Source organism: Mytilus galloprovincialis, chromosome 8, assembly GCF_965363235.1.
Source record: "Mytilus galloprovincialis chromosome 8, xbMytGall1.hap1.1, whole genome shotgun sequence".
Lineage (NCBI taxonomy): Eukaryota > Metazoa > Mollusca > Bivalvia > Mytilida > Mytilidae > Mytilus > Mytilus galloprovincialis.
This window is the reverse complement of record NC_134845.1, coordinates 71760862-71820263: the sequence shown is the minus strand read 5'-3', so window position 1 is coordinate 71820263 and position 59402 is coordinate 71760862. Positions and strand designations below refer to the sequence as shown.

General features: G+C 32.8%; 3 protein-coding genes across 9 annotated transcripts in view; all 3 read right to left on the bottom strand.

The window, feature by feature from the left end:
• The window catches only part of LOC143043508 (uncharacterized), a 4209-nt gene extending 2763 nt beyond the window's left edge, over positions 1–1446 (bottom strand). The window contains exons 1-3 of the mRNA XM_076215792.1: positions 1206–1446; positions 714–858; positions 72–280 (exon numbers count right to left, since the gene is read on the bottom strand). Coding sequence (XP_076071907.1) covers positions 72–280; positions 714–858; positions 1206–1250 — 399 coding nt within the window. The 5' untranslated portion in view covers positions 1251–1446. The remainder of the gene's footprint in view (positions 1–71; positions 281–713; positions 859–1205) is intronic.
• The window catches only part of LOC143042512 (uncharacterized), a 20589-nt gene extending 11985 nt beyond the window's left edge, over positions 1–8604 (bottom strand). The window contains exons 1-2 of the mRNA XM_076214860.1: positions 8520–8604; positions 7721–7881 (exon numbers count right to left, since the gene is read on the bottom strand). The gene's annotated coding sequence lies outside the window, so the exon portion shown is untranslated. The remainder of the gene's footprint in view (positions 1–7720; positions 7882–8519) is intronic.
• A 10993-nt stretch (positions 8605–19597) lies between these two features.
• LOC143042510 (CREB-binding protein-like) lies at positions 19598–59198 on the bottom strand. 7 transcript variants are annotated; one of them, XM_076214853.1, is made up of 28 exons: positions 58678–59198; positions 54940–55613; positions 54375–54524; positions 53276–53555; positions 50528–50665; positions 50147–50374; positions 48754–48946; positions 47475–47610; positions 46481–46589; positions 45647–45744; positions 44129–44227; positions 42846–42998; positions 42074–42421; positions 41220–41433; positions 40772–40890; positions 40260–40430; positions 36428–36585; positions 33175–33285; positions 32311–32367; positions 31267–31344; positions 30500–30567; positions 29442–29604; positions 28231–28377; positions 27388–27667; positions 25347–25556; positions 23662–23817; positions 22835–23116; positions 19598–21998 (listed from the first exon to the last, which is right to left on the bottom strand). In XM_076214853.1, exons 1-28 carry the CDS (start codon positions 58766–58768, stop codon positions 20286–20288), a joined length of 6624 nt encoding a protein of 2207 aa, XP_076070968.1. In that variant the 5' UTR covers positions 58769–59198; the 3' UTR covers positions 19598–20285. The 7 variants fall into 7 exon arrangements, with proteins under 7 accessions (XP_076070968.1, XP_076070967.1, XP_076070972.1 ...); XM_076214852.1 differs by having other exon boundaries at positions 58675–59192; XM_076214857.1 differs by having other exon boundaries at positions 33175–33255; positions 58675–59192.
• Between the last annotated feature and the right edge of the window lie 204 nt (positions 59199–59402).

Below are 59402 nucleotides of genomic sequence, written 5' to 3'. Positions count from 1 at the left end.
CACCAAAACATTTTGTATACTATTAAGTCAAAATTGTGAAATTGTTTTAAGAAAACTTTGAAAGTACTTACAAATTCAGGAATTTTCATGATCGGATATTTTTCTACAATGCTTTGCATATTTCCATCTTCAACAGTCTGGATGAACTTTCTTCTTTGTTGGAAAGTAGACCGTTGAAGTTTAAGGATTAATGCCTTGTTTTGTTCATGTCTGGGTTTTGTCAGCTCCTCTGCCATTATCTTGATCGCTTCTGTTTCTGTTTCAGTTGATGTACAGTGTTCTAAAAATAATTATAAGAATAGCTGATTATCATAATAAAATTAAAATTCTGGCTCAATATTTCAAGATGACTAAACTACACATTTAATTTATAAAACATAATGTAAACATGTTATCTATAAACAAGCAATGTGTTACATATTTGTTTTTCCTTCATTTTTTTACATAAATAAGGCCATTAGTTTTCTCGTTGGAATTGTTTTACATTGTCTTATCAGGGCCTTTTACAGCTGACTATGCGGTATGGGCTTTGCTCATTGTTGAACACCGTACATATTACATATTACATATTAGGTTCCCCTATCAAAACAAGACTAATGAATACTTAGTCACCCAATGGATTTTTTTTTGCATGTTTTACTTTAAAGTATGTGCTAAGACACAATATTCAAGTGTTAACAAAGGTACCACAAAAACTATCTTGACTGCCGTACCTGTGGAATCTGATTCCAAATCATATCGCCTCGGACCTTTCTTTTTAGTAGGTGGACCATCATCAGAATGCACACGTTTACTTTTTTTATTCCATTTCCATCTAATGTTACGGACTTTTTGTGAAAGTCTTGCTGTAAAATGTGCCTAAAAGACAAAGCAAATAAATGAAATTTTATAAATTACCATACAGGAGTTGACTCCGGGTCCCCAAAATTAACAATTACTTGGTACATGTACATGTAACACAAAAAAATCATAATTTTAAAAGGCATGTAACGCAAAAAATCATAATTTTAAAATGCATGTATCTAAACATACAGTTGCTTTTAAAAAAAATATTTTCCTACCAACCCACACCTGGCTTGGCTGGATCGGGATTGGGGAAACAAACAATATATCAATTTAGGCCTTCAAAACTTTAATTTATTCTAATCAAATAGAACATTAATTTATTTATGTTATTTTGCAAACGCATATTACAATTGCCTTACCCATGGTTGATCTCCAGCAGAAAACTCAATGCATGGGTACTTCATATACAAGGCCCGGCCAAGTTGTCCATAGACGTCTCTGGTGTTGAATATAATATTTGTCTTGGACAGAATGTGGTAAGCAGTTTCTTCAATAAACTTGTTCCAATCATTTAGTATGTCACCACTATCAAGTAAGAACTGTATTGCTGTGGAGTACTGAGGAATGAACTGTTCAATGTCTATAGCCCCTTTATTTAGGAGTATTGGACTTTGTGTGACTGTCTGCTGATGGCTCTGTAAAAGAAATAGATCATACATATAATTAACATTGCATGCACATGTAACTTTATTACTGTTAAACAGTTGGAAGTATATATGTATTAGTGTTTTAAATTTTTGCTCTTCAATATTAATGCTTTTTATAAATGTAAGGTTTTTTTTTCTAATCTATAGAGTTTTTTTGTGTACTGTTCAAGATTGAAATGTCTGCATGATTATTAAAAATCTTAATATACAATGTACATGTATAAACTTCTATCTTATCTTCTGTGTTGAAAAAATATATGCATGCATATGTAGCCTATTTATCTTTGACCGGTATATTTTCTGGATTTCAAATAAACATAGACATGTTTTAAACATACATAGTATGATCAATAAGAATTACAATTGGCGCATAAATCTCACCTTATCGGGAGTCTTTTGTACAATTACTGTTTCTTCTGAATCAATGTCCATAGGCATACTGGTGCATTGTGTATGAACAACTGGGGTTACTGGTCTGGATGTAGCTGGAGATGTTGAATCTGTGTTGCATTCTATCAATAAACTTTGGTTTTTGTTTAAGGATTTTTGAATATGGAGAGCCTTGAGTCTATCGACAAGGTCTGTCAATCTTCTCATGGGTCCTATTTTGCCTAGTGGCAGCATTTGTTGAATGTCAGTGTCATTTAAATTTCTGAGGGCAATACCATCAATTTCATTTTCTACAATTGCAAGATATCACAAATAAATACAGATGTAAGAGTTTGGCTCACTGTGTTAAAATATCAAGCACTCCAACAAAAATCTACATTATAAAGCATCACATGCAATTTACTCTTGTAGTAGTGCACAATTTGTGGCCATTTGTAAGTTAGGTCAGTTAAACAGATTGTTCGTTCAATGTTAGATTTCATGCATTCAAAGGCATTAATGTGTTCATTAAAACCTGTTATTTCAAGATGCAAAACTTCTACAAACTTCAAATGTTCAATCAAATAAATGCTCTTGATCATTCCAAATGTAGGTTCTTCAGCATTGTTATCTATAACAATGACATTGTTTATGCTGTATGAAATCCCATGAATTGAGACATTTCCAGTTCTCATGACTTCATGTGGAATAACGATGCCAGTTGATTCAATTGTTCGTTTTACACCTTCACTAATTTGTTCTTGTAAAACTGTGATGCCCTGCTTTACTGAGTCACCTTCATACAAGTATACTTCAGACTTTTCTCCATTCCCTGAAAGCTGCTGCAAACACATCCATCTTTGATGGAAAAATGCTGTAGATTTTTCAATAGCTCTAAAATTTTTCCATTTCCTACTCTTAAACAAATTGTGTTTTGCCTCGAAACGAACACACCAGTGATTTCTTCCTGGTCCAAATTTCTTAATTTGATCAGGGAAATGGGTCATAAAGTGTAACTTTGGCGTGAAATCTACATCTGGATAAAGTTCCTTAAAATTCAAGTTGTGTTCATAAATTAGCTGTGTCAATGAATTAACGGTATCATCTGATGCTATTGGAGATATCACTAACACTGTAATCTGAATCAAGCGTAGAAAATTGTTCCAATGTTGGTCTTCATCTGGAATTTTGTCACCAATCATAAATGGCAAGAGGACCATTAGATTTTTTACCTCAATGGCTGTCATAGGCAGAACATTTTTTCGATCCAATGATTTTTTTTCAATTTGTTGAGGTTTATCATTTAACTCTGAAGCACTATAATTGAAATTTTGAATTGAACAATTCAATTCCTTCAAGGAAATATATTTCTTTTTATAAATCATTTCAGAGAGCATAAGCTGGAGCTCCATTTTGACAATACCTTCCAATAAAATATGCATGGGATCATGCAATATAGCTTGAGTCACATCAAATTCTGGAATTTGTAGTAAACAACTCCGATATGTGACACCGTACTTCCTAGACCAATATCTTCTTCGACATTTGTTAAACTCATCTAAATGATCACAACGATCATTGTGTTCTTGTAAATTACGCAAAGGAAATTGTTTTCCGTGCAGACTTTCCCCAAGTTGGTTGTGGTCTATTTCACAGGTTCTACAAGGCTTTTCTGCAAAACCAACACCTTCTTTAAAGCCACCCAAATACTGTGCTGCTGGAGTATCCCCTAATACACAATACAAGGTGCCAAACAGTTTTCTTAACTCACTTCCAACAAGAATGTCACAACCTGTATACAATTTTTTCATACCATCAACAAAGTCTGATAATATTACATTAGATCCAAATTTCTTGATATAAGAAGTTTTTGCAACCCCTATCAATTGCACGGTTTGTACCTTGAATCGGAATTCTGGTGAGATGTTAAGCAGAGACCAATAAAAAATAGAGAGTTTGTGCTTCTTACGATGTGCACCAATAGGATTGGCAATTTCAAAGTCGTCATAGTATAATGCAAACAATAATGCATCAGGATGATTTTGATAAAACGCTTTACTCATGTATCGACCATCATAAAAGTCAGTCATTTTATTTGTCACTCTTACATCTTCTTGCAAACATTCTTGAACTTCCTTCATTGACAGTAGTTGTTCCAGTTGTTTTTTAAACGGTATCAGATAACCTAAAGCGTCTCTTTCTATAAATTGGTAACGTCCGCAATGCTTAATTTGTTTTTTGACGAGACCTAATTTAACAGGGACTGGTTCAATATAGCCAAAATTTTCTCGAATGAATTTTTCTTGTAAATATTCACTCTCTAATCCATTAAAAGAGTCTTCTTGAAAGATTTCATCAATATTGATAGAATTAACAACATCTTCTGGTAATGATAGTCTAATTCTATTTTTTACAATATCTAGTCTATCAGCAAAAAGACTTTTTGTTGATAATACAATATTACTGACTGCAGATTGACTAAGATGGTAATCCGCTCTTAATCTGAGAATATAGTGTGCATCAATAACTTTTGTATTTGTGTCATTCACATCTATGTCCATATCATTGTCTTCATGCATATTTATGTCATGTCCATTATCGCCTTGTTCAGCACCAGCATCACACATAGGTCTATTGTCATCTGGGTGCCTCCTTTTACAATGCATTTGAAATGCATTGTATGTCTTAAAAGTTGTTCCACATCCAACAGATGAACAGTGTACTTTAAAGTTTGAGTCATTTCGATGTCTTTTCAGTAAATGTGTTATCAAATCATATTGTTGGTGACAGAAAAAAGGGCACATGCTACACTGATGCATTCTTAAAATCTTGGTGTATTGTTAAAATATCTAAATGGCATGCAATCCTGCAAAAAAAAAAAATGTGTTAACTTTTAACATTTGAAACAAAAATCTGCATGCATTTTATATTCTATACTTATTACTGTAAACCAGCTAGTTCAATTTGATGAGTATGATTAAGTTTAACCCAATTACAAAAATTTTACGAGATAGAAAAAAATCATGTTATGTCAGTCTGCATGGTCTGAATGTCTTTCCTTTTAATTATTTCATCTAAAAAGTTATAATAAAATTTTTAAATAAATTGCACTGATGTGTACGTAGAAAAAATATGCCTGGCATACCAAATTATAAGCCTGGTTTATGAACATGTGACATTTTTTGTATATTTGTTGAGTTGCTACATGTACACGTTTACAGTCATGTTAAATTGCATTTATAAAAAGAAAACGTACATTAGTTCAAACAACAGTGAAAAATCAATAAAACCATGCAAGATCAAAGAAAAATCATTAACACCTGTAAGGATTAGTAATTGTTAGTTTTATTTCTACATGTATTTTGCATAAAAAATTCAGAAGCATATTCAGACAGGGTGCACAAAATCCACGTCCTTTCTGTCTGATTCTCATAAGCACCTGTTAATGAAGGCTTTATGTTGAATAAGTTTTAAATCATGCTCAGTGTACTCATCAAAAGCTTCAAAATATTTCTTCCATTTTTTTTTATTTGAAATCTTCATTGTTTTTTACTCCTAAAGCAGTACTAATATTTTACTTACACCAACACATAATAATAATACCAAATTCTTTGTAAATAGTTAATATGTTATGTACAGTAGTTGTCGTTTGTTTATGTAATTTATATGTGTTTCTCGTTTCTCATTTTTTACATAAATAATTAGACTGTTTGGTTTCCCGTCAAAATGTTTTCACACTAGTAATTTTGGGGCCCTTTTAAGGCTTTTTATAGAGCTCTTGTTGTTCGGTGTGAGCCAAGGCTGCATGTTAAAGGCTGTACATTGACCTATAATGAGTTACTATTATAAATTGTTATTTGGATGGAGAGTTGTCTCATTGGCACTCATACCACATCTTCCTATATATCTATTATAAAATACCATTTTAGTATCAATAATCTTTAATGCATTAATAATTAATCATTTGTCAGGTCACAAGATATTTCGCAGTTGAATAAAAAAAACAGGGTGTGAAAGGACCTGGGATGCAATCTTGTAGTGTGTGAATGTATATTGCGAGCAAACTGACCTGAAATAAGGTGTACCTCCCCCTTTTTTCACTTAAAAGAACAAATGAAGGGCTACTCCAAACATTTTAAAGGGACCCAATCCCAGGATTTACCAAATCGACATTTAAATGTGTACATTTAAGCTAGATAAGTAGACCTTTACAGTTTATTTTTTGTTTCATTGAAGATGATGCCATGAAACTATCCGACTATTATAGTTACCTTCCACTGCTGTTATTATAGCCCAGCTAAATTTTGCTTCTTTCAAAATTTCAATGAGATTTTGTGTATCTGTTGTATCATCAATCGATAAGCATGCTTGGTCGACAGGGTCCATTGTTAAGTTTGTCTCTGTATGTCTCATTCGTCTTTCGCGCTCGGATGGATGGCGTCTATAGGTATCAAATTACCACGGAAGATAACTCTGTGTGTTAACTAATATCGGGACGCAGTCGGACAGTCCAACGACTCCGGAAGAAAATATTCACCTGTATCTTGCCTCTATATTACTTAAAATACTACACAAAAACGCCCTTCATATGTAAGATAAAATTAAAATAAATTGTGCTACAGCAACGCAAATAGGGGGAGGCTGATACATCGATAAACACCAAACAAAGTACTGATTTTTACTAAACTAAAATTAAATACTTAACGTGGAATATTTGCACCATAGTTTTTATATCATTTCAATCGAAATTATGTCACAGAATGGACAGAATTTAAAGGAATTCGACATCAACCAAAAAAACCAACTGGAACGGTAAAAAGTGTTTAGATGTTTAGGAAAGTGTTTCATAAGTGTTTAGATGTAATTTGGTGTTTAGCTTTCTTAACGTTATCAAGGATTTTTAATGTGAAACACGTTTAAATTCTAAACGTGTTTAGGTTGAAAAGTGTTTAGATACATATCTGTTTAGATTCTAAACGCTTTCCTAAACATGTTTAGACCTAAACGTGTTTTAAAAGCGTTTTAAATCTAAACGCTGTTTTTACAGTGTATATAGTACTAATATTATTTTTTTTAATATATTATGTACACTTTAGCCGCTCCATTAAACGGTAAAATTGTCCCTAAAATCCACATGAAACTGAAATGTTACGTATAACTTTTTGTGTAGTTGAACGAGTAACATTTAATTCTTTGAATTTTAGAATATGAGATTAAAATTTTACCTTTCATTAATACATAATAAAAGTAGCTTTTAAAAGTATTCATATTTTAACGTGCAAATAAAGTAGGTAGATTTTAAAGCCTTCGCTACACGTATAAAAGTCAACCTTCTTAAAAGATTACATACAAAATTTCAAATGAAATCAATTTTTAATTTACATAAATCCTTCTAAAACATTCTAAATGAAATAAATAACCTTAGATGTGATAACAAGTAATCGATGTTAACTTTATATTAAATATAACACCTTTACCATGTTTACAAAAAGCTCATGCAGACTCGTCTTCCTACATACAGTGTATACAAAATTTATCCAACAAACTAAATGAAGTGAAAAGATGGCATATAATTGTACGTTACCAGTAAACACATGTGTGCATGCAACTAATTTCACAGGTGTTTAATAGGTTCGCCTACCTAACATGAAGGTATTCTATTTTATGTCTCAGTATAAAACTTAAATAACGAGTATATAAAATAGAAGACTTTTTTGTCCACGGTTTGTTAACTCATTTACTATGCGTGTTTTAAAACGAACGTACGGTTTTGTAATTACGTACACTATACGTGTAGCTGAAAACTTCTCTTTTTCTGTAAAATATAACAATGAAAAATAAACCAACCACTTACTTACCCTCTTCAATTATTAATCCAGCGTCTCACGTTTTTCTTTTGCTGGTTGTTGTGGTTGCCAGTGGTAGAGCGCCCTCGTGTGTCACAGTGAACAGTAACTAAGCCGTCACTCGCATTTATTCCCAATATCGATGTAGTGGTATATCTTTTATTTACAATCCACTCAAAAGGAAAAAATGCTCCACAAATATAATATGAAAAACAATCTTATTACAAATTTACTAGGTCTATTTACAATTATTCCACCCTTTTCACAAAAAAGATCCGGTATGGAGTTTAATATCCATTCACAAGATTTACTTATATCAATAAAATTAGAGAACGTAGATCATGTCTACCAAACAAGTTTAAATAAATCAATTTTGTTTGTATTGTCTGAAAAGTATACCCATACAACAAACATGTTTGCAAGGTTAAAAATAAATGGAAATTTCTGTTATAAATTGATGTCGAATAATTTTTTATTGTGAAGGTTGATTTAAGTAATTTAAGCTTTATGTTGTAGGTTTAAATTTTCTCTTTACCAGGTAACTATCGAGCTGTTGTAATACTAATATCAAATCTATGAATGGTATATTGACTGCAGATTCCAACTTTATTAAACTACAATTTAACAGAAGCTATAGGGACTCCTGTCAAAATTTTAGCATTATTATCGCGCTTTCGATTGAATCTAACAATGAGGAATCCACGAACAACTTTGAAACATAAACATATCATGTAAGGATATACATAAAAAATGCAGTATCAATATGTAATCATGGTCACAAATGGATAAGTATGTTTAGAAAAATTCGTACCTTTCTACCTCTCGCTTGACGGTCAAAAAGCGAGACATACTGATAGGTATGCTGTCAGTTCCGGCGTCGGCGTCAACAATGTCTTAGTTTGTATATTAGGTCTTGTTCATGGTAAACCACTAGTGGTAGGTCAAAGATATTTGGTATGCAGTTGTATAAGCATTTGCATATGTCATTTCCATGGAGATTATTTGACCCCGCCTCCTCAGTCACGGTTTATTGACTTTGAAATTTTTGCTTAGTTTTCATGTAATTGTTTGTGATTAGGTAAATGTTATGGGGAACCACTAGTAGTAAGGTATTTATAATTTGTATGCAGTTGCATAAGCATTGGCATATCTCATTTCCTTGGAGATTATTTCATCCCCCCCCCCTCAGTCATGGTCTATTGACTTTGAAACTTTTACTTAGTTTTCATGTATTAGTTTGTTATTAGGTCGAATTATGGGGAATCACTAGTGGTAGGTCAAGGATATTTGGTATACAGTTGTATTAGCATTGGCACATCTCATTTCTGTTTTTGCTTAAAACTTTTTGCTTAATTTACATTTATGAGTTTGTGTTTAGTTTGTTTAAAGGGAACAACTTATGATAAGTCAATGGTATTTAGTATGCAGTTGTATCAGCATTGGCACATCTCATTTCCATGGAGATTTTTTAGCCATGTGCCTTCAGTCATGGTTCATTGACTTTGAATATTTTCAAAACTTACATGTTAAATTGTTGCTATTTTAATTTCAACATTTGCATTATCAAAATTACATAAAAGCGAGACATATCTCTGTCAGTTTATTAAATAAATAACTATGTGACAAATATAACGAAACACACAATATTGTAAATGTAAGAAAATGTCAACTTTGTAATTAGACTTAAAGTCGATGGGTTTCCGAACACTTCGACATTAGGCTGAATACAAAAATACTGTTTTCTGACATTGACATTATTGCATCTCATTAAATATCCATTAAATTGATACCACAAAAACACAATTTTACAGGGGCACTGTATCTATATAGATAAAAAATAAAATATGATTTGTTTTTGGTTCAATCATAATGAAAGTGAAATAGTGAAATAAATTTTCGCTTTTAGCAGCCAGTTTGGTATTAAGCAAATTAACCTCGCTAATAAACTGATCTCCTGCAAGTGAATAATTCGGCCTAGTATTCATGTGAAATTCAATTGAACCTCTAACTGGAGATGAGTGACGCATGAACAAGGCGTGTTCAGCTTGTAAAAGGAAAATAATGTCAACACTCAAAGTGAAACAAGGGTAAACCAATTGGTTGACCGATGCGATTTACAAAAACGATTTCTTATACAGGTAAAAACGATTATTAACATATTGTTTAACCTATAAATTACAAATCAAACATGCAGATCTAGAAAAGTCCAATTGCACGAGTTCGCTACCTATTTATGTCTATGTTTATATCGGGTTATATGACCATCGGAAGTCTTTGGAAATGCCACCTCGATGGTTAATTAGGTTTCGTCTTAAATTCACACGAAATGCCGATACATAATTTCGAGTTTATACTTCGTACATTTATATAATAATGTTGTGTTTAACATTGACTATGCGAAAATAGGAGCCAGGGTGAGAGACAATAGTGCACGACCCGACGGGGAGTGCAACATTGTCTCTCACCCTGGCTACTATTTTCCATAGGCAATGTTAAACACAACATTAATATCATTATATTATGACTGTTTGCTATTTCAAATAGGTCTAATTGTGTGATTTCAAAGAGTTGATTTTATCTACTTGACTGTTAGAAAGAGTTACAAATAAATAGATTCAAAAGTGTGTGTTTTGAGGTGAAATGATTGATTTTAACTCTTTCTGAATATAAAACATTATTGACTAGTTAAACAAGAAGAGTTCTGCTTAACATGGTGCTAGAGGTTGTGTTGAACTTGCTATGATGTACCTATAGTTTTCTCATTGTTGAAGGCATACACTCATGGTGACTTCAAGATGAAGAAGTATCAAAAAGGCATCGTGTCATAACTGTGATTGCTCGGTATTGTTTTTGATTTTGTCTAAATAAGGTTTACTCCATACCCCTTTCATTTCATTCTCATTAACATTTTCCATAGTTCTAAATAACAGTGATGTGGTCATAACTGTTTATCTGTAATAAATGACTTCAAAAGTTTTCAAACAATTTTGGCTTCAACGGTAGTAAACAAAGAACAAAAACTTTCTAACAGAAACTACAGCATTTTAAAGTCTCTTAAAATGTCAGCAAAATTTAAATAATATTTTTCCCCTTATTGTTCAATTGTAATAGTTAATTTATTGTCAGGCTAATAAATCCAACACACTTGTCTGTCAAAACAACCAAGCTCCGCCTTTGCACGTGCAATTGAAAATGATTGACCTGAAATTCAAATCAATAAAATTGAGAATGGAAATGGGGAATGTGTCAAAGCGACAACAACCCGACCATAGATCAGACAACAGCCGAAGGCCACCAATGGGTTTTCAATGTATGCTCAATGTAGTCTGCTACAACAGCAAGGCATACTATTTTCGCATAGTGTAGTTAACGCTATATATTTCTTTTAAAAACTATGCAAAAATAGAGCAATTGTACTAAAGAAGGACATTATTTCAGGAAGTATATTGATTAATGTTTATTTTAGACTTTATTATTTGGATTTTCGTTTTAATATATGATAAGTCGATAATGAGAATTTGAGTCAATTTGGTGAACATGAAATAGACAGCTATGTGAAAGTAATGTCATTATGACATTTTAAAAAATTGATAGCAGTTTCTTATTACTGGAAAAGAAGAAAGCACTCCATCTTTTAAATGTTCAAAACTCGTATAATCTTGATAAATACATAAAGATCTAAACACGCACATTGAAGTTATAATCACTGTGTTCAAGCAATGATCACGAGGATGTTTATAATCTCGGGTGAAACATAATCTCTACTGGACCCATAACTTATATAACTTAGCATGGATGTCCTTTCATCAAGGTTATTAAAAATATGTTCGTGCATGACAATAAAAAAAAAATACAATATATGTATCGTTATAATTTACCAAATGAATTAAAAAAAAATATACTAGCGATATGTTTTCCTGTAAACTTGGTTTTTGATTTTGTGTGCTTGGCAACGTCAAACTCTAATATCGTAAACGGTATAATATGTTTTTGTCGATCGTAATAATACTTACAAGACGCAATTATAAAAGAGAAAGAAAATCTTTGTCATACATTTTTAAAGATCTAAAATATAGGAGTTAATTTATAATATGGTTCTGTTGTCATCTTCTATACCTCGGTATTTGCGTTTGGTGTACTTTAGCTAGAATTCAATATATGCACGGAAAGTTTAACACAAGCATTCCTAGTCTTGATTGCAATTAATGAAATATTACAAATACAACACGGACTATAAAAAACAAACGTATAGTTCATCTTGTGCATGTCAAGTTATATGACATTTTTCTTTTCTTTCAGATGAATATATGTACACAACACTTTTAGAAAGTTAGTAAGCTTGGTATAATAAACACTTAATGATTGTGTTTTTTCAGTATAATAAAACACCTAATGACTGGGCGTGCGGGTAATAGCAAGTTTGTTGTCCCTTCGCATACCAACTATTGCCCTTGGCTTCGCCTCGAGCAATAGTTGGTATTTCAGGGACAGCAAACTTGCCATTACCCTCACACCCAGTCAATAGGTGTATTATATTTTTATGTTCATTATATCACAAATATGTGTATAATTGATGACAATACATTATTTGTTTAACTTTTTTTTAACAGCAAATATGTGTTAATAAATGAAAAGTAATCGCCTTGGTACACGTATATGTTGCTAACTGAACAAGAGACTGACAAAAGCCTGAGTCGCTCACCTGGTATAACATGTGCCATTTTGATATTATTTCTTTTGTTTTATAACCAAGTTATGTTTTCTTATTCATAGATCTGATTTTTTTTTTTGTAGGACTTGTACTGATGATCATTTCTACTATTTACAGTTTATTCATTTGAAAAAAATAAAATGTCATTTAACTAGTGTGATAATTTGGCCATGTAGAATTTCTCTTTCAGATCTTATTTTGTTCTGTTTTAGGGGGGAAAAAAGAGTCAACTACTCTTAATAAATTGCTTCGCAGCGCGCAGCTGGATACTACCGCAGAGGTACAACCCTAAACAGTTGGGGCAAAAATGGACTCAATATTCGTGATTGATACAGGTCTGAATTTGGATTGTGATTAAATACACATAATAGGTTTCTGACACAGAATAACTATAGTCAAATAACTTCGAATTGGTTATTCAATTTTTTGCTTTATTGCAATACACTATGCTGTTGCGAATTGATCCCAACAAAAATATACCCGCCTTGGTTTTTTTTAAAAACTTTTGTGCAATACACTATGCTGTTAAACCAAAAAAATAAAAAAAAATAAAGAAATTTTCTTTTTAATTTCTGAAATCTGTAATGAGAAAAAATTGTCCCCCATAATTTCTTTTTCATCCCCCCCCCCCCCCCCCCCCCCATTTTCCAAAAAAACATCAATTCTTTCCCTCAAGTTATGGTCATTATCTCAATTCAAATTTCCAATGGAGTTTGCAACCATAATTACCCATTTAAATACATCATAAAAGTCTTAAAATAGAAAATGACATACATAATTATGACTAAAATTAATATTCCTTAATCAGTATGTTAAAAATAGTAACTTCTAAATTGAAAGCTAATCACCTCAAGACAATATGCATTGTATATAAGTTTCATAACAATTGGTTGAGGCAAAATAAAGTTAGAGAACGGAAACGAAATTCAGCAACTTTTATGCTTATAAAGGGGCATAAAATAAGAACGGCAAAATTGACGCCACCCAATTTCGAGCCTGTTCTGTATTATATGGTAATAAGCATTGCGGATAAGTTTCATAACGGTCGGTTGAATGAGGTTAAGTAAAGTTAGAGAATGGAAATGAAAAATTTAGCACCTTTTATGTTTATAAAGGGGCATAACTCAAGAACGACGGTAAAAGTGACGCAACCCAATTTCGAACTTTTTTTGTACTATGTGGTAATACGCATGCATTGTGTATAAGTTTCATAACATTTGGTTGATGCAAACTAACGTTAGAGAAGGGAAACAAACTTTGAGACGTACGGACAGACTGACAAGGGTAAAACTTAATGCCACCTCCGCCACGAAGGGGGCATAAAAAAAGGGTAAAAAAGGATGAACTTCTTTCAAGTGCAAAACTCTATAAGAAGTCACTTGACGATTTGAACAAGTTGACTGATTTGTAGATCTTATTTTGCCTTACCATCTTTGCTATTCACATTTTCTCTCTATTATACTTCCTGTAAAAAAAAATTAAAAAATCAATCGGCCAAGGGCAAAACCCCTTAAAGGGTCAATTGATGCTTTGTTAATTTGACTTGTATGTAGATTTTGCTGAACATTTTTACTGTTGTAAGATTCTCTCCCATATAACTATAGAGATAACCAAAAAAAATATTACAGTAAAACTAAGTTTAACCAAATTTGATATATGGGTCATTATAAAAAAAAGTGCAAATTTCGACGAGGTAATATTTTGAAAAATGATGTCATTGTTTAAAACTTTTAAATGTGTACCGCTATTCTATAGTATGGTAGCAACGATATTCAGAAATATGCAATGGGAAAAATGAAGAGTTTTTTCAATTTTAACAATTTTAGGTCATCCTTTGAAAGAATCGTGTCAATGGCGTTACTAATTTAAAGCATACATTTAGGTACTAAATATTATTGTTTAACATCAAACAACTGTTCCAATTTGTTGTTTAGGTTTAAATTACGACTTATTGACATTATTCATATAGCTGTGCATTCTATTTCAACATAAATTTCAGAATACATTGTCGTAAAAAAGTTGGCTGTCCTTATTATGGCCGTTGTAAATACTAAATACACTTAAACTGAGTATATGTGAATTGTATAAGATTAAATGATTATAATATACCTAATCCTCCGTACACGACCTAAAAACACACTTTCATTTATGAATAAAGATAAAAAAAAATGTCGCATTTTTATATAGTAACACCACTGTCCCTTCAGTAACTCCAATGACACAAAAGTATCACCAATGACATTACATTTCAAATTTTACCTTTATCAAGTACTAAACACAAAGCCAAGATCACCGAGCAAAAGAAAAAGATGAAAAAATAATTCTTAGGCTAAAAAATCTCAAATTATATAACATAACATCCATTACTAAAAATGTCAATAGTGTTACTAAATAGTGTCATTGGTGTTACCAGCATACATCAGTTTGTGAAAACTGTGTATATGTAATACATGATATTGTTAAAACATTGTTAAATAAGTATTGTTTTTCATAAATAATATGATGTTTAGCTTGTTAAACATGAAAGAAACACAAAACAATGCTGGATATATTCAGGTGTTACTAAACTGGTCAATGGTGTTATTTTATCAAAATGGTCTCGCCATTGACAGTAACACCAATGATTGAAGGTGTATTTTAAGATTAGTTACGAAATAAGTGCTCCATTCCCCTATTCTATATGTTTTTACTGGTGCATGTTTCTATAATCGATGTTTCATTATTCAAAGTTAAGGAAATGTTTCCAAAAAATGATTTTTATAAAGGGTACACCATGGACACTATTTCCAATTACGATATAACCTTTACTTACTTTTACGATTTTTTCACTAAATCTTTAACATAATTGTTTGTTTTCTTTTGCATAACATGCTTACAGGTAACATTGCTAAGGGAGAAACTGTTGTAAATGCCCAAATTTTGCGAAAGATAACTCTTATCCTACTAATTTGTCCTTTGGTAACACCATTGACTTAAAAAATGTTACATTTCCTTTTGGTGAAATTTTTTATTATAAAACCAATATACACCTCCCAAAATCATTAAAAAATGTTTGTATGTATCAAAATTCAATAAAAAGTGATAAATCATAATAACAAATGATATGAATAATAGTCCTATTTCAAGTCTGAAAGGATTTATAGTAAAAAAATAAGTTAATTCTGGCTATCTTCCAGGGTTTAAGAAATTTTTATACCATTTCATACTGTAAACAGTATATTGTGTATCACCACACATTCATATCTAACATATGCAAGTGTTATTTTGATATATTTTCATGTCTGTGACTTAAAAAGACCCAATAACATAGTTTTGCATGTTTTTTTATAATGACCCATATAGGTGCATCATTGGCTTTGGGTTGTCATTTACCTAAACTTGGTAACAGTAAAACTTAGATTAACCAAACGTGGTATACAGGTGCATCATTGACTTAGGTTGTCATTTACCCAAATCGGATAACTCTGACCTTACAGTAAAACTTAGATTAACCAAACGTGGTATACAGGTGCATCATTGGCTTAGGTTGTCATTTACCCAAATCAGATAACTCTGACCTTACAGTTATACTTAGGTTGTCATTTACCAAAATCGGACAACTCTGACCTTACAGTTATACTTAGGTTGTCATTTACCAAAATCGGACAACTCTGACCTTACAGTTATACTTAGGTTGTCATTTACCAAAATCGGACAACTCTGACCTTAGTTATACTTAGGTTGTCATTTACCAAAATCGGACAACTCTGACCTTACAGTAAAACTTCAGTTAACCTAACTTGGTATACAGGTGCATCATTGGCTTAGGTTGTCATTTACCAAAATCGGATAACTCTGACCTTACAGTTATACTTAGGTTGTCATTTACCAAAATCGGATAACTCTGACCGTGACCCAACAGTAAAACTTAAGTTAACCCAACGTGGTATACAGGTGCATCATTGGCTTCGGTTGTCATTTACCAAAATCGGATAACTCTGACCGTGACCCAACAGTAAAACTTAGATTAACCAACGTGGTATACAGGTGCATCATTTACCAAAATCGGATAACTCTGACCTTACAGTTATACTTAGGTTGTCATTTACCAAAATCGGACAACTCTGACCGTGACCCAACAGTAAAACTTAAGTTAACCCAACGTGGTATACAGGTGCATCATTGGCTTCGGTTGTCATTTACCAAAATCGGATAACTCTGACCGTGACCCAACAGTAAAACTTAGATTAACCAACGTGGTATACAGGTGCATCATTTACCAAAATCGGATAACTCTGACCGTGACCCAACAGTAAAACTTAAGTTAACCCAACGTGGTATACAGGTGCATCATTGGCTTCGGTTGTCATTTACCAAAATCGGATAACTCTGACCGTGACCCAACAGTAAAACTTAGATTAACCAACGTGGTATACAGGTGCATCATTTACCAAAATCGGATAACTCTGACCTTACAGTTATACTTAGGTTGTCATTTACCAAAATCGGACAACTCTGACCGTGACCCAACAGTAAAACTTAAGTTAACCCAACGTGGTATACAGGTGCATCATTGGCTTCGGTTGTCATTTACCAAAATCGGATAACTCTGACCGTGACCCAACAGTAAAACTTAGATTAACCAACGTGGTATACAGGTGCATCATTTACCAAAATCGGATAACTCTGACCTTACAGTTATACTTAGGTTGTCATTTACCAAAATCGGACAACTCTGACCTTACAGTAAAACTTAAGTTAACCCAACGTGGTATACAGGTGCATCATTGGCTTCGGTTGTCATTTACCAAAATCGGATAACTCTGACCGTGACCCAACAGTAAAACTTAGATTAACCAACGTGGTATACAGGTGCATCATTTACCAAAATCGGATAACTCTGACCTTACAGTTATACTTAGGTTGTCATTTACCAAAATCGGACAACTCTGACCTTACAGTAAAACTTAAGTTAACCCAACGTGGTATACATGTGCATCATTGGCTTCGGTTGTCATTTACCAAAATCGGATAACTCTGACCGTGACCCAACAGTAAAACTTAGATCAACCAACGTGGTATACAGGTGCATCATTTACCAAAATCGGATAACTCTGACCTTACAGTTATACTTAGGTTGTCATTTACCAAAATCGGACAACTCTGACCTTACAGTAAAACTTAAGTTAACCCAACGTGGTATACAGGTGCATCATTGGCTTCGGTTGTCATTTACCAAAATCGGATAACTCTGACCGTGACCCAACAGTAAAACTTAGATTAACCAACGTGGTATACAGGTGCATCATTTACCAAAATCGGATAACTCTGACCTTACAGTTATACTTGGGTTGTCATTTACCAAAATCGGACAACTCTGACCTTACAGTAAAACTTCAGTTAACCTAACTTGGTATACAGGTGCATCATTGGCTTCGGTTGTCATTTACCAAAATCGGATAACTCTGACCGTGACCCAACAGTAAAACTTAGATTAACCAACGTGCAATACAGAGGCAATGATTATATAAAGTGAATAGCTGGAAATCTCTAAAACATATTGCTTTAATACTTAATTTCACAGAAGAAACTAAAATGCATTTACAGGTGGTGGGGATTTACTCATGCAATGCAGACAGCTCTGATTTGTTCTGTAGCTTCCCTGCAGGGAATACAATCCTAGTAGCAATCACGAGCCCAAGAATATCAAATCAAATGGTAGGCTTAATGCTCCATTCCTCACCTGAATCTATGTGCATCTTCAACAATTGACTCCTTCCAAAATTATAGACTGAATTAAAATTCAAATCTAAATCAAATCTCTACTTTGTTGATCCCTTATTTGGTTTCATTTACTTCAATTTTTCTACTGTAAATTCAGAAATTGTTTTTTTTAATTGTGAATAATGCAATGTTCAGGGAAAGTATTGTAGTAAGAATTCGCATTATGAAATCAAACACATGTTAGTATGCAGCTTTTTCTCATTATCACAATAATTGTTCATATTTTGATCTGCCATGTTGAAATAGCAGTAATAAATTTATGTAGAAATCTTATTCAAGGGAAACAACTAGAAGTAGACTGAAAATTTTGGCTTTGTTGACCTATAAGAAGATCTCAGCCTGGTGATTATTTTCTCTTCATCTATTAAAGTTATGAAATCAATATAATACAAACTAGAGGCCCTAAAGAGTGTGGGTCACCTAGGTCCATGGTCGACAATTTTTACAATGGACAATAATATTGTAGACTAGAATAGAATTCATAACAAAAATCTGTCCTGTTGATCTTGTATTCCTGATCATTTTTTTCTGTTTAGTTTATCTTTTAACCTTTTGCTCAAAACACAAAAAATAAGATAAACAAAATTTAAAGGCAATCACTCGTACTTGTAAAAATTGTCTTGCAAGACATTTTTGCTATCAAAGTGTCATCTATCTATAGTTTTCAAGATTATAGGCAAAAAAGGGAAAAGCAACATTATTCATACCCTTTCCTCCATAATGACACCTTCTGACGCCACCCTTTTACTCCATAATGACGCCTTTCAACGCCTGTGTAGTGCGCCTCAGTTGAAATGTATTACCTAGGATAAAACTTCATCAGACTTAAAAAAAAAAATGTATCTAATATAAAAAGGATATTCATGAGAACATCTGACTGGAATTTCATTGATGAAAAAAAAAATTTCGCAATGCATTAATACTTTAAACCTGATGATTATTTTTCATTGAACAAATCCTATGCGAATCAAGTATGTAAAAAATAAAATTCCATGGAGGAAAGGGTTAAAGGGAATAACTCATCTAAGAAATAGTTTAACAGTTTTGATGTAAATGAACAAAATGAAGATCTCAATCATTCTGAACATTTCAGCCCCTGTTAGATTTTCTCTGTCAATGGTATTTTTTTAAGATAATAGACCAAAACTGCATTTTACCACTATGTTCTGTTTTTAGCCATGTTGGCAATGTTGGTCATCAGACTCTACATTTGAACTAGATACAGAAATGATGCTTGTGGCCAAGTTATATCAAATTATGACCTGGTAGTTTCAGAGAAATAGATTTTTATCAAAGTTAACTTACAACGGATGTCATGTGTGTGGGCCAGATAATCTAAAAATGACAGAAGAGCAAATTGTCTCCATTACAATGTGTAGCATGATTCACCACAAATAATAAAACAACACTATTAATCAATTTTATGACTGTATTTATACACAATTTTGTGTTCTCCAGCACAGCACTGAAAGCTTTCCCAGTGAACATCTCATTTTGATGATGACAAAAATACAAAAAATGTACAAACTTCAATCTACTCTTAAAATTATCAACAATGAAAATGTATACACTGTCTGACTGTGGATAATTATTTACAAACAACTTCCTCTTTGTGGAGAGAAATTTATATAAATTTAATTTCCTTTTTACAACTGTACATTTTTGATGCAATGAACTGAATGCATGATCTGATGAATTAATGACTTGGTCTTAAAATTAAAAAAAAGAACCTAAAAAAAAAGTGACAAACAAATCTCTTACCCCTTACATCTAATGGCGTAAAAATTTATTCTATTTTAATGTTTGCCAGCTGGAGTGCTGCATTTAAAGTCACCACACATATACACATACCAAATTAACAACTTGCATACAACACTACACTTTCAGTCAATTCATGCACACATATAACATTTGAATACTTATAAAATTAAATATATTAAAACATTCAAATATTTTAACACCATGTTATTTTCTTGTTTGTTAACAAACGAATATATTCATAAATCTCTGAATTGAAAACAAATGTTTTCTTGATAAATAATAATTTTTGCATCCTGACATGTTGCCAATGTATAAAATAATGAACTAATTTGACATCTAATGCTACAATGTATCAACAAATCGAGTCAACTGGTCTTGTGGGGTCAAAGGTTGCACTTCATTGTCATTGGGTAGCAAGAGACCAGGGTCTGGCCCTTGGCCTTGCAAAGATCCTAATAATAAATTAGGATCAGAATGTAATTGATTTGGATCTGTACCCATCATATTTGGATGTGATTGACTGACATGTGGTGACATTTGAGGTTGGCGAGGTGATGGGTTAAGTTGCTGCCGAGATAATTGGTTAGGTTGTGGTGATCGCACAGTCTGTGGTAATGAATTAGGTGATCGCACTGATTGCATGAAGTTGGGTGATGCCACATTTTGTTGAGATGAAAGCTGAGGATTATTTCCTCCAGCCATATGTTGTCTTAATTGATGCTGTTGCATCATTTGTGCATTCTGCATTTGCGGTTGAAATTGTTGAATGTTGCTATCTGTATATTGAGGATTGTAAGGCATTCTAGGTCGTTGCTGTTGAAACTGTTGTTGTTGCTGAAATTGTTGATTCATTGGCATACCCGGATGCTGTTGATTTTGTTGTTGTTGTTGTTGCATTCTTAATCTCTGTTGTTGAAGTTGCCACAGCTGCTGCTGTTGTTGTTGTTGTTGCTGCTGCTGCTGTGACTGTGCTATATTGTTTGGATTTGACTGGTTCATATTGTGTTGACCAGGTTGACCTTGTTGCTGCTGAGTTCTCTGTTTGATAAAAGCTGCCATAAGATGGGGGTTTGACTTAAGAATTTGTAACACTTGTTGCTGCTGCTGCGGCGAGTTGGGTGATTTTAAAGTTCTTAATAATTGTTCTAAAGCATGCTGCTGCGGTCTTTGAGGACCAGCATTTGGCATTCCTGGTCGTACTCCAGCAACCGGTTGCTGTGTTTGTTGCTGCATTTGTATTCCAGAATTCATAGGATTTGGCTGCATTGGCGGTCTCATTTGTGGTGGATTCATGGGATTTTGAGGCATTGTTTGGTAGGTTGAATTTGGTGGCCAGACCACTTTAGAGTTATTCATTGCAGTGTTCACTGGTACTTTTTGAGCTGGTGCTTGCACTTGTGGTGGGGGCATGGTAGCCACACTTGCTGCACCAGACTGAAGACTAGCTTGACGAGAAGCCTCCTCTTGAGCAGCCATTGCAGCTTGTAAAGCAGCTGCTGGAGGTCCAGTCACAGGTTTACCAGAATTGAAATTTGATGAAACTGGTTGTTGTTGGATTCCTGTTGCGGCAGGAGATTGTTGTGTTGTGTTTTGAGCACTAGGTGTAATAGTCCGTTGCATTGAGGCCATTCGCCTCCGCAACATTTGCGCTTGTTGAAGTCTATGCTGTAACTGTTGCTGCCTTAACTTATGTTTAATCTGTAAACAGAATGGCACTTGACACTTATTTTCTGTGCAATGTTTTGCATGATACAGACACAATGCTATAAGTTGTTTGCAAATTGGACAAACTCCGTTAGCCTTTTTTCTACAACACTTTGTATGAGATACAACACGTTTCATCTTCTGACAACTTGGGAGTCTGCAATTTGCATCCCTGCACTGACATGCATGCACTAATGATTGAATACAACGTTGAATAGATTGACGGCGAGATTGTTGAGGATCATCCTGTTTATCATTGGGGGATGAACCGTCATCAAGATCCAAACCAAGTTTGTCCATTTTATGACAATGTCCTTCTTTTTCATAACAAACACAACACAGATCAAAATCCTGTAAAAATACAAAAAATATTTAGTTGAAGCAAAAGATACCTTGACTACAGTCAGATATTCCAAATTATATACTGTGGATTCATTTCTAATCTTAATATACCAATTTTTGTAGTCTTCATGGGTGTCAGCAAACCATGAATTTAAGAATTCAACGCAGAACGAACTCAAGAGAAGTGTATTTTTGAGGTGGATGTTTGTTTCTGATTTTGTTGCGCAATTCTAGTATAGTGTTAATCTTGACACAATATAAAACTTGTTTTTGAAATAAAATAGGAAAGTACTTTGATTAAATAAACAATAAAATCTTCAGAATATCAGCTATAATTTTTTTTTTTTTTTTTTAAATGTTTATAAATTTAACCTAGAATGACAGAGCCATAATTTTGACAAGTCTTTTGTAGACTTGATCCTTTTACCTTTCATCATTTTTTCATTTATTGCCATGGTTTTATTAGTCTTTTTTTCATTATCTTGTTTTTGATTGTCCCTTTGGTATCTTCCACTTTTTGTTTAGCTTGTGTGACAAGTTTAAATATTTTCACTTCATATCACAAAAGTTTTTAATAGTTTTACTGAAAATTTGGCACCTTGTAGATACAAAACAACTGGTTCTTAATTACAATACAGGTTATTACTTCTCAGATAGTATTTAAAAATATTTCATAGTTGCTTCAAAATACCAACAACTTTAATGATTCTTTTAGTGCTCATTAACATTGTCATTAAATGTAAATTACCAGGGATCATTGAAATAATAGAACAAAAAATTCATGTAAAATCATTAGTTTAGATGAAAAAAAAACACAGACACCAAATTAAAGTCACATTACTTACTTCACAAACAGTACAATGCCATCTAGTTTCCACATGTGCTTTACAAGTATTACACGTGTAAACAAAATTGTCTTTTCCTTGATTATGAAGCTCATACAATAAAGCCATTGTTGAATATTTTGCACGACGTAAAGATGAAAATTCCTGATGTTTGTCTCTTGCCATTGTGAGAAATGCATCTCTTCCATCCATTAAATCACAAGAAATATAAGGATCTGGATCATGAATATGAGGAAGTGTTGAAGCTACCTGTTGACTGTGTAAACGAATCACAAAGAATACCTGTCAATAGAGCAAATCATCCATTTAACATATTCAACATATATCAAATAGTAAACATCTTTTATTCTGTTAAAAAAACACTGTACATTATAAATGTATATATGTTACGTGAATGATAATTTAATGCTTATGATATCTTACAATGATAGAAAACATTGAGGATTCTTTTAGAAACTATACAACACCGATGTTAATTACAAGACAATATTTTTATATTGTGAAATAGCAACCACGGAAAAAAAAATCTTACAAAAGAAAGAATTTTGTTGTTTTTATTTGTTTTCATCTATAAAATAGTATAAATAGCGTTTTTAAGGTGAAGAATGTTCTAATCCTATCATCCAATGTATGACAATATGTCTTCTAACCACCTGAACTTTCCTAAAATAAACTAATTCTAAACACTCAGAACGTTTCCATTTGTTTTATTTCTTTACATTGACATGATACCTTTTTCCTGATAGGTCTATAAATCCCATGGTTACACTATATAGTGCAGTGTAACCATGGGAATTACAGACTTAAAGTTACAAGTTATTTCCTACCTCTTTGTGTTTTTCCATAGTACTGAATATTTTTTGTGTGAGATCATTTCCACCATGAGGCATATTGGTCTTTTTGGTATTTTTCCGCTGATTGTTTTTATTTTTGCTTTGCTTTTGTTTTCTACCACCCTTTCCTTTCTTCTTTCCAGCACCATTCTACGAAAATAAATATGTAAATAAATAAATATAACTGCAATAATAATGTAGTCTACAGATACCTAGATTCATAGCAAAACATCAACTACTGTGTCTGTACACAAATCCATCCTCTTAAATGACCAAGCTACTGCTCACTGATGATACCCCCGCCGCAAGTGGATAATATTAATAGTGTAAAAATATGCAAGTGTTCGGTAAACAGGAAGTTGTCGAGTGATGAATCTGAAAACGCATCACACGGTATAGCTGACTTATAAAAATCCTGAAACCAAATTTCAGAAATCCTTGTATTGTAGTTCCTGAGAAAAATGTGACGAAAATTTTTAACTTGGTTATCATGTGTAAAATCATACAAGTGTTCGGTAAACAGGAAGTAGTCGAGTGATGAATCTGAAAACGCATCACACGGTATAGCTGACTTATATAAATCCTGAAACCAAATTTCAGAAATCCTTGTATTGTAGTTCCTGAGAAAAATGTGACGAAAATTTTCAACTTGGCTATCTATCATGTGTAAAATCATACAAGTGTTCGGTAAACAGGAAGTTGTCGAGTGATGAATCTGAAAACGCATCACACGGTATAGCTGACTTGTATAAATCCTGAAACCAAATTTCAGAAATCCTTGTATTGTAGTTCCTGAGAAAAATGTGACGAAAATTTTCAACTTGGCTATCATGTGTAAAATCAGACAAGTGTTCGGTAAACAGGAAGTTGTCAAGTGATGAATCTGAAAACGCATCACACGGTGTGGCTGACATATATAAATGTTGATACCAAATTACAGAAAGGGTGGATGTGTAGTTCCTGAGAAAAATGTGACGAAAGTTTCATGGGACGGACTGACTGACTGACGGACGGACTGACAGACAGAGGTAAAACAGTATACCCCCCCTTTTTTAAAGCGGGGGTATAATTAACCTAATGACGTTGTTTATTTCATCCAATATACAAAACTTGTAAGTTTGAACATAAGCTAAATCTGCATTGCCTCGTCAGTATCACTCAAATCTAATGAAACAAGGTAAGACAAATTTTAAATACAAACAAGAAGTCATTCTAGCATTTTCATCTAAATACATGTATATTGCATACTTATGCATACACGTTCATAAATTTCGATTTCATCAGCATCCTCAATGCGTACAACTGTATAAAACCTGTTTTTGACAATTTAAGGATGGCAAATTATTTGCTAATACATATATTCGACAGAAGTGTTATTCTGTTGCAACGAAGGATCATCTAAATTTCTTTCATACAAATGAATTCTGATACTAGAATATCAATCCCTTGGGAAACTGTATTTTATATAGATAGATTTGATGGAATTCAATTTGATTGTGTTAACTAAACATAAACTCACAGAAACACTAGTTTGAGAAGGCTTTATTTCATTAACTATTTATTGAGGAAAAAAAACTTTTACAACAAGAGGTTACACTTAAAAGATACTAACAAAAGACTGACAGACATACAGAGAAGCAAAGAATAAATAAGGAATATCTATGTCTAGTAACACTTACAGGATTGTCAGCTTCTCCTTCAACAACCTCCTCAACACTTGCTTGTTCTGCTGCTGCAGCTTCAGCTTCTTCACGTTTCTTCTTTTCTTCCTCTTCCTGGTCCAATTCTTTGATGCTTTCTTCTAAAACATTGGGCCAGAAATCTCCCTCAAAATATGGTATTTGTGTGGCACATTTTATATTGTTTTCGATTGCATCTTTTAAAATATCCTGAAATTAAATGTAAAATATGTAATATGTACAACTAATAAAATGTTCCAATAAGCACAAAGGTATCAAGCAATTGAAAAATAGATGTGTCCCTCCTCTATGAAATTTGTAAAGTAAAATGCAAATGTTGAAATTAAGAATACTTAACACATAAAGTATGCAAAACATTCCTGTCAATGTATCATGACTGAAAGTCTAGTGACCAATAATCCTCATGAAAATGTGATACGGCAGGGCGTATACACCTCTTTACCAAATATCATTGACTTACCATGGATAGGTCCCCTTAAACTGACCTTATCACAAACTTTGTCATTGTTCATACCCAAACACAAAAAAAACCCTTTATGGTGACTTGAGTAACACCAGTATCACTCAGATTACAATTCTACCTTGACAGGTAAGTTTGTATTTAGCCTATAAAATACTTATTTAGACTTGAGAATTGAAAAGTCAGTTTATCCCATTCATACAATAGAAGTTGATAAATTTGGCTTCATGTCATTTAGGGACGACATCAAAAGATCGATGTAGGATAAAAAACTTAAATCAAATAGTTTTGGGGTTGGGGGGTTGAGGGGTTAAAATTCTGCAAGTTTTGTATATCCAAAATCAATTTTTACATATATCCCAATTGGTAAATCAATTTTTCCCAAATTAAGTTAAGAGGGGGGTGGGGGGTCAGTGGAAAAACTATGTGAATTAAGTTTTTTATCCTACATTGAACTTTTGATGTCGTCCCTTACCTTGTCCAAAATTTAGGTCATTTATTGTTATTGTGATATTGTTAAAGTACAAAAGAACCCTATATTCTGACCAATACTTAAAACTTTGTGCATCTTGATTTAATTGTTAAAAATCTGTTAATTTTGAATTTTTAGGGTTATTTTCAGCCTTTTAACAGCACTGATAACAAGCATTGCATGGTGATACATAGTCCCCTACTGGTTAAACACTCATTGTATTGCATTGGAATAAATATAACTTGTCATGGTGTTCACTATATATATAATGAAAACTGATATATACGTGAATTTTGTAAGTCCAACTCTGCACAAAATCATCAGACTGGAATAAAATTCAAAATTCGATCATACCAATTTTCAAATTAATATCTTCATGCATGATGAAAAAAAGTCCGGAAAACTGATTATTTTATTGAATTTTTGAAGTCAAAGGATCATAATTCTGCACTTAATCATCAGACTGGAACAAAATTCAAACTTGATCTTTTACTTGTCATGATAAAACAACAAACCAAATATCAAATTAATATCTTCAATATTAATATCAAGAATGAAGAAAAAAAGGGTGGAAAACAGATTTGTCGACTGACAGATGGACAGACGGACAGAGTGCAAACCTAAAGTACCCGACTTTTTTAAGTAAACAATATTTTATTATGAATAATACAAGTATATTTTATAAACACAATCACAATTAGGATTCAGAAACAAGGAACAACCTTGTCGGTAGGAGAATAAAAAGATGGTGATTTTTTCTTTTCTGTACACATAAACTAAACATTCTAAAAGAGGATTTGACTTTCATTGTTGAATGTTATAGGTCCCCTAATGAGAAACTATCCATCTAGTATTAAAAACCATAATTTTTTAAAGCACATTTTATGCTTGAAATTGCACATATTCATAAAAAATACAGCAAATTTTCCAAACAAGGAATAGCCCTTAATGGATCTCTGTATACAAAGCCTGTAGAAAATGTGTAAATCAATTAACAATTTAATTCATGGATCACCTGTGCCAAAGAAAACTATGAAAATTGGTATCTAACAAATAATAATAAATCAACAGTGTTCAAAAATACAAACCTTATAATCAATCACACATCTTTCAATAATAGCTTTATCTAACATCTTTTTATACCATTCTTGTAGACGTTTGGGTTTTGGAATTTTTTGTTCTGGTGGATGACAATGAAATATGTAATCATCTCCTTCACTTGGTGGACAAGCCCAAATATGTGCCCATGTGAATCCCATTTGTTTGGCATATTCTAAATAACCAATAAGGATTTCATGATAAACTGCTGTCCTGAGTTGTCTTGGTTGGAAAAAATGTACACTGTCTAAATATGATATGTAACATCTCCTACAAGAATAAAAAGTCTTTAGTAAATAATGCACAACATATGTAACATCTCCTACAAGAATGAAAGGCTTTAGTAAATAATGCACAACACCTATGCAACGACTTAAAAGTACATTAATATATACAACCGTGAACATGGTGAAATGACATTCTATGTAAAGTGCAACCTGAATATATTAAATGTAATGTGATCTATTGATCTGGATTAAACCAGGAGTTGAGATTGCAATTTTCCAGTGGTAGCTTATCCAATATTCTTGGTGGCCTGGTGTAGTGTTATAAGATATTTCTCAAATGGGCCAAAGATTGGCAGTTAAAATTTCATGGGCTGGGTTTAGTACAAATGTATATATCTGAAAGCAGTCCTTAAAACAGCATATCACCAATAACTTGTCGAATCAATTTTCTTTTACACCATTGAAGGGCTGTCTTAAAATTTGCAAAGCTTGATGCAAAGAATGGATCAGAGTCTCAAACAGGTAGGCTGAGCAGATATTTTCTTAAGCTATGGCAATTTCATATGCCATGCCTACATGTCCTTTGATCAACAGGGAAGTACTAACCTATTATTTGGTGCATAACAATTGGAATCATACTCCTGAACATGCATTCCAAAAAAACAGACATCAACACCATCTATTTCCTCAAAGGCAAACATTGCTTTTGCTCTGTATGGAAAATCTGGTACCATCTCACCATTATCAACAAATCTACAAAAGAACAAAGATAAAAACAATCAATTGTCAAACAAAAGAAAAGATAATGGCTCATACTTACGTTACTTTTTAGATATTATATTAACTGTTTTTCAATTATTTTTAATAACCTGTCTAATTGCTGTTAAAGGAAGTTTGCTGCTCAGTTTCAAAATAAATAACTTTTCAAAAAACTAGTATATATTGATAGGGTATTAATTGAGGAATAAAAATTGGCCCAAAAATATAGGGGTCAATGTGCTTGTTTTAGAAATATTAGCCATTTGAATTTTGGCGGGAAAATGTTCTCTCTTGATTTTTCATAGCTTTATCATTGACAAGTTCTCAAAAACTATCAAAAAATAAATAAGATTTTATGACTTTTACAAATGGCTTATAATTATACATGTAAAAGATTTATAAAAAGAAAAATGGGGGTCCATGGGCAAAATGTTTTAAGGCATTCAAATCGATAAAACAAGAGGATTTCGAAAATCTGACAAAAAATCCAAAAAATGACAAGCAAACATCCTTAAATCATTTTCCAAGTGCTCAAACCCTTCACTACACAGCCAATTTCTTGTTTAAGATAAACAAAGCTTAATTTGTCAATAATTATGTTCATCACTAAAAGATACTGGGACCCTGAATCAATCAATTGACAAAAACATACAACATTAAAATCCAAAGCAAGAATGGCAGCCATCTTTCATACACTAAGTTAGTGAAAATTCCAAGATATAGAAACATTGCAAGGTAATGACATATTTTTTGTTTTGTTATATAGTTTTGAGGTGAAAGAAGTCAGTTATTTTAAATTTTAATCCTTATGCCTCTGGTAGTACATGTTAATTAGTTGAAGGTAAAGGATTACAAGAAGTTTGATATTCTAATTACCAATAACAGCGTTTAATCAGCAATAGCCTGGCATATTTATGACATGTGTACAGAAAATTCATGTTGTGTCCTTTTTTTTTTAATTGTATAGTTTATTTTAGCACTTTCAATGAAGGCAAAAAATCCACCAAAATAACCCTATTTACAGTAATAGAAATAGAGATGATAATGAGTATATTTACCTTGCTTTCATCCCAGGTTTAACCTCCACAACTTTGTCTGTACAAGATATAACTTTGATAAAAACTTCTCCAGCACCTGCATCCTTTTTCCGTAAAAAATTATTCACTCTATTTTCTAAGTATGTTCCTAATTTTGTAGGTAGTAGTCCTGACATATGTATATCTGCAAAAGCAAAGCAATACAAAACAAAATGAATTTAAACATCTCAGTAATATTTCTGTATCAGCCAATATGAAAATTTCTTGTGAAGAGTTGGCATCAAATCATAAATACACTGAACACTAATCCATAGAGTTATGAAATATGTTGAGGGCTGTTCCATTAAAATATACCTGGTACCCAGGGAAGGCACTTTGAAAACAGAATGAACACCCATAGAATCGATTTAGAGTCCTGCATAATTTTTAACCGGTTCACATCCACCCATAGTGGCAAATTTAAGTTGTCTTCCCTGGGTCCCATGTATTTTTTATGGAACAGCCCCTGATAATTAAATTTATTTTTCAATGGCTTTTAATAATTGCCCAATCATAGCCTAACAACATCAAAAATGATACCAATATACGACCAAAAAATTTTCAATTTTTGCGGTCGTATAATAAAAGAGAAACTAGAGAAATTTGTTGGAATTATTTTTCACCAGAGCGGCATAATATAGGACATCAGCAACACACAAAGTCAACATGTCAAACATGTCTACTGTTTATGAATGTTAACAGTCACTAGGTCACTGTTTAACTTTATATTTTACTCTAGAGATGTTGATGTAATGCCCCTACGCTATGTATGGGCATAAAAAAAGTGGAAAACTGATTTCTTGTATAAATTTTCAAAGTCCAAGAACTATAACTCTGCACTAAATCATCAGACAGGAACAAAATTCGAACTTGATCTGTAATGTGTGATGATAAAGCTAAATACCAAATATCAAATCGATATCTTAGGGAAAAAAAAGTGTGGAAAAATGATTTGTGGGACTGACAGATGGATAGGACAGACAAGCTATAATCACATTGGACTTTGTAGAAGACTTAAAAGAAGTAAAAATGTTACTTACTTCTGGCAGTATACCGGTTTTCTTTTCTTTTTGATCCTCTGGCTTTATAACAATTATCACAGGTAAATCTGCAAAATACAAGACATTTCCTATATTTACAAAGTATTTTTGGCATATTAAAACAGTTACATCTGAATTACAGTTGTTCCCTAACTGAATAAAAGATAAGTTAGAACAAGAGGAATAAAATGTTCTGCAGATTGCTGATACAGATCTGAATTAGGATTGTGATTAAATTTTTGACACAGCAGAATTTCTTAAATTGCATGAATGCGGTTTAAGAACTTTTCAATTGGACATTTACTTAATATCCATATACATGGTTAGATTCAGTTTATTAAAGAACCCCAAGAATTCAAAACTAAACCCCCATTGAAATTGGTCAAAAAAGCAATCTATACAAAGTATAAGAAAAGTACTGTTCTTGGATCCTTATAACTAAGCATTGTGGGTCATACCCCCAAATATCAATCCCAACCTTCCTTTTTAGGTACTATTTCATAGAGATCCTTACACTTATACTCAAATTATCATCTGGAAACTTAATGTCTTCCAGGGGCTGGTTGCTCTGGCACCAAAAAGTTGGACCAAACATACAGCCAAGATATGTTTATACTCTTGCATTTGCAATATTAAGTCAATAATATGAAGAAAGGTTATGTCATAATATTTATGCTTCAATCATTAATTTGTGTTTAGTCAGTAAGTGACTTCTTGTTACTTTCATTCTACAGTCTATCAAACAACATAATGAAGCAATATCGTACCCATTAGGCCATATCTGTTCAAAATGAAGCACACAAATTTGATGCAGCTTTCTTCCACATTCTTCACACTCAACAAATCTGTAATAACAAAGAAAATAATAATGAAACACAGCTGTATTATATTTCTTTCATGTACACTAGTTAACTATAAATTAACTTTCCTACAAATGTTTGAAACAAAATTGAATTCTAGCTGCTCTAACTTCTGAAATACATATCTTCTGTAAATTCAGAAATAATTGCTTGCATTTATTATTGTGAATTTTGAAGAATGGACTAAAATGTGAGATTAATTATTGCAATTTCAAAAATCTGCATGCATCTATGTTGATCAGGTAAAGGGGTGAGGTTTTATATTTGCATTTAGGCTTACTCCATTAAAATGGATATGGGAGGGTAGGAAGGGACTTCCAAAATATTAAGTTATAAAGGGACATAACTGAAGAACAGTAAAAGTGACACTACCAAAACTTGAACTTGATCTTAGTTTTTTGGTTATAATTATTATGTTAAAGTTTCATATCATTTAGTTCAGGCAAACCTAAGATAATGGAAACAAGTACATGGATGCTTCATCCACACCATCATTTTCTATGTTCAGTGGACCGTGAAAATGGTATAAGATCTCTAATTTGTCATTTTAATTAGAAAGATCATATCATGGGGAACGTGTTTACTAAGTTTCAAGTTGATTGGACTTCAACTTCATCAAAAACTACCTCAAACAAAAACTTTAACCTGAAGCGGGACAAAGAGACGAATGAACGAATAAACAGACAGACGCACAGACCAGAAAACATAATGCCCATAAATAGGGCATCACAAAAAATTCAGCAATTTTTCTATATGTAAAGAAGAATAACTCTAGAACATTTAAAAATTTAAACATGATCTGTTTTTAATGGTAATAATCATTGTGTATATGTTTCATAATATTTGGTTGAGTTAAGCTAAAGTTTGAGAACAGAAACAAAAAACAGGGATTTTTTTCCATTTCTAAAGAGGCATAAAGCAATGGTATTAAAAAATAGTTCTGAGACTTACGGTTCATAGTCCAACTGGTCATTTTTCATTCTGTCAAACTGATTTTTCTTAATTCTCCTGAAATCATAACATTGGAAATTTAAGAGAGTTCTTTCATTTATGCATATATATCATATATAAGATATAACTTGTGAAATCTTAATATTGTTCACACAACATTTCTTTAATATTGAATTTATTTGTTCATTGCCCAGCATATGAAGGAAAATTGCCACCAAATAATAAACAAGCAACAATCATTGTAGGAATTCATACCATGGCAAATATTTGTTGAGTTTTTGTATCATAATTGTCCTCAAGTAAAGGACAAAGAAAAAGATTTTTTTACATATTGTTTAAGCAAATATATCTTGTATTATATTTTGTGTTGAAAATTCATATACATGTACCTCATCTCACCAATAGTTGTAAAATAATTTATAAAGTCATTAAAAATTTAACAAAAAAACAATTTGATATAAGACATGGGTCTTAAAACAAACATCGTACCCAGGGAAGGTACATTATAAATGGGATAAATGAATATAAAAGTCATTTAAGAATTTTCCCTCTTCCAAATTGAGATTCTGATCAATTTATTGGCGTTTAAAGCCACTTTCAGGATCAAAAACTCACATTTTCCACTCCCCCCCCCCCCCCCATTTTTTTTTTTTAAAAGAATCATCTTTTCATATGTGCATAGATCAGTTAGAAATCTTGAAAAGATATCAATCATATGGATATCAAATATTTGCATTAACTATGAAGTGTGATGAACCAAAAGAGTATTTTATTAAGTCAATATCCCTTTCACTGTGCAGGTTGTGGGAATGGGTAAAAAATGTATACTACTTTTAATGTTTATCATTACAATTCTATACTTACGTAGCAGGTTGTGTGGGGTCATCTGCAAGTTCCACTTCTTCTCCCTGGATTTCATTGAAGCACTTTTCACAGTATATGTATCTGTCAGAAAAAAGCCCATTTGTCCGTTTTCTGTTATTTTTGAAGGTGATGATGAGGATGATGAAAATGCAATATACAACAGCATCACAGCACAAGCAGAAAATAATTGGGGAAAAGAAAAAAATACACAAATGATAACTATAACACTACTACAACAATTTAAAACTAATATCAACAAGGAAAAATATTTTGGTACAATCAACAGATATTCCACAAATTAACCAAATGAACAATCTTATTTTTAAGTACCATCAGGAAGATGTCACAAAAGCTAACTTGTAGAAAATAAAGCATGTTTTTTCAGAACAGAAATATTTTCAATGAAAATGTTCCAACATGATACTATTTTTCTTCAGTATGATTTTACATATAAGCACACCCTTTTAATAAATTTTAGGGAGAATTAATGATAATGTAACTTTTTAGTCGCCTTGTATTTCAACAGTATATAAATCCTATTAAATATCATCCTTCATATTTAAGACATTGGTGTGTCATTAATCAGTAACAATGTACTGTCACCCAACTAATTAAAGACATTTTTTTCCCTTGCAAAATTCATCAGAATTAAAAAAACATGAACAAAATGTGTGAATATATCCAACTTGATTTGGTTAAAACTTAAAATAATAAAAAAAAAAAGTTAGAAAATTGTTGACTAGAAAGTACAGGGGTTCAAATTAACATTTGGTACTGGAAGGTCCAGGACCTTTGACACTCCAAACTGAAAGGTCCACAGCCTAAATTCCAGGTCCTACTTTTACTTGAAATATTTCATAACTCAGTAAGATACAAAATTTATGTGCTTTTGGTGTTAGGTTAACTTGTTTCATTGTCAGTAACTGTTGTAAAACATGTTTAATTATACATGTAATTGTCTACAATTTATAATAAAATCACATTATCTTGTTTTTATATGGGGATGGTGTCACTGTTGGTGGGTGGGTGTTGTCTTGTAGTTTTCACTATGATATAAAGGGCTATATGTATCTCTTTTTTATATTGTTCATTTCGGAGTATACAATTTAAGTAGTAGTACAAATTCAAAGCTATTTATTTGGTTCCTCTGTGAAAATAAATGAAGAAACTTCAAGATTTTACTGGGCGGTCCTTCAAAATTTAGAAGAAATTATCTCTTGGAATTGTAGTAATATGTTTACACTATAAAAATATCTATATGAAATATCAACATTTATTAATAATAAAGAAAATTACTGTCACATTTTATTGAACATGTTGAATTTTGACATGACAATTTGTGAACTAAAAGTAATTTTGAGTTTCTGTATAAAATATTTCCTGCTTTTTCTTTCTTTTCCATATATCTTTTGGGTTTTCAATTCTATTGTTAAATTATTTTATCATCAGCTGAGCAATGTATTTTGTCACCTGCCTGGAATTATTTTTTTTTTTTATTGAATTTGATCGGCAAACCCGGAATTACCCTTATCCGCCTCTGGAATCTGATCCGGTGTTTTCCAGTTTATGGCATCCATTGTTTTCAATGTTGTTTTTGTCAGTCAGATACGATTTTACTCGGATTTACACATAACATGCTTACGATTTTCAGTATAAAGATAGCGGTTGAACAAAATCAACATCGTTGTCATGAATAATAAAGATGAACATAAATATTGAGATCGTTTGGAAAACATTTTGGTTAAAAAAATCGGCAAAGTTAATGTTTACTTTCTTTCTATGCAAAGGTCCGTCGGGCGTAACTAGTAACCAAAACGAAGGTCCGATTGCAATACTGGAAGGTCGCGGACCTCGGACCACCGCTAATTTGAACCCCTGAAGTACTAAATATAAAAAAAGGACAGTTGATAGTAATTGGAAGAATATCTGCTAAACAAAACAAAAATTAACATGTAGAAACAATGTTTTAGTTTGAGGGAAACCACAGAATAAAAATTCTTGTCTGAAGCCTCTCCATATTCTTTATAAAGCAATATAAGAAAGAACCTTCAGCTGCTCAGGTTTCAGAGACTTTATAAAATGTACAAATTATTAACTAGATACCCTGAAAGCAATTTATATCAGGAGTGTGTACTTTTGTCTAATTTCATTGATAGTTGCATATGTGATCCCAATTTGACTGTGGACATGGGAGTCACTCAAATTTATCAACCGTGGGTTGTTACATTTTCCTTTAGAATTTTGTAAGAATGACAAGAAAAATGAAGATTCTATATTTTAGGAAGTGAGGTTTTAAAAAGGGCCTTCCATGCGTTTAATTCTGAAACAACTCTAGATACATTTTTCATATGCTTTTTTCTTTCTTTTCAATGTGATTTAATAACTGAACAGCATCAGGCACAAAAATAATGTGCAAGCAAGCAATGATGGTGATGAGAAATGATGATATTGAAATCAATGGAGTACATTTAAATACTGATCCACTGTTATATCATAATGTACAAAATCTACCATGAAATATTGAAAATAACTAATGGCTATTCTGTTGAATGAATGCGATAGGGTAGGTAGGGAGAATTTGTTTGGACAAGATTTGTGCGCCATTAATGATTGCTGAAAGTACATTGTATGTTGATTTGGATTAAAGAAGTCCTTTCTTTCCCTCCCCCATCCTAACATTCATTCAAGTGAAATAGCCATACACATACTGTGGATTCATTATTATTTGTGGGATACTCATTTTGTTGATTTTGTGGGAACAGGTCAACCACAAAATTAAATGTTCAACAAAGGACAAATTTCATATAGGCTTGTATGCAGTCTTCAGCAAAACCAAACATTTTAATATCCATAACCAAGTAAGTTTTCCTTAATCCACCAAAATAAATGAATCCATAGTCAACACATTGTACAATTATTTGAGCATATACTACATGTATACAAAGCAGAAATTAATAATTTCAATTAATAGAACTGTAACAACTCATTGGCAATAGCTTCCACGAAAATACTTGTTTCTATTTTGGAAGATTTTTACTATCAAGTCAAGGTATTCTACAGGACTATTCCCTCTGTAGTTATAGTAAAGACTTTATGGTATTAAAGATGTTTATACATGAAGATATCTGCTTTTCTTCTCATACATCAGTAAAAAAAAAAATTAAGTGTTTATTCTTTTTCATTTGTTTTTTTTTGGTTACATTTAATAAGTATTAAAACTATTGATTATGCTTCAGTAATCTAACACACTTGCCTATTTTGAAAACTATAGTAAACAGCATCTCTTGATATGGTACAAAGTTGTTTGCCGTAACAGCATAGCACTTGTGGACTGAAAACATGCTTTCTTCCACAACAGTAACCTAAGGATTGCATTACAGCATCAATTTCACCCTCAAATACTTCGGCAAGCTAAAATAAAAGGAAAGAACGGTTTGAATCACAATAATAAGTTTTATACTATAACCTGTAATATGAAATACCAATGTTTTTCTACAAAGATAAAGTTAATAAAGTAGTGTGCTCATGAATCAGAAAATGGGTAGTCAGGGGTGATTCCACCTGTATCCTTTCAACTTAGGGCTGTTCCAGAAAATACTATGTCCCCCCCGGGGACGGCAAACGATCTTTTTTTCCATGGGTGGTCGTGTGAGGGAAGAAAATATTTACGTTGGTGGTACCCTTGAGGATAATTTTATATTTATAGGTAGTGGGTATTTAGGAGAAAATTGATAATATATGGGTGGTGGGTTATTCCGTTGTGTGTGCATATTTCCGGTGCACATTTGACACGAAGCGTTACTAGATAGTTGTAACGAAAAACGGCAGTTTTCCTATTATTTACTGTTTCCTTAACTGGTACCATGCAACCCTATCTAAAAAAGTAAAGACAGTTGGAGTTATTTCCCTTTGCGGTAAATATATATTACGGAATATATTTGTCTTTTAAACGAAGCGAATCAAACGGTTTTCCCGGTTTTACTAGTCAGTTTATTTATTAGATACGCGCAGATTGATACATTATTATTTTAAATGTAATATATTATCTTGTCTATTTATGACAATAAACACTTAAACATATAAACTTTTTTACGGTTATTTCGTTTCGTTGAAATCTGAAATATTAGCACATGGTATAAACCATACATGTCAAGTGACATATGATATTCGCGTGTAATACACGCTTTTTCAACGGTTTACACGTGAGGATTTTGTCACATGGCGTGTACACGCTTTTCACCACTTTACACACAATTACACGCTTTTTCGTTCTTTTCATTTTTTGGTCGTTAGTGATATCGCTATTCTCGGGTTTTATCCTTATTCGGCGATAAATACCGAAAAATTCGAAGCAATTGTTTGGCTGCCGTATTGTTTATTTTTCTATATGGACAAACAGTAAAAGGTAAGTAGTTTGTGATTAGTTTTAACGATTTTGTGACTTTCTTTCAAATTCACTTTATAGGGGAAATGTGCACAGAAAGAGGTCACTTTTCAGGACCTGTACCGTCGCCTAAAGTGCCAATTGTTAAGCCAAAACGACATGTACGGCAAGATTCAAGATTTATAAATTATATTTTGGAGTTCGAGTTTAAATGATCGAGTGACAAGTAACGCATAATTTGTGCATTCTATGTTGCAATGGTAAAAAAAAACAATACATGTGAGAGGAGAAATACAATGTAGCTATTTGAATAAACATTTATAATCAAATTTATAAAACATTTTTCTTTTTCAATTTCAGTTTTAAATCTAGCCAACACGGTAACAGATTTCTACAGGCCATGGGGATAAAAATACCACAGAACTGTTGCATCAGCTCTGATAGTACCAGCTTTCTTCTGATGAACTACCCAGTTTTAACCAGGCAATAGCAATGGGAGCAATGGCAGAGATAATCTATAGATGACATTTTACATTGCCAAAAAAAAAACAACATTATGACATTCTTTCAAATCTTGATGAAGCTAATTCAGTCAAATATCAATTCCTACTGTGAGAGAGCCTTTTCAATTATAAAGAAATTAACACTGAATTCTGATCCGAACTTGACTATGTTACATTTGTATTGTGTGCTGTTATCAAATAAATGTAACTAAAATTGAAACTGGCAGTTGTTTTGAATATGTGCCTAGTGGTGGTGCTTTAAAAGCAACATAACAGACCACTGTTTAATACAATAAAAGTTCAAAGTAGAATATATATTGTTTTTTTGTATTCACAAATTTGTATGAAATTATGAACATTACCACATTCATATTAACAAGTCCGCATCTACGTCACGCGTTTTCACACGCTTTTTGACATAACATGTCATGTCATGACATGATTTCCCATTGTCAGAGGTTGACATGTATGTATAAACAGCAACATGGACAACCTCCCAGGAACGTCAGATGATGGAGTTCCCCATATTCCTAGCAGGTAATATACACAAACATGATACACAAAGTACCTAAGCAAACAAGTAAAAAAACAGAACAAACATTGCGTTTTCCCCTATTTTTTTTTTAACTTGGAACGATCGATCAACTAACGATGGCTATGCCACAAAAAAGTAAAACCAGAAAAGATAAGTGGTCTAGTATTTGTAGAGGTTAGCCTTATACTAGACAAATATTTTTCAAAGACTAACCTCATGTTTGATCCAAGAAAAGTGCATAGTTCGATGTTTTGATCTGGACGTTTAACTAAGGGAGGGGGAGAGGTAAAAAAAAAACTGAATTCCAAAAAGAAACCTGTAATCCCTGTTTCCAAAATATGAAATGTTAAATCCTGTCTCCCCCAATTAAAGAAAATGTAGAACTTGAATTGCATGATAATTTTGGGGGTACAAAGCTAACAATACTTTGTGGTTTAATCTGTTAGGTTCATTAAATCTTTGACTTTGTTGAAACGGATTCAAAGAACAAATGGATGAAAGGCTAGCAAAACATACGCTGCCAAGGCTTACAGGACTGTTGTGACAAATGGTTTAGCCCTACCCTGAATTGTGATTTGTAAAACTGATCTCAAAGGTGATTTGCCAATTGTCAATTACTGCATGCATGTTGAATTTGTTTTGGTAACTTGTCGCTAGCTAGGGCTGTAACAATACGCCTACCTAACAGTTTGGTTTGATTTTCTATACAAGGGTTGCGGTTCGGTTCATTTTGGTTGGATACATTTCTGGAATTTTAAGTTGAAATATGAATATGAATGCGTGTAGACAAGGGACACGTAACACATCCAAGTGCTGAAACTGACAACCCGACCACTAGGACTGCACATTTTCTCATGCTGATAGCCAAAACATTGTGAAAAACCTTTAATAATCTATGGAAAATAGCATCATTCCGATATTTTTCTAAATTGACAGAAAAAAAAATCTATGGGTGGTGGGTTTCAATGATTTTTTTTAAGATTCCATAGGTTCTTGGTCTTGACATAATCTAAATTCTATTGGTGGTGGTTTAAAAATTTAATTGATTTCTATGGGTGGTGGGGGTAAAAAAAAAGTGCCGTCCCTGGGGGGGACATAGTATTTTCTGGAACAGCCCTTAGACAAGTCTCATTTTTCTGTATCCATTTTTCACTCAGTCCCATGTTAACAATCCATTTGTTTAATTTTACCTTTAAAATTTTGAAATAATGTACTGCTATGTGCATAAATTCAAATTAATCAAAGATCTAAAATATTTATTACAATTTCTTTAAAAAGAATCAGCTTCATATCAGCCATGAAGCACGATCATAGGATCATAATTTGTTTAAACAATTCCAATACTATTGATCGAAGTCACATGTACAGAATCACAACTGAAAAATATGGTTTCTATGCTCATTTGACTTAAATAAAATGCTTATATTATGTAATTGTAGGGCAGGAACATGTTTGAATATCTCTTTTCCTTGTACCAACGAGTGTTGTAAATTTTCAAATAATAAGCAACCAGGAAGTGTGTCCATGGTAGATATAAAATAACTTACAGCCTACAAATCAACATGATCAAACTGCACATGAAATATAAAATCTTTCTTTTATTCAATCAAAGAATCTACTGTCCCGACAGACAGACAGATCTCTTTGTGAATTATATCTTTACCTTTAAAGCAAATTTGTAAACTCTTGAAGTTTTCCTATTATACAGCCATGCATTGTCCATCATCATCCAAACATCATCACAGAACTGCCATGGATCAGCATATTGCCCTGTATCTAACTTTCTTCGTATTAATGACAGGTCCATTGGAGTCTTTACTATGTCAAAGTAATCCTGTTTAAGATAATAAATGGTACTAATGAAAAGAACACAAACAGCAAACTTCATACACCAATCACTTATGGGTCCAAGTGCATATGCTTTTCCTTTATTATATTGAATTAAGTCTTAAATATATTGGACTATAAGAAATACAGATGATGCTCCCACTTGCATATTAAATAAAATAATATGGACAAGGGTAAAACTTAATGCCCCCTTTGATACAAGGAGGGAGGGGGATAAAAATTTAAAGGGGCTATATATATATTGCTGTGAAAAGAAAATTAATCCTACCAAACCATACTAACAATTATTATTGCTTTATTTTCAAAATATCTTATCTGCACACTTACTGGTATTCCCAATAAGACTGGGTCAACTGGTTGTCTGAATGGCATAGATTCTGGATCTTGCTTGTATAACTTCTCTAGCACCGGCATCAAAGATTGTCTTAATTCATCAGGTTTAAATACTGAAAAAGTAGAAATCAATATTATGATGGTTGTAATTTAAATTATAGTTCAGAGGTCATGTCAAGGAAAGCATTCGCTCCAACTTGAAGAACTATTTTTTCAATCATCCTGAATCATCAGGAAACATTTCACTGACAAACTAAAAATTTGAAGGGTTAAGTTTGTGATGGCTTGGCATTGCTCAAAATATGTATTTTAAGGATATTTAATATCTTTAAATGATATAATATTTTGGCAGTTAAACCATACACTGTCAGATGGCCAATATAAAAGAAGTTGCAAGATAAAAGAGATATTTGTAAACACTCCTGATTGAGGAGCTACCTACTTTTTTTGCATCTAGGTTTGGATGAGCCAGGTACAACTACGTTGTTGGGAGTTGATGATGGTGTGGATACAGGAATGCTTGGTGACATGGATGGTGTTTCCATTGGACTTGGTTTGGTTTCACTATTTTCAGTATCATTGGTTGTAAGCTCAGTCTTTGGAGATATCATAGGTTTTATGTCACTTGTATCATTTTCTGTTTTTATTTGAGAGGACTGAAAAAGTAAAAAGAATTATGATTTATACATTCTCAAGTATCTTAGATGTAACATTAAAATAATACATTTTATCAGTCATTTTCCTTCTACATACTAATTTTTCTTTAATTCTGGTTTAAATGAAATGATGTAGCAGTGATCTCCCTACAACTTTTGGATAACATCAATTATGCTTAAACTGAAAATTTCCAGGAGTAATGTTTCTATCAATGAGATGCCAACAGTGTAGAAAACTGACGCCTTTAACTATTAGTAAGTTATTTACATCATTGTGTAAAGGTCTTAACATACCAGAACTCATTATTTAATAATAAATCAGTAATGCTTTCTGCAGTTTTTTTTTCATATGTTCTTTCTAATTTTATGTTTATTCACATTTTTATTCTTAAACATATTATTCATGGGGTACCATTTTTTTTTTTATTACAATGTAAAGCAGGATAAGTAAGTAATCATATTTCAATGCATGTGTAAATCCTGATTTTGGTGCATATTTTTTTTAAATGCACCATTCAATGAAAAAATTATAACTCTTGTTTTGGTTGTTATACTCAACTTCATCAATTCTTCAATTCTAATTAATCTCTATATAACCATCTCCTATGTTGTTAAAAACTATTTGAGCCTATACAAATACCTGTGAAATCTCTTTTCCACAATGAATTCCAGGTTCTTGTTTGATGTCCTGCTCTGTTTTAATTTCCATCTTGATTTCTTGTTTAATATCTGGTTTAACATCCTGCTCTATAGAGTTAGTAATTGGTGTTACTGAGTTAATGAGACTGTTACTAGCACTAGTGGTTACTGTTGTTGTAGACGTAGCAGGTGCTGTACTGGTTGGCTGTGTAGAACCAGTTGTACATGGAGCTGTCAGAACATCTACTAATGTTTGGGGCTGACTACCACCATTTTGATTGAGACTAGTATTTATATCTGCGGACATCAGCTTGTCTGCTTGTAATGCATTATGTAAATTTTCTAATGACTGTAAAGAGATAATAAAAACAGTTATTAATCATCAAATTTATAACCAGTTTGTTGCTGATAAAGGCTCCTCCATGCTATCAGACATACTCTAAAAACTATTCCATTGAAAAATAGAAGAGATATTTGAATAACTGCCCTTATATGATAGCCAAGTCCAATAAACTATGAAAAAGGACCAACAAATTGGCAAAACAGAAAGATACATTTCTTCAATACTATTAAAATTAAAGAGATTTGTTTGAAAGGAAATTTGAGTAATTATACAAAGTGTTGAAATAACCACAGTTGGACAAAATATACCATAATGCATCCCCTACAGGCATATAAAATTAGTATGAATAGAGGAAAGTAATTTATGTCTAACCTGTACTACAAGGTCTACCTCATCATTGGCCTTTTTTTTTGATAGAAAATTGTCTTACCTGAGACGATGACAACTGTGATGATACTGATGTAGGGTTTTGTGACAAAAGTGGCTGTGGTGAGAACTGTGACAAAATACTGGATGCTGGAGCAGGACTTCTCTGTGTCAGCTGGCTAACTGATGCTGGAGATGGGGGAAGTTGTGGTCGTGGCTGAAAACAACAGAATATAAATACTTATTAAGAGCCAGCATTGGAATGTGGGCATGTTTGAGCCTGTAACATTAAGGCATATAATACAATATATTAACATGACCAGAATACAAAACCCTTAATCATCTCCATAAAACATAAAATCAATTACTTATTTAAAATATTAACAAGAGGTCCAAAGAAGTCTATCATTCATTTATCGTGAAAAGAACAATTCTTATATCAAAAGATCAATGTAAACATATTTTTTAATGTTTTTGTAAACTATCCCATGACACATTATTGATTAATTTTCCCTTTTTGTTACATGCAGAGGCTTTGTATAATGTTTTTAAGTGTTTTTCAAGATTTGTTATGAGGCTATTCCTGGAAAAAAATGTAAGAGAGAGGGCAGTTTGTTTCAACACCTGCCACCCAGACAATTCTAATTGAAAAAGTGTGAAAAATAGTTTTGATAATCATCATCCCTGTAGTTTTAATATGAAGTACCTTCTAAACCCCTCTACATTTTTTTGGGGGGGGGGACCTCAATTTTTGTGCAATATAAAATCTACTCAGGACAATATTCACCAATATTTATGCAAAGTGTTGAAATAACCACAGTTGGACAAAATATACCATAATGCATCCACTACAGGCATATAAAATTAGTATGAATAGAGGAGAGTAATTTATGTCTAACCTGTACTACAAGGTCTACCTCATCATTTGATCTTTTTTTTGATAGAAAATTGTCTTACCTGAGACGATGACAATTACCCTTATATTATCAGTTAAAAGGAAAAATGTACTTATATATTGTCCAGCAAATTTGTTAGCAAAGGTAATGATTTAGGAAGTCACAAGGGTTGCTTTAAGTTTTCACCTTGGTCAAATTTTGCCATGTTCTAAGGAAAATAGCATAATTTTGGAATGAAGAAGACAGACATCAAAATGATGATTTGTTTTCAAATTCTAGTAAGAATAAATCTTTATCCACTATCATATGATATTGGAATCCAGCTGCATTAGAAAAATTGGTATTGGAAGACCCTATCTTTGTTATTTTGTATTCCTAGTAGGTAAAAGATCTATGAAGAGTGATGTAACAAAACTGAGTGAAATAATTAAAATTGATGTAAAATTCATACTTGAGGAATAGGTTGTTGTGGTTGTGGAAATCTGTTTTTGATGTTATCAATCTGTTGAGCCTTAAGCAGCTGTTGCTGTTGATTTAAAGTTCCCAACTGCTGAAATATCAAGAAATTTTTTTAAATAACTTCAGGTCTCCTACATTGTGTTTTTGGATGGCGCTTTCAAATTTGTCTATTTTCACATCAACTATATTTGGAAGATATGGAGTATATTTTTCTCTGTGATGAAGATGAAGACTGTCTGTTTTTGTTGCGCATGTACTGCTTTTGTGTCATAAATGGATACTCCATATTCTTTATTCTTTTAATACAGGATAAATTCCTTTTGAAACTGAGGGTTAAGTGGTGAGATTTGAAAGAGGAGTACTCATTAGCTTGCGGCGCTACAATATTTGGTTTTTACTTTAGTACAAAGGGCCATATGTATCATATTTCTTTTTATTTTGTTTAATTTGTAACTAGGTATACAATAATGGCAACAGTACAAATTCATAGTTTGTCAATTTTATCAATTCTAGTTGCACTATCCTATAAGTCCTCTTGTCAGGAAAAACAATTAAATATCTGGCAATTTTTTTATATCAAAAAGGAAAAAGAAAGTTGTTAAAAATAATCAATTCAATTAAAAAAAATTATGCCTTATGCTGCGGTGGGACCATAAAAAAAAAAAAAAAAAAAGGTGCTCTGCAGGGCACAGCTTTATATGACCGTCGACCGCAGATGTAAAACCCTGAACAATTGGGGCAAGAAGTATGGACACAAAATTCAAGCTTGATACTGCTCTGAATTTAGATTGTGATTAAATTTTTGATATAATATGAGTTTCTGACACACAACAAATGTAAATATCTTACAAATCTATTGAGCAATATTGTGCAATAAAAGATTTCTTCTTCAAACTTTTCAAAAATTTGGAGTTTAAACTAAAGTTATAGTGCGAAAACCAATGACGGCGACGCCAACGTCATACTAATATATAACCGCAAATTATTTTTGCGGTCGTATAAAAAGTATACTTGTTTGGCTTCAATTCTTCCATATTCTTTCAAAAAAAATGTTCCCTCATTTCAAATTCTCGTAAATTCTGTAAATTTCCTCCGATTTTGACACGGTTTTTAACAAATGGAAGCGCCATGTTTACACTTTCATCCGGGTATTCTACAAACTAAGATGACTCATGTTTGCAATGTTTTGAGCGGGAAATATAAAAGAGGTATTCTGATCCATACACTTAAACATTTATTGTTTGAAAACTGCAAAGATTTTCATTTAAGGCCCCTAATTACTAAACTATTGGGACCATAACATCCAAAATCAATCTCAATCTTCCTTTAGTGGCATTGAACCTTCTGGTAAAAATTTATAGATTCATTCACTAAAACTAAATTTATTGTCTGGAAACTAAATGTGTCTTTGGACGACGCAGACGACATGATACCATTATACGACGCAAAAATTTTATTTCCGGTCATATAAAAAGTACATCAGGAAAATCCTCTTTAAATGCTATATTACCTGGGTTAGAGTATTTTGATCCAAACCTAAGGCTGCACGAGGAGCTCCAAAAGGCTGATTTTGTTGTGGTAAACCACCAGCATTTATCAAAGGTCCATCTATAAATAAAAAACAACAATTCATACAACCAACAGTAATAGAACATAACATCTGATAAATCAGTTACAGCAGATTGCATTGAGTGTGTAGGTACAGGTAGAATCCTTTGTTAGTTTGCTTGTTAGCTGAACCAAGAAGTCATCATTAGGTAAGGTATACTACCTCTCCTTTGAGAGTAGACTAGTCTGACACATAAACAATCTATCTTTCTGTAGGACTAGGCTACTTCAAAAAGAGGCTACTATACCTTACCTAATAATGACTTCATGGATCAGCTAGCAGGCAAGCTAAACAAATATATATTACCTTTAACTACACACTCAATGCAATCTGCTGCAAATTGTAAACAACTAAGTGTTTCACATAGCATACTGGCTGACAGTCACAGATTTGAAATAGCACATGTATATTATTTTTTAAATTTTAGAAGAATGGACTTTTTAATGTAAACAAATATTCTGTGAGTATTGCATTGCAATACATAGTCCCCTACCAGTTAAAAATTGATTGTATTGGAACAAAATTCGAAAATTTGATCTATAATTTGCCATGGTGTAAACTATATAACAAATATCAAGTCAATATCTTCAAGACTGACAAACAAAAGTGTTGAAAACTGAATATTTAATTATTTGCATTATATCTTATTATAACTGTCTGTTACCCACCCTTGTATAAAATATTTTCAAACAAAGAGGGAAAACAGACAAATTACAAAATATGACAGATACTAACTTGGACCAGGAGGTCTTGTAGGTGCAGTTTTCATTCTCTGTAATCTTTTCTCTTCAAGTTCCTTCTGAATTTTATAAATTTTTTCAGCCAACAGGTGGTAATACTCCTCCTGTAAATAAGAAATCACAACTTAATTTAAATCAATGTTTACAATAAAAGTTAACATCTCACCTGCATCATTATTGTTACTAGAAAATAATTAGCTGAAAGTTTGTCTGGAAATGGTCAAACTACACAAAAGGTTCACACGATCAACTGCCGTATCCAATATTCACAGTTGTTCTAACATTAAAAACATTTTGAAAATTAAGGCTCATAATTGTTTTTAACAAACTGGATCACTCATCTAGTATCTTTGGCTAAAGTTCATAATGTTACAAAGGTAATCTTCAGTTCTGGGGACCCTTTTTACTATCTATATGTATTATCAATTAATATCATATCGCATACTCCTGTTCTTTTATCTAACATGTCTAACAACTCCTTACCAAGTGGAATTTAATGCAGGGTTAATCAATAATCATCAAAAATGTTTTCAAGTTAAAATAATAAGCCAAAAAATATTATCCTGTATCCATAAAATTTGTTACAGCTCAAAAATATCCTGCATCTATCCAAAAAATTTATTTCTTCTTACACAACAAAATTTAGAACATGGATACTTTAAAATATCAAACTATTGACAAAGACATAAAACAAATCAATAATTAGGTAACCGATATCAAACATGCAAACCATGAAAGTTAAAAGAAACAATTTTATTGGTATGCGAGAATTTCAGACTTTATAGGAAACTTGAATTGGTTCAATACATTGTACACCTCTTGTACAATATGTTACATCATTCCGTAAGAGAGATGATCAGATATATATTGGGATGTTTTGCATTTAAGGAGGATTAATGACCAACAGAAGGACATTGTTTAGTACACCCTGCTTACAAATGAGAGTATAGCAATGTATTGTGATTACTTCATACTGTACTCCTACATACCCTACTGTTGGCAGTATCATACATGTCACCTTCGACTTTCCTGGCATATGCAACAAGATTGGTCATTCTTCTGTCCTTCAATGCGGCAGGATCTGGTGTTGGAAATATGGCTTGGACCCTGTCAAATGTTGATAATCTTTATGAAATAAACAGAAGCTTTGTTAGCACTTAGATCACCATATTTAAAGAAACCATTTAATTTTTGATAGAATTTTTTTAAATTATCCTCTCAAAAGAAAGATATTTGAAAAATTTTGTTACATAGAAATTTATCAGACATCAACCTTTTTTCTTTTATTTAATCCATAATTAACATCTCTTTGTTCAAAATATGACTCAATTAAGTGTTAAGATTATGGTGATCTTGAATGCAACTAACTAACTTCTTCTTAAGTATACTCATTTTTAAACAATATTAAGGCTATCCTATCTAAAAGTACCAGTAAAAGTCGTGCAATTTTGCACTGGGTGTTGGTATTATTTATCATTGTCAGACTTTATAAATTAAATGGAAAATGGAAATCAGGAATCAATCCGAATATGTCAAAGAGAGAACAACATTGAGAATCAAAAAGGGAATCCATCCAAACGTGTCAAAGAGACAACAACTTTTTTCGCGTATGTTTTCCAAGTGCAATAACCATAGATTTGCACATTCCTCCCTGGAACAAAAAAATGATTATTGTGCCCTATTATGATGCAATAAGGGTATGTAACAACAATGATGCACATTCACAAAATTCTTTCTTCTTTTTAAAGCATGATATGTTTAATAAGTGATAGATTATAACATGTCATTTTCCATATTGGAGTTACTTGATGATACAAGATGGATATTGAGAAGGACATGGTTATATTCTATAAGTACTGCTTATTTGCCATACCTTAGAATTCTCTGAATTAGATTTGTATTCCGTTCCCCCCCCCCCCTCTGGTTGGTGAATTTTCTTATGTCAGACCATTCTTTACCCTTATGATTTATACAGAATGTTTGACTGTGTTTAAAAAGTCCTAAAATCTTCATTATTCAAAGCAAATTTGAACTCCTGCACTTTACCAAAAAAAAAAAACACTGACAAGATCTACAAGACTGCACCTATTCATTTCAATTTGTCTCCCTTCTGATCTTCCTAGTATTTTTTATCGATTGTTGCCTGCTTAGCATTTAGGGATGTTAGTAAAAGTTGTTATTCTTTCACAAAGATTGTTCTAAGTAAAAAGTATTTTTGGGGAATATTTTTCTTCACTGTTCTTATATTAGGAGTTGCTGGTTACTTACAATTTGTGAACCAAATGATTTCTTAGGTCTTGAGTTACACTTTGGTGCCATTCCTTTGTTCCCCGTGCTGCCTGTGCCATATTTGGAGCAGGACTTGAACTTTCAATGCTTGCTAAATTTCCTAACGGATTGTTAGAACTTGATATGCTTGATAAACTGTTTGACTGGTTTCCTACAGCTATTGAGTTGAGTCCTAAAACAGTTGTACATAAATCAGTCATCAAATTTACAGCATTTCAGCATAATTGATACAACACTACTACTTTCAAATCCAATGAATAGAAAGTCAATGGAATCACAGAAGCAATTACTGTACATTTACACCATTTTCCCAAAGTTTACAGCATTTGTGAAATACAGCTCATCATAACTTGATTATTTCATTCCACATGAAGGGAAGTGAATACATTACATAAGGGGATAACTGTTAATGTGATTATAAACTTTCAATGGCCAATTGTTACCAGTTTGTTGTAAGTTAACATTAGAAAAGGCCAACAATCAAAATTCATTTGTTTGTTTGAGCTGACAGAATGGAAAAAGGCAGCATACACAATATTTATTTTGGGTCCTTAGTTGAGGAGTGTCTACATCCTATAAGAACTATTTAACCAAAATAAGTTCCCTAATTAGTTACAGCAAAATGCATTGAGTGTGTAGGTAAAGGTAATATCTTTGGCTAGCTTACTCGTTAGCCGAACTCAACTGTGAAGTCATTAAAAGATTAACTATACTAACCTCCTTTTGGAGTAGTCTAGTCCTACTGATATATAGATTGGTTATCTGTCTTGACTAGTTTACTCTTAAAGGAGGGTCATATACCTAACCTAATAATGACATCCGGATCAGCTAGTCAAAGATATTACCTTGACCCACACTCTCAATGCATTTTGCTGTACACAATTTTTTTATAGCATGTTACCATGGTTACTTTAATCATTTGTCTAAAAGATTAAGATTTGACATCAGCAGATAGCATGTAGGGAGTAAACAAAATTATACTAAGTTCTGTAAAGATTGCTTTCATTTCAAATCTTATATTTCTTTTTCTTAGTTAACATCAGACTGATTTATATTGTCTTGTTCTTATGAAGTGATGTGCTGAATGAATGTCATAGCATAAGGATTGGCATATAAAATATGTTCAATATAAAAAGTTACAATATTGAATAGGTACACAATGGTGAAATGAAGAGTTCAGTTGACTCAAACCTTGGATGAGCAGAATGGTTATGTCAGTTACATAAGACTTAAGTCTTCCAAGGTTCCACTGTACAATAAGGCAAACACTAAATATAACTGTTACATAAAGGTTAGCATATAAAATATTTAGGCATGTATTACAAACTGTTTAACTAAATCATACATTAAACTATAAATTGTCAAAATTTACCTGGTGAATGTGAACCAGCAGGCCTCATGTTAAGACTTTGTTGGCCTCCAGGTTGCTGACTTGGTGACCCAGTGTAAGGTAATCCAAGAGCAGCATATGCCCTCTGCATCTGAATGTCTGATACATTTGGAAGACTCTGTGTGGTGGTAACTGGTTGACTTGGGGAAGCAGCAACAGCAGCAGCAGCAGCAGTAGAACTTCCTTGTGGAGCTGTTAAAACACTACCCGCTACAACAAAAGGGAAAATTTAACGTGACTATTATCAAATGTTATCATTATTGTATTTCAGTCTTTTATATTTTGTTGACATAACTGACCAAAAAATAATAAGAGTGAACATGCGATCTTAGGTCTTGCCTAATAACAAAATTATATACTTACGGACATTTGAAGCCCCTGCTGCCCCACCTGGTCTTTTCTGGTCTGAGGCATTCTTCAGTGGAAGACAAACTGGACAATCACTCCTTGTACAGTTTTTCCAATGTGTAATTATCTGACGTGATGATGCACAGTGAGCAACTAAAAATATAAGATCATTTTTTAGTAAGCAGAAAAAAGAAAATCTTGAGATAATTCTCTAAAAAATTATTTATGAAAGTCAGACTTCAGGTTCACAAATATTGTGTCAATAACTCATAAGCCATGTCTTATAGTGTTTTAATGAAGGAAATTCCTTAGGACAGCCATAAAAATATTAATCTCTAATACAACAATGAAGTTCTACTGCATCATGTCTAACAGATTATACAGGTATTTTCTGAGTATTCCTAGAAAAGTGTGGGATTCTTACACCAAAATGATAAAATGATTATCTTCAATCTTAACTAGAGGCTCCAACATGCCTGTGTTGCTCACCTTGGTCTATGTGAATATTAAACAAAGGACACAGATGGATTCAAGACAAAATTGTGGTTTGGTGATGGTGATGTGTTTGTAGATCTTACTTTACTGAACATTCTTGCTGCTTACAATCATCTCTATCTATAATGAACTTGGCCCAGTAGTTACAGTGGAAAATCTTAGTAAAATTTTACAAATTTTGTGAAAATTGTTAAAAAAATGACTATATAAAGGGCAATTACTCCTTAGGGGGTCAATTGACCATTTTGGTCATGTTGACTTCTTTTCAGGTCTTACTTTGCTGTACATTATTGCTGTTTACAGTTTATCTCTATCTATAATAATATTCAAGATAATAACCAAAAACAGCAAAATGTCCTTAAAATTACCAATTCAGGGGCAGCAACCCAACAAAGGGTTGTCCAATTGATCTGTAAATTTGAGGGCAGATAGATCTTGACCTGATTAACAATTTTACACCTGTCAGATTTGCTCTAAATGCTTTGGTTTTTGAGTTATAACCCAAAAACTGCATTTTACCCCTAGGTTCTATTTTAGCCGTGGCGGCCATCTTGGTTGGAAGACCGAATCACCTGACACATTTTTTAAACAAGATACCCCAAAGATGCTTGTGGCCAAGTTTGAATTAATTTGGCCCAGTAGTTTCAGAGAAGAAGATTTTTGTAAAAGATTACTAAGATTTACGAAACATGGTTAAAATTGACTATAAAGGCCATGAACTCCTAAAGGGGTCAACTGACCATTTCGGTCATGTTGACTTAATTGTAAATCTTACTTTGCTGAACATTATTGCTGTTTACAGTTTATCTCTATCTATAATAATGTTCAAGATAATAACCAAAAACAGCAAAATTTCCTTAAAATTACCAATTCAGGGGCAGCAACCCAACAACAGGTTGTCCGATTCATCTGAAAATTTCAGGGCAGATAGATCTTGACCTAATAAACAATTTTACCCCATGTCAGATTTGCTCTTAATGCTTTGGTTTTTGAGTTATAAGCCAAAAACTGCATTTTACCCCTATGTTCTATTTTTAGACGTGGCAGCCATCTGGGCTCACGCTACCAGGCGACTTGGACGAAGAAGTCGCCTTCCCAACCGTCACTTCGCTTTCCCCGACCTCCAAAAGCGAAATCAAGTCGCCCTGTTCTTGACGATACTCGCTTTCAGTCGCTTTCGTCATCGGACATTTTCAATTTTTACCATCAACCTAAATTTCGGCGGCAAAATAAGTTTGTTACTTCATTTAAACGTGATAAAAGTTGCCTCCAGTAAATGTTTAATCCATTTATTGCATTAAAAACGTCATGTTCCTTTTCAAATAACTTGTCAAACATCGTTTATTTTTGTAAATTTTCTTGCATTCGTCCGCCATTGACCGATTTCTAAACTACGGATCTGTACCGGACCAGCTATGACCGAAATCCGTACTTTTACAATAATTACTACGGACGCACGGACGGAATAGCTGACAGAAGAATATTGATCCCAAAGGGAAAAATTACGCATTCCACACACATTAAGAGACTTTGGTTACATCTAATTGGTTGGTGTATATAATTCCCTATATTTTTTATGGATTGTTTCAAACTATTGATTAAAGTTGCTTAACTCTGAGACTATTATACTAATTTCAATACATTATGGCCCAGCTTAATAGCTTTTATATTTTTTTATGAGAAACACTGAATTTCATACACAAGATAATTTTTAATTAAATTGTAATAATGATATATTATAATTTCTTTACATTTTTTGAAATAATTTTTTTTTTTAGTGCTAGATATTTAGTTGGAATAAGTTTCTCACAAGAACCTTAGTAAAACTTAAACAACTTTTAATTTCAAATGTTACTTTAATTGTATTTTTTTTACTCAGATATGAATTGAACAATATAAAAAGAACATTATTTACATATGGCCCTTTATACTATTGTAAAATCCAAACATTGTAGCGCACCGCGCGAATGAGCACTTCTCTTTCAAATCTCACCACTTCTCCCTATCAGTTTCAAAAAGAGAAGTCACTTCTCCCTATAATTCTGAAGTAGTGTGAGCCCTGTGGTTAGTTGGCCGGGTCACCGGATACATTTTTTAAACTAGATACCCCAATGATGATTGTGGCTAAGTTTGGTTTAATTTGGCCCAGTAGTTTCAGAGGAGAAGATTTTTGTAAAAGTTAACGACGACGGACGACGGATGCAAAGTGATGGGAAAAGCTCACTTGGCCCTTTGGGCCAGGTGAGCTAAAAAGGTGAGATTACAAACCTTGGCATGATTTGCCAGCATTACAAGTTGTCATGTGATTAAGAACATTTTTCATGGTTTTACAATGTGGAAGTCCACATGTTTCTCCATTATTCTGTTGTCTTCGTTGGCACTTGTGAGCATGTAACAATAGCACTAATTGTTGCTGAATAAGTTTCCTCTTGTCTGGGTCTGCTGTAGGAGGCTGACGATCTCCACCAGTTGGTCCTGGTAATCCAGCATTTAAACCAGCACTTAATTGTCCACTAATTCCTCCAAGTGTAGCTTGTGGTGAATTTTGCTGAAATAAACAAAAAGTAAGAGTAAGAAATAGAACTGAATAACATAGTTTTTCCATCAAGACAACTCAAACCTTTCAAGCACTATAAAAATGAAAAAGTTTGGTTTGGGCCAACATTTGGCCCTGATTATTCAGATCAATGTTTTGGGTTAAGAAGTGTCTTGAGTTGATGAAAAGACATGTGAAAAGTTAATAAAACATTTTTTGCCAAAATTTTATTTCCAAGCATTGATTTTTACATCCCAAATAGGTCAAAATGGAGATTATTGTGACATTGGACACAATCATTCAGATATCAACCAAATCAAGACCTAGGAAACATGGATTTCGCTAACGTAATATTCAAGTCTGACATATGCAAAATGAGTTCTTTTTGTAACGTCATGAATAGAACACATAAATTTTCATCATAAAGAGTTTTTTCCAATCTAGTCATTACATTAGCTAGTTACCTTGTGATGGTGGTCAGTAAATCCTAATGTCAAATTGCAGCTAGAATTAGGAACCATTTTGGGGCCTTATCAAACCTACTCCTTTAGTAGACAAAAAGTACTGTTACTGGTAACATTGCACAGAAACAAACTTTTGAAACAGATAAAAATATGTAGTACATTTTACATTGAAATATTTGCAACTTGAGATCACCAAGAGTTTTGGCTGTGGTTAATGGGGAATCAAGTCTTGCATCCTCCTTTTCAAATCAAAATTTGTATATTGGTGTGTTTTCTTTTCTTTTGTATGGTATTCATTGATTAGTTATGTGGAACTTGTATCTCCTATACATGTCAGAGACCTTCATATGAAGATTGAACTACTCACTGAAACTAAGTTGTTGCCTGGCATAGGTGAATGTGTTGTCATGATCGATGCCATTGATGGACTACTGAAACTCCCAGTTGATGCTGGTTGTCCCATGTTCATTTTGTTCTGTGTAAAACCAAAAGGACTACTCCCAACAGGACCATTTTGCTAAAAATAAATGATTATGATTAGATTTTAGAATACATCTACATGTAATTTGCATAGGAATTTTTTATATAAATATAACTATATATGTACAAAATAAATTCTCAATATAAATAACTATTTGTGCTACAATAAACTTAAAATAACTTTCTTTTACATGTACCATAACATAGACAATACTTAAGTTCTATAAATATCTTTGTGTCAAGTACTGTCAACATACATTTGTAATAATTCCCCTAGGAACTATTATTCAGCTTTTTTTAGCTACCTCTGCCTTTACCATGCACCCAACACAATTTAAATCCTTTTGTCAATTCACAGTTCTACTCTCTGGGTTTGTCATATTTTCCCCCTGCCCTTTCCAGAGTCCTTTGGAGATCACTACAACTGTACATAAATAAATATCATCACTTACGTTCATAAGCTGTGACTGATTTGAAGCATTTGGCTGTAATCCAGGATGAACCATGTTCATACGAGCTTGCAAATTCGGGTTATTAATGTTATTCAACATCCCTGACTGTGGTAAATTGGTCAGTTGCTGGCCTATCCCTGTCCCACGTCCTTGACCACTTACTGCATACTGAGGCCCATTATGCATCATTGGGTTTCTCTGAGCCATGGAATAACCTGTCATGCCACTTGGTATAGAACTTGCGTGAGATCCCAGAGAACTCATGACATTATTGCTTGCCATTGTTCCCATACTATTGACTGTGTTGGTGTTTGACATCATGTAGCTAGCACTACTTGAAGCAAAGTTTAACTCACTGCCTGCTGATACAGCTTTACCCATCATACTATTGTGTGGAGGTGAAGACAAACTATTCGATAATGGGCTTCTGATACTATTAACCGGATTATTCATCACATTTGGACTTCTGCTTGGAACTGGACTTGACTGAGATGGATTATTCTGTAAAAGAGCTGAAAGCTGAACATGTTTGTTCTGTGACGAGTCCTGTTTACCAATGTGGTTCTGAGTATCATTGTCATTTCCACTGTTCTGATAGCTTTCACTAGGTCCCAAGAGTTCATCTGGGAGATCATTCACCATATCAAATAAGCTCTGACTATTGTAACTGAAATCTGAAAATAGTAAGAAAACAAACAAACATGAAACATAAATAAGGTCAATAGTATTGTATATATTGAACATTGTATACTGCTGTTCAATAGTCATAAATCGACAACACATGATCTACAAATCCCAAAGAAAAAATAAAAGAGGAGAGCGAAAAGGTAAGTAAAGATTTTTTATATATATATCTATCTATTCAATGCTAAAAAATTTAAGAGTGACACAAAAATACTTTATTTATATTCCAATGACATTTTTGACATGAAATGTCATGAATGAGCTTTGTCTGTTTAAGCATAATAATTTGAGTTTCTGGATTGGCTTATTCAACTCAATGCACAAGCCCATAAATCTGATTTCACTGGCAGCTTTTTTCATTCATATTATCAACATGAACCCGGGGGTCCCCTGACATGTTTGAGGCCCAATTGTGCAACAGTAGAAACACACTAAACTTAATGCAGGTTCAACACTGACTACTTCTAAATGCATTTCTTGATCCCTACCAAAGTTCTAAGTCAGTGACAGTGAGTGACTACTATAAAATTTTGACAGGCCTAACAGGTGCATATAATTTGAGATTTTCAGGCTGTAAGAATTTTACAGGTCTTAAGCTTTGGAATACTGTAAATATTCAAAGACTGCTGATAGATGCAACTAAAACATGACAACCTAATAGTAGGTAAAATTTGATTTGGTGATCCAACATCAATTTTTGTCAGTTTACAATGTTACCAAGGGTATAGTTGGCCGAGAGACCCGCGGTAGCTTGCCCGCGTCTAACAAGCGACTCCTGGATGACAATATACAAAACCCCACCACTCTTTAATAGACAGCATTCCGAAATAAATGGAACCAAATTAGAATTTCTGACATAAATGGAAATAAATCAAGGTTCTAGTACAGTATCTATTGTTTTGTTTCTAATGATGTGTGACCACTATCAATAAATCTGGCATCAAGGAAGCCATACAAAAACTTATCTCTTATGGCGAGGGAACATTTTTTTCTCATGAATATCTGTGATGTTCAATATTGGCAGAGAAAGCTGCATTACTATGAATACAGTACAATACAATTGACATCAAAGACAAGAGGTGATTTTACTGCAGACTTTGATGCTCAAATCTATGAGTTACACAAATGTATGTAGAAACGTATCAATTCAGCTTCCTGCTACATTATATTCAAGTTATAATGTGCAGTAGCAGCATCCTGTCGATTCTCAATCAACATCTAGAAAATAAAATGTCAGGGATCTCCATGGCCTGTTTAACAATGGCGCCCGCCATCATTCAAATGTCTTGCGCCATCGTCAAATGACTCGCGTCATCGTTAAATTGTCATTTCGTATATTACAATCAAATTGATACATCCGTGTTTCCGGTTTCTATTCAGACTCGAAAGATGCATGTTGCACAGCATCACTTTGCCAAATAAAGTCATTAACAACCTTTTCATTTGTCAACATTTGCTTTACAAATCTCTTTAACCTTTTACATAACCTGTACAAATTATTTTGTTGTTGCTGCAAATCAGCCATACCGGTAATGTGTTCTAAATTTGACAGTGTCCATGAAAAATAAGCTCCACATCATATGATTTTTAACCCCCATAACAATTACCAAAAATACAAGAAATCTACATGGGACCCTTCATGACAGCTTTTGGTCATTCTCAACTTAAGGGGGAACCATGAAGACTTGGCATTTGAATGGTTAAAAACGGCAATAAATGAAAATATTGATACTTCTAATTCTATAGTGAAAATTCAAATTAATATAATTTAAATAAGCAATGAATTAGCATGTTCACCATTCCTTTTATGGAGGGATAAAATACTTCCGATCGCGCTCTACTGTACAGCATAGACACGGTTTGTAATGGTGAAAGTTCCTCCATCGTTCATTTTTCATCCATGGAGATCCCTGAATGTGGAAAGGGAGCCGTTTGAAATACATGCATGATTTGTTCATAAATGACCAATTTAGAAATGGTTTTAAATTTAAACTGAAAGGATGCTGACTTCGGAAATCGAAATGTCAATAACAAATACATTAAGCTGAGAATGCACTTCAAAGCATCAGGGTTCTCACAAAGGATTTTTGGCCATGGCGAGTCAAGGGACTCATATTTTTTTACCATGGCGAGTCCAACAGTAAGAAGATGTTGCAATATAAAATATTATTCTATTCTCCATGACTTAATACAGTTATGTAGAGCAATGAAATGACTTTTTGATGATACTTTTGCTATTATTTGTTCAGTTCATATAAAATCTTTCAAGTCCAGGACCCATGGACTCACCTTAGCATGCATTTCATAAGGATAAAATACACCTTTATCGCTGTACCTGGTCGACCCGAAAAATCTGTCCTGCTTGAACTATTGACATCATACAACAATCACTTTTCCATTGTGGCTTCAGACATGTTGTATTATGACGTCAAAATGATGTCCAGTAATTGCGGACAACTAGCAATAAGGAGTATATAAATTGAATGTGCATCATTCCAATCGCATACACCTTCAATCTACTAATGTTATGTTCACCATTATATGGCAGCAAGAGTTGATTTATCAATCTGTGATTTAAGCTGATTTACCATGGGTTAGACTAACCACATAATTAATACATAAAAAAATCAAAATTTACCGGTTGCAGGCTATCAAGACATATAACAAACTCATTCATTAGAGTAATCAACATTCAAATTAATCTATTCATTCGCTTTTTGCAGAACAGAAGAGTTAAATGTACAAGGTTTGCCATTTCAAAACATATATCAACATCAGACTCAGAATTGTATGGACCCTTTTGTAAACATTTCTACTTTCACTTTAAAATTAACAAATATGTTTGTTTCTTTTCAATTGCTAATAACTGTCACTGTTTAAATAATCAAAGTCACTATATTTAACATTCCCTGACCTGAAACATAGCATAGCACAAGGTGCAATATTTCATTTCAGAAACACCATGTTAAATATTACTCTTTACATTAACCTTAGACCATTGCTAACCAATATTCAAAATAAAACAAACTTTCAAATCAAATGAACACATACTACCTCCATCTGAAGATGCGCTTAATGCTGTTTTCTGTCGCTTTGCTGCTGGTGGCCCATCGACATTTTCTAGGGAAGAGAACTGGTCGGCCATGATGGTAATTTGCTTGTTCAGTCTTTGGTCCTGGTGCAGACAACGCAAAAATATTCAAAATATGTTATGATCCACAATCCAATATGTGATAAAATGCAAATAAATTCAATTTATGTAATGCAAATGAAGCCATGATGTCTGAAGGGTCAATGTAAATCGTTTTACATCACAGAATTTACCAGTTTTCCATTTTGGTTTTTTCACAAAGCCGATATATTCCGGTGATTATCGCTTCACATATTTACAATCTAGAACAAACTGATAAATTCCAATAAAAATACTATTTTGAAGAAAATGATAATCCAATCATAGTTTCTACGATGAAAAATTGGTTCTCTATTACTAATAAAGAGTCCCAAAATTCGACGGAAAATTCTAATTTCACCAACTTAAGATGGCGGCTGTTGATGAAAAGTTTTACGCTTGTCACAGAGCACAACGAACATAACCGAAGTAGAATTTTCTTGACGAAAATAACCACGTGACACCATTTTAACACTCCTGATTGGACTACAATGACGCATCGGTGCAATAACGGGTCATTAACGGACTATACGGAAAAGAACGAACTTAAATTATGGGAAGGATAATAGTGCTCGAAATTATAAAAATTGAAATGAAATAATTTAATAGA

Bases quoted from the DNA above. Each gene is read 5' to 3' on its own strand.
- LOC143042510 (XM_076214852.1), bottom strand. From the start codon at position 58,768: ATGGCCGACCAGTTCTCTTCCCTAGAAAATGTCGATGGGCCACCAGCA. The intron at 42,999-44,128 runs GTATGAATTTTA...TGTTGTTTTCAG, and splicing joins CACAACAACCTATTCCTCAA to CCACGACCACAACTTCCCCC. The intron at 28,378-29,441 runs GTAAATATACTC...GTTCTTTTGTAG, and splicing joins AAACCTGGGATGAAAGCAAG to ATTTGTTGATAATGGTGAGA.